At 50.6% G+C, this 69,654-nt stretch overlaps 2 protein-coding genes across 9 annotated transcripts; one reads left to right on the top strand and one right to left on the bottom strand.

Moving 5' to 3' along the window:
* Positions 1-23,099: 23,099 nt before the first annotated feature.
* Positions 23,100-35,286, top strand: LOC102046607 (G-protein coupled receptor 83-like). Of its 6 annotated transcripts, none has more exons than XM_055727734.1 (6): positions 23,100-23,158; positions 25,895-25,970; positions 26,075-26,764; positions 27,465-27,590; positions 28,887-29,020; positions 33,116-35,286. In XM_055727734.1, exons 3-6 carry the CDS (start codon positions 26,381-26,383, stop codon positions 33,708-33,710), a joined length of 1,239 nt encoding a protein of 412 aa, XP_055583709.1. In that variant the 5' UTR covers positions 23,100-23,158; positions 25,895-25,970; positions 26,075-26,380; the 3' UTR covers positions 33,711-35,286. The 6 variants fall into 6 exon arrangements, with proteins under 6 accessions (XP_055583709.1, XP_055583708.1, XP_055583713.1 ...); XM_055727738.1 differs by lacking the exon at positions 23,100-23,158 and adding an exon at positions 24,690-24,722; XM_055727737.1 differs by lacking the exon at positions 23,100-23,158 and adding an exon at positions 24,690-24,799.
* Positions 35,287-37,862: 2,576 nt separating this feature from the next.
* Positions 37,863-62,191, bottom strand: EDA2R (ectodysplasin A2 receptor). Of its 3 annotated transcripts, XR_008735284.1 has the most exons (10): positions 62,073-62,191; positions 56,128-56,238; positions 55,281-55,459; positions 54,434-54,519; positions 53,991-54,155; positions 53,346-53,492; positions 52,393-52,883; positions 51,969-52,099; positions 51,724-51,772; positions 51,230-51,316 (listed from the first exon to the last, which is right to left on the bottom strand). XR_008735284.1 is itself a non-coding variant. In XM_055727689.1 (9 exons), exons 2-9 carry the CDS (start codon positions 56,212-56,214, stop codon positions 38,796-38,798), a joined length of 1,455 nt encoding a protein of 484 aa, XP_055583664.1. In that variant the 5' UTR covers positions 56,215-56,238; positions 62,073-62,191; the 3' UTR covers positions 37,863-38,795. The 3 variants fall into 3 exon arrangements, 2 of the variants coding, with proteins under 2 accessions (XP_055583664.1, XP_055583663.1); XM_055727689.1 differs by lacking the exons at positions 51,230-51,316; positions 51,969-52,099 and adding an exon at positions 37,863-39,046; XM_055727688.1 differs by lacking the exon at positions 51,969-52,099 and having other exon boundaries at positions 46,773-51,316.
* Between the last annotated feature and the right edge of the window lie 7,463 nt (positions 62,192-69,654).

Genomic DNA, 69,654 nt, shown 5'->3' with positions numbered 1-69,654 from the left:
CACTACTTCCAAAATATTTTATGAAACATGCTAGTTTCACAGGAGATTCAGCCAGCAAAAGGAGTTGCCAATTGCCATGGGAAAACCAGATTTATTTTTTTAGCTTAAAATACAAACTACACTATTAATCTTCAACTGAAAAAATCCTGGGTGAAAAGTATTTTCCAACAGCAACTTTAAAAAATAATACTATTTTAGAATATTTTCATATTGCAGACAACTCACTTATGCTTATGAATTATTTCTTTGTATGGGAGTCTTCTGCTGTTCTTGGCAAAAACTTATTTGTGTATTCCTTTCACTAGGACACAGACATCAAAGAGGGTGAACAAAAAGGAGCCATTATTTTCCTCCTTGTCCTCAGCCTGATTATCTGCACTTAGGCTTCCTTCCAGGTCTCTGTGGTTTGGACCCACCTGTAGGCTCATGTCACCGACCTCATCAATCTTAGTTTAAAGGCTTCCTCACTAAGTTAGCAAGTCCATGATGAAAGAAACTCTTCCCTCCGCTTCAGGTGGGCCTTGTTCCTGCTCAGCAATCCTCTTCAGCTGGAAAATTGCTTCCTTCAGGGCTGCCTGCACAACCAGGCAGGCACTTCCCCGCTTTCCGCACCATGACTTGGCTTTATTAATTTTAAAGCATTCAGACTTGATTTTAATGCCTTTGCTAATGAGCCTGACAACAGTGTGATCATCTCCTTTCGGGAGCACTTGGTAATGTAAGCCACAGAAAAAAAATGCAGAAACAATGGGAAGGAAGAATTGTAAAACTAATGGTGGTGGTGTGCTAGGTCTGGTGAAGCTCATGGGAGGATCCCCATGGCCTCTTATTACTTGATTTTTAAAGCGTGTTGAACAAATTTCAATCAGGTCTGATCAGGGCTTTAAAAATCCTTATGAAAACTTTTCCTGGGCCTCTGTGATCAGGGAAGAGGATTCGCCTTCTCATGACGTGAGGGTTGGTAGGCATCATGTGCTTCACTTTGACCAAGGCGTGCTAAAGTAATTCCCTCGGTGAACATGCTTTGGGCCCTTTCCAGGGAGAGATGCTGCAGCAGTATCTCGCCACCATGTAAAATTTAGAACAGAAATCTTTTTACTGCTGATAATCGGTGGTGGAAGATAAGCCAGGTGGAGATTTACCTTCTCTTGTCAGCATGTTTTACTGATGGTTAAATTCTAATCTGAAGAAGTTAATAGTTTGAAGAACAGTAAGTGGTGCCAGGGCCACTGTTGTCCATGGGGTCCTCAAACTTCTGAGCAAATGGGCAAGCCTACAAGACCAGCACTGACTATGACTCTCTTAAATCTTGTGTAGCTCCTCAAATAACCAATGTCCAAACAAGATTCCAGTATAGGAAGGGATCTCAGTAGAGAAGAATGTGTTCAAGAAGTTTGTAGAGACTCCTGGGAAGGCAGAAAAAGGGGTTTCTGGAAAGATGGGTTTCACCTGGAAGAGTTAGTTTCAAACACTGTTCCAAATAAGCATATGCTTTAGCTTGTCTGAGCTAAGGTGGCATTAGGGTGGCAGGGAGCCTGTGAGGAATAAATAGAAATGATGCTGTGAGCATGTAATCAGCTACAAGCCATCAGCATTCCTCTGCTACCACATCACACCGAGAGCAGAGCATCTGGATAGTGTCATTCTTGGAAACGCCTAGCATCTACCAGACCATTGCTTTGTAAGCCCAGTTAAACTAGGGGTGAGCCCCTCCCCATGATCTGAATCAAGTATGAAGCAACATCAGTCTTCTGTCCCACAGTGTCAGAGAGTAAGCTTTCCCGATCTTTGCCCTTGAAAATGTGAGTGTGTACACATACGTATATATGTATGTCTATATAACTATACAAGGCTCACTTGAAATATAATCCCTCTCACCCATACTGAATGTGAAGGGCTGACCTTTTCCATCTTCACAGAAACTACTGGAATCAGACCACAAATAAATTTGATCTGAGATCTTGGGGGATTGGATCACATCTTGGCAGCTGTTGCAGTTACCACCCTTCCATGATGCCTTGCGAGTCAGAATAAATATGCGCTGAACAGATACTTCTGGGATTTTTTTTCTGCTCAGCCATATCCAGAGGCTCTTCACCAGTATCACTGAGTTTTCTTCAGGGATAATCACAGATTCTCTCAGTTTCTAGAAATATGAAATCCAAACTATGTGCAAGGAACTTGTTCCTCAGCAGCTTCAGCTGCTGTTATGATCTGTTTAACTGGTATTGCCTCTCAGTAAATCGCAGCTTGTTGGGAATGAGAGAGGTACAGACCCACGGCCAAACTGAGGAGCTCACTGAAGTAGTGGAAGAGTTAAATACTTGTGAGACCGCAACAGTCAATACAGACAAGCATAACTCGTATGAAAACTTGGAGGGTGTGTGGCAATTGGTAAGATACTTTCAGATGAGGCAACAAGACCCTCCTGAGCCCAGGCTCTGAACTGCTTGTGTTTTGGCACAGGACCTTTCCCACCTGTTTTGTGGTTGGTGTCCCGTCCACGTTCCCCCCCCGCCCCCCAGCCAGGCAAAACTTTGAAGACTGGCACAGGTTAAGTTGTTTTCTAATATTTTTAGGTCTAGAAGTCTCACAGGTGCTTGTGTGCTTTTTCCAGTCCTTCCCATCACTTGAGGTAACTTTCCCATAACAACACGTACTTCCCCATGTGTCTAGTGGGACTATATCTTTTCTGTTTCCTTATCCCTCTTTCTTCTTTTCTGATGATTCTGAACTAGTCACCCCAGGAATGAAGCCACCAGGGGGAGGAGGGTGCAGTGTTCCTTTGCAGTGAGTAATGGGCAGCGTACTTGGAGCTGGAAAGTGAGATGACTCTTTAAAATAACATTCATCAAAGGGAAGAGCTTGTTGGTTGCTAATTTATGAGGGAGAGTCACTACCCTCCCTCTGTAGGCTGATAATCCGGAACTGACTCATTGACTAAAATTGTTTAAACTATGGTATTCCTGAAGTATTACATTTCAGATCAAGGCTTAAAGGGCCAGAAGCACAACTGGCTCACACCCTTCTGTGTGTGTCACCATCCATCTTGAGGAATAGTGCAGCAGCAGGAGCAATCCCCCAAAAAGCTCTAGCCATTGAAGGTGCCCCTCTGGTTGCTCCTAATAACTCTGTTTTCCCATAGAAGCCAATGTTTTGCAAAGAGGCAGTATGCTTAGGAGGCTGGTAATTCGGGTAGGACACAAAAGAGATTCTTCCCACCTGTATCTTCTGAGGGGCTTGGTCAGGCAAGCTCTCACAGGGCATGCCAGACACAGGCAGAATTGGAGTGATCCTCAGAGCTATGCTTGTCCTGAAACTGTGCAATTAAACCACTTGCCCAGCAAGGGGGAAGCCTTCTTCCTCCATGGGAAAGCCTCCAGGGCTGGAGGTGGCTTTCGCCAGCATGCCTCCCCTCCTTGGAGAACACCCTTGCCTCCAGCAGACACCCACATGGGAAGACTGTTTGAAACAGGCCTTGTTCTGGGAAGCTGTTCTACTTCATATCTGTGTGGAAGTTAAAAATCTTCTAAAAAAAAAAAAAAAAAAAAAAAAAACAACTAGTTACTCTGCAGTTGATTAGAGAACTAATCAACTCCTTTTTTTCACCATGATCACCTAAGTAGGAAGAGATGTACCAGCTGCAAGCTGGTGGGGCTGAGCGGACATTTGTGGCCCCATGAGCAGCCTTGTGGAGAAGTCTTGTTAATTGTGCTCAGCCTTCAGCACTCAATCAACTAACATGTGTGTTATGGTAGAGGGGTGGTTTTTTTGGTGGTAAAGTCATATATCTTGGGCTATAAAAGACTTTTTTTTAATGGACGCATTTCTTGGAAAGCTTAACACGTACCCAAAAGACCAGGAAAAATGCAGACAAGAAATATAATCCCCTCCAAAATAAAACAAGAGAGAAACAGAAAAGGAAAATTAGGTGTACAGACAGATAACTTTCCCTTCTCTCAAGTCCCAAATATCTGAGGCATTTTTAACAGAAAAGTGTGTCCCCTAAACTGTTCTGAGTGCTCTGCTTTATCTTTTGGCTACATTTGAGGAGTACATAATCGTCTCTGTGTGTGAGCAACAATTTTCTTTACAAATAGTTTTTCATAGTAATTACAATTCACTGATTGAGCTTATCCAGGACTTCAAAAATATTTTTCCTGACGCCTCCCCAAGCTGAGATGTAGTTTTTGGCAATCCGTGTTTCTGCCAGCTGAGATATGAGTTTCCAGGACATGTAGCCTTAAAAAAGGATGCCCAGCGACTGCTGAGGAGAGCACTTGTTTTGTTCCAGTGTCAAGTATTGTTGGCACATTTGCTGTGGCTCAGCCCTGTGACAGCTGGGAACCAGCTAACTGCTCCTGTGTGTCAAATGTGTCACCCGGCAAAAATAAAAAACAGCTGAGAAAGCCCTGCCTTCTGGGAAACCAGAGAGACTGTCTTGCATGTCTGAGCTGTGACTGTGTCAGGGAGCAGCATTACCTCTTCACCTTGGTGTGATGCATGGGGTTTGTACCATGTGCTCCCACTGGCACGGCAGAGCTGCGCAGTGGCAGCAGTGGCCGGGCTGTCCAGTGCTGCTTCGGGGGATGGAAGGACCACGTTCTTGCCATGAAGGGGCATGGCATCATCTTCAGGCTGAAGAAAAGGGGCACTGAATGCAGGAACTTTGAAGGCACATTGTTGCTGGTCTGCTGGATAGAAGAGGAGGGAAGGTAGACTGTCCATGTTGTTCTAATGCCTGGGCAACCCTGGTATTTATTAAAAAGTTTGTGGACTAAACCAGAAGAGAATATGTAAGCAAAGCGTGATGTAGGTCTCTGTACTGGCTACACAAAAAAGGATGCCTGGCATTCGGGATGCTGAGAGGGATGCTTCAGAGGTGGCACCTTTGAGCTCTTACTCCCATGTGAATGCTAATTCTCCCTCATGCCTCTGTACTGACTACCCAAAAAAGGATGCCTGGCATTCGGGATGCTGAGAGGGATGCTTTAGAGATGGACCTTTGAGCTCTTACTCCCATGTGAATGCTAATTCTCCCTCATGCCCTCAGCAAATCACTTGATTTCTCCACTCTCTCCTTTCCACAAAATGAGCTTAATGATAGCAATTTCTGTACTTCACAGGAGGGCTGAGTATGAATTAATATTTGCCAAATAATGAGATATAAAAGACATGGTGTTAATGCGGAATGAAATTGCTGCAGAGGAAATGCAGTTTTAAAACTGTTGGGATCTCAGGACTGAAATAGCTGGGCACGGTGGGTCTAGACTGAGGAAATAGAGTTAATGTCAAAAAGACTTGGGAGTTCATGTGATCTGGACTGGAATGCCTGTGGCTGATGTCATGGGATTGTGGGGTTTAAGGAGCAGGGCACTGGTTTTCTGCAGAGTACAAAGTGCTGCATCTGTCCCCGGAAATGAAGGGGAGACCCCAGGTTAACACCAAGGACCTTAGCAAGGGGGGGTTTTGTCTTCCTTTTTGTATTGGCAAGTTAACATTAAGCATCAGGATTTTAAGATACATGTTCATAGCAGCAGTCCAAAGTGATCTCCCTTGCTTTCTACCCTCCAGCTAACATGGAAAGCCTGGTCCAACGTTTATCCCCATACCACTGCCAGAACAAGGAATATGAAAGGAATTCGTACTGTTGGACTAGAGTCCACATTCGTCAATAATGCCAACATAGTTCCTGAATTAGTCTATTACTAATAATCTATTTTCACCATAATTGGGAAGACAAGAACTTCTGGCAGGCAGCACATGAGACGTGCAGGAGAAAATGATTAAAACGGAGCCAAAAATATCACCATACTAGAGTCATGAGTCAGATCCTGACCTTCCAAATAAGCACCAACGAGACTGAGCTCATGTGGACAGGATCCCAGTGATCCAGGTGAGAGTAGCAGGACAGCTCAGCATGGCCAGCTTTTAATGGGAGGAAACTGGAAATGTCCCAGGGGAACATCAACGTCTAAAGGGCATGAGGAAATTCAGATGTGTGTGTCTTCTGTGGTATTCCTAAGGGAAAGGGTTGCCCCACATTGAGCTTCACTGTTTTACATGGCAGTACTCCTGAGGAGCTGCTTGTAAAAAACATGTGTCCCCTGGCTAATGTGATTATAAACAGTAACAAATTCCAGCTTCCTCTTGATTAGCATTTTTAAAACCCTTTAAGCTTCCGTAAAGTCACATTTGCTCAGGAAAGAGGACTACTATAAACTCACTGCTTACAAAATCCACAATTCTTTGTGAAATGATATGACTGCAAGAGGTACAATTTCAAAGAAAAGTGCCTGCTGTCAGACTTGCTATGAGACTCAAAAGCTGGCTTGGATACTCCTGCAGGGCTGGGGGATAGGCTCTGTGTCGTGGGTTTTGAAATGCCAAGCTGCTTCTGTGCCTTGGGACAAGCTTGGGAGCCACCGGTGCCCTGTGCTGCCCCTGCACCCCTGTATATTGGGAGCCACTGGTGCCCCGTGTTGCCCCGGTGCCCCCATATGTGGAGCAGCACACTTGTCCATGCCCCAAGAATGCCAGCAGTGGACAAAGTCCAGGGATGCTGAGAGCAGGACCTGGCCGAGCGGCCGGGGATCCTGCTGTGGGGTATGGCTGGGAGACAGGCCTCTAATGCATGGCTGGTTTGTCACTTAGGAGCGCTTGTCCCCAGCTTTGCAGGGCAAGACCTGCCTGGGTGGCAGGAGGGCTCTGCCCCTTCCCCAGTGCATCCTTCCCCAGTGCCATGGGCTGCCCTGTGTCCAGGGACGTGTAGCAGAAACATGCCAAGGCAAGAGACACAACTGATAGGAACAAAGTGCTGTCAGTGCCAGTGTGGGTTTCTTCCGAATTTTGGCTCTGGATCCAGACTTCCACTGAAGTCAGAACAAACCAGATCAGTTTACAGCTCAGGCCGTAGGGAGCACAGAGTCACCTGCTCCTCAGCAAGCAAAGGTGTAACCTAAGCTCAACTCTCAGCCCGCATTTGACTCAAACTTGTACCTCTCCTTTACCCCTGGTTTTGCTCCATGCCTGGTATCGCTGTGGGAGTGGGCAGGGGTGTGTGCTGGGGGACCCTGCTGTGCCTTCCCTGCAAGCACCCATGGGACACAGGTCTCACAGCTCAGGGCGATGCCGTGAGCTCTGCTCCTGGGGCTGCAGCAAACTGGGAACAAAACCGAGGCTTCCTAATCACTGAGCTGCTGACCTTACCCCTTGCACTACAGGGAAATGCTTGCTTTCACTCCATCGCTAATATAAGACACACAGCCTCTCACACCCAGTCACTGTGAGATAATCCATGGAGGCAGAGGGGGAAGCCCCACCTTTGCCTCAAGCAGGGATCCATGGGGGCCTTCTACACTGGGTGCAGGAGAGCACCCAGCTCCCGTGGAGGAGGCACCTCCCTTGGGGCTCCCTGCCTGCTGTGGCTCTGCCCAGCCCTTGGGCAGCCCTGGCTGGAGCAGAGGGCGAGAGCTTTCGTGCCGTGAGCTCTGCAGGGGTCTGTCCATCTCCCCTCGCCTTCCTGCTTCCCAGGGAGCTGGGCAGAAATCCGCCTGGCCTACGCATGCAAGGCCTGCAAAACCACAGAGGGCTGCCAGCAGAAAAGAAACACTTGTCAGCGTTCATTCGCTGTTAATAAAAATGTCTTTTTTTTAAGGTCACGGGCAGAGGAGTTGTCATGTCACATCCTGCTCTTTGTGCTTCCACAGCAACTCTTAACTTTCTAAACACAGAGCAGAGCAGCGACAGTGTCTCTGCCATAAATGATCTCTGTTCACCATCCCGGCTCTGCACCGGCAGCACCCAGCAGGCCCCGTTCCAGGAACGGGAGCGTATGGGACAGCAGCGCACGATAACCTGACACGGTGGCTTCCAGGCGATCCTCCATGCTTTGCTCCTCTGAGGCTGCCGGAGATGCTGCCTGTGCACCTCAGCAGAGCCTGCAAGGTCTAATCAAAAGCTGGTAGACTGAATGAATAATTAGAAATTTGTCTCGATATTTGGCTCCCAAGTCCAGAGTCACTTTGCCTTCCTTTGGGTCTATGGGTGTTTGGCTGTGGATGTTTCGTGGGATCATGGGCACAATTTTCTCCCCCACTAGAACAAATTGCTCAGCCAGATAAAACAAGCAAGAGATACTCATCGTTCTGATTCATAAGGAAACAATTTCCCTTCTATTTTATAGCACCATACCAGCAGGAAACTGCAGGGTGATTTGCCAGAGGGCCACAGGACATGAGAATAGGTACAGATTATCCAGTGTTTCCTGGGTGTCTGATAATTCCTTCACAGCCTTAAAATCTGTGAACAGGTTTATGCTGCACAATATGGGGTGGAATAAAGAGATTAATCATTGCCTTTAGTAAGCTTCAATACCAGGAGGAGCATAAATAAAGCAGCCTGGAGCTCAGGAGTCTAATGTACATCACTGGAAAATGGTATATGAAGGGAGGCAGATCCCCATGGTGCTCCCGGCAATGCTGGGGTTTGTGCTTGAGCTGTTGGGTGTTTAATAAACCTTCCCCGTGGGGTGGCAGCGTGAGGGCTGGCTGTGCTTGGCAGGTGTTTCTGGATTCCTCCTGGTCAGCATCCGCACCTTGCAAGCAGCTCTGCTTTTCGCAGAGATGCAGCCAAAGTTTCAGTTCCCAGATCACGAAGCACTTAAGAGTTTCAGCAGGAGTTTAGATTTCCCTTTGCAACGACGAGCCTTATTTGCTACCCACAGTGGTATAATTGCCTGTTCCTGCCTACTTTTCAAAGTCATGAAGTGACTTTCTCCCTCCTGTGAATCTTGCCATAATACCTCTCTCCTCCACTGTCGGTAAGGCTGTTTCGCAACTCTCGCCTCTCTGAGCACAGCCATAGACCTGTGAGAATTCAAGGGCATCAGATCATCCTGTGGCCACTGAAACTGACCTTTTTGCCTTTGCTAGCCTCACTCGTTTGGCCAGTAAATGATCTGCAATGCCCAGAAAGGTGCTATTTCGTGATGCTTGGAAATGCTGACTCAGACCTCATACAAATTCAGCGCTTCATGGTTTACCCCAGGTTCCCTGTGGCAAGGAAGAAGCTCCCCAGCTTCTGGGACCTGTGCTTTGCCTTGAGCCTCTCCTTCAGGCTTTGCACAGCAGCCACTCACATAAGCCTGTTCAGTTCAGGAGAAAAAAGACAGAAGGTTCTCTAACCAGAGAGTGCAATTTTGCTTTCTCTCAGAATTAAGTAGACTGTAAACTGCTTCTTTGCTTAACAGCTTCCAACTGTCTTTTTGCCCTTCATCTGTACTCATTATTCTTTCTCCGGGCTGCTGCGTGGCCGGCAGCGGCGATGCACTGAGTTAGATCATCCATTTCTTGATTTCTCCTGCGTCAGGACCACACTATTTTGAGCGGAGGGCAGCGGAACATTGTGGTTTGGTCAGATGACAGGAGATAACGCAGGGCGGGACGGCAGAGAACTATTGGAGGGGAGAGGAGTTATTTAGACATCACCAAAAGAGCAAAATGAAAGACATCTGCTCTCTAATTGAGTAACTCAATATTAAAAATGTTGATCTGTGTTAAAAAAAAAAATAATCAGTATGATTGCCCGTTGGTATTTCTTTCCTTGTTTCTGTGATGATCTCACATCAGTAGTGAAATAGCCTGCAAACAGAGGTACATCTTTAACAGTTTGTTGCAATCCACTGCCTGCAGCCCTAAAAGACAATTAATTATCAGAAAATACCCTTCTTTCCACACCCTTTAAAGGAAATAATATATAGACTGCAACCTCAAAAAGCATCTTGATGAATACACATATTAGCTCATCTGCAGTTATCTTTACTTTTTTTTTTTGATGTTATGGTCATCAATTTCTGTGTGCAGTTTTAAATGCTGAAGAGAGAATTAAGAGCAAATCATGTGCTCAGATGTGGAAAAATAAAAACGTGGGGACTGGGTTATGTTAGAGGCATGAAGGAAAGGAGGCTGAGCTTGAAGGAAAGGACCAAAGGAGCAGCAGTACACCCCATCCCCAGCGAGGGTTCCTTCTCCCTCCCCGCATCCCATCCCCATTTGGTCATCCTTGCAAACTTCTCATACAGTTTTATAAATTCTTCAAGAAAGTTTGTTTCTGTCTTTCCTGGTTTGGAAAGAAATGAACAGCCCTTCTATACAGCTCAAGGTGGGAGAGTGTAAGAATGGGGATGGTGTTTTTCTGGCATTTTAATGAAACAAATCCTCAGGCTATCTGGAGACGTTCCCAGGAAATCTCTTTTCTACCCCAGTGGTAAGTTGCCTGAGCATCCAGGAAGACTTTACTTGCAGCAACTCCGAAAGCAGTTTCACAGCCTGTGGAGAGCTGCCCTGTGTCTTCTGGTTGCCTTATATGTTTGGTACTTGTCAGAGAGTTTGGATTAGTGTTAATTGCTGAGCCCTGTAGAAAAGGGAGTGTTTTGATGCAGCCTGTAAAAGGAGAATTCACATACTTCAAAGTGTTTGAGAAACAGGCAAACAAACACCAATAACGGCATCAAAGCCAACATTATATTCTTCTGGTTAATGTCCAGCCTTTGGTAGAAGAAATTAATTTCGTGAGATAGTCATGTTTCTGGAGGAGAATGCAAACCCACTCAGTATTTCTGAGCTCCAAGAGCTGGTCACATACCCCAAACTCAAGCTTGTGGATAATTTGGATCAGCTCCAGCAGCCCAACAGGCAGGGATAGGCATGGAGAGGGACCACACCGGGGCCAGGGAGCGTGAGCTGGTTCGGCCCAGCATCTGCACCCCATGCAAGGGGGTATGGGCAAATGCTTGCCAAGGACCGGAGCTGGCATTTTCTTGACATGATTTTAAAGTACTTTGAAGTGCTATTACATTAAACTGCTTTTCATTGCAATGCATTGACTTCCAGAAAGGATGCATGAGCTAAGATGGAGAAAAACCACTGCTTCATCCAGATTTGAAGTTTTGAATATTCATTATCTCCAGACCAGACTAGCATCTCCAGCATAGCATCCGGTAGTGAGAGCTACAGATTGTTCAAAGCTTTTTTTTTTATTTTTGAATAAAAGTGTCTATGTAAGAAGTCTGAATGTCATCCAGCAGAAAGACTCCGTCATGCCTGGACAGCTTGTCTCCAGAGAGCAACTGCCTGTTGATAACTCATTAAATAAATATTATCCAGTCCTGGTGGGGAGGAAACAGAAGTCCTGATGGAGAAATAGTACTGGACTATGTAAATGAAGACTGTCATAAAACAGATACAAAAGCAGCAAGGATTCATATTGCACAAGAAATCTTCACTCTGGCATATGTCTGCTGCATCTTTGGCTTTGCAGCCTTTGCAAGTGCTGAACCAAGGCACCTTCCTAGGGCTGTAACTGCAGATGGGTCAGAAATAATTCTGAGCTCAGGGAGGATGCTGTGCTCTGAGGCTGTGGTACTCGGCTGCTTGGCTGCAGGAACCTGCCAGCTGCCGCTAGTCCAGCTCTTGACCAACAGCCACGGCTGGAGCACAGCCCGTGCCACGGAGCAGAAGCCACCAGAAGACCTGTGGCAAGGTGTAAGTTATAGGATGCTATTTTTCTGCTGTTCCTATTTCCCCATACATAGACACAACGCTTTTTTTCTTTCTTTCTTTAAGTCTTCTGTTCAAATGTGCTGCCAGCTTGTATGATCCCAATCGTGTACTAAAGAGAGAAGAGGGAAATTGTTTGCTGGGCAGCATGGCAGAAGAATCTCACTGCTTGAAGTCTTCATCCTCCTCATCGCAGCAATGAAGGTACTGAGGTGGCTTTGCAAGTCATTTCCATCGCTTCATTGCAGTCCTGATTGACTGGACTAGAGGTTCCTAGTATTCCTGATTAACTGGAGCAGAAAACACTGGCTGGTGTGATCAGGAGATGTGGAGACACAGCCGCTTGGAAAGCTGCCCCTAGCTTCAGCAGATCTTTTCTGACAATAAGCTCCTCGCACATGGGGAAACTGTCAATTTATTATCACCTGAACAGCAAGCAAAGCAGAACATCGGCCTGTCTGTGTTCACAGCTCCTGTGCAACCTGAAAAATGGCCATTTTGGTACCTTCTCCTCTTCAGAGGTGAACAAATATTGTTTCCTGAATTGGAACAGGAGGGCTTAGACTGCAAAAATAAGCAGATGGCACCTGCCCTGCAGTGTATGTCTGCTCTCATATGAGGTCTCCAATGTTGACAACGGATAGCTGTTTTCATCACAGAAAGATTTTAGGGTTCAGGTCTGCAAATCTAAACTGCAGCCTAAACTGCAAAAAGTTTAGGCTGGTCTAAGACAGCCATCCCTCTGGCCCAGCAAACCATGGTCACTGACCTGCACTGTCTTTAACATAGATTATACCCTGTTGATTAGCACAAATGAACTGAATAGAAAAAGGAAAATTGCTCTCCAGGACCAGCACTTTGCAATAGATTTTCTATATAAAAAGGAAACGCCTGTCTCTTCAGTTTTAAGTGTTCATATTCTTAACTTAACAAAGAGAGGTTCCTAGTATTCCTCCTCTTCAGCCATTCATTTGCCTCTGGGAAAGGTTTGGCTGCTGTGCTTGCCAAGCTAATCAGTGAAACAGAAAACACAGAACATTAACATGTGTTTAAATCCCAGGCACTCTATAGTCACAAAAGAAGAAAAAACATTTGAAAGATACATCCACCTGATCCCCACAGCCACTCAACAGTAAGTACTTGGTCTCAGGAGAGAGAATCAGAAGGGACTTCTTCAATTTGAAGTTTCCTGACAGAGATATCAGCTAGGACAGGAAAAAAACCTGGAAGAAAAATGAATAGGACCTGAGTTCCAGATTGTATAAGCCCCAAATACACAAATTAATCCATCACCCATTGTAATTAAGCATCCCTGACATGAGCAGCCAGTTGCCAGGGAGGCTGATGAACAGGCAATTTGGGCAGTCTTTCCAGAGGCCCCAGCGCTGGCCTCAGCACCAAGGAGGACAGTGTTAAGCCAACCAAAGGCTTCAAAATCCTGTTCTGCATTTTCTCCTGGGAAAAGCCTTCGTCAGCAGCATTTTGCTCAGCATTTGTGTTTTTGCCCACAGGGAGACTCCTGCAACACATGCAGGTCTCTTCCTAGTTGACATGGGATGCTTCACAGCCCCACATGACGTGTCTCAGGGTTTGGGGCATGAGGCGGGGAGGGCAGGCAGCGAGGGAGCAGGTGGGCCCCTGTGGGCATCCTCTCCCCAAACCCTGCTCCTTTCCCCCCTATCCAAGGTGGTTTCTTGGAAAAGCCTGGCGGTGCCATAAGCAGCAGCAGACCTGTTGGACAGTTAGCGCTGCCTCCTGTTAGCTGCTGGCTAAACAGTACAAAAGCCAGAAGGGGGTTCCTAATTTTTGCTCTCACATCTGGAAAGGGAGGAACCACACAGGACTGTGATTTAGATCAGTCCCTCGAGCAAGAAAGTTGAACAGAAGCAGGAAATCAGCATTCCTGAATCCTCTCCTTGTGCCAGAAGTACCTTAGCTTGGGACAGGGCTCACAGCCTCTCATCTGTTCTGACCAGTACCCAACAGCTCAGCAAAACTCCCCTAAATCTGGAGGGAAACCAGAGAGTTTCAAAAGTATTTTGAAGCTTCATTTGAACCCGGTGGCAAGGAAAACATTTTCCACCTCGGCCGGAGAGGGCCACCCACCCCTGCAGAAATCCCACAATGTGAAGGGCACTAGCTGGGACGCAGCGCTCAGCCCCAGCAGCTGAGATGTGACCCCACTGCCGCAGCGACGGCTCCGGTGGCTTTACTAGCTGTGCTCGCTAATGATAGGTGTTTTTTCTCTTTTCTGTGAGAAGCTAATCTAGTTTAATAACATTCTGTGGGTTTTCCTTAAGCTAAGTTAAGCGGGAATGTAGCAGAAGCTGGCAAATGCTTGGTATTCCCCTGGAGCTAACAAACCCAGAGAATGAGTGTGCAGGTGAATGCCCCGGGGGTCAGGGGGCTGCGCTGGCTCCCTGCGGATGCACACCCAGGATGCACACACATCGCTGCGCGGCTGGATCGCTCTGCGGGAGCAGGCTCCAGTGCCGGCGGCACGGTGAGGCTGCTGTCTGGAGACCAGAGACCCATGAACCGACAAGAGGGGGTATGCCTTAATGTATTTTCTTCCTGGTTTTGCTGACGCCTGCGCTTGTTCCCCAGTCCTGGAAGGTTTAAGTTTAAAATCCAGAGCAGCAGCAGTGCAAAACCCGCCACAGCCAGGCTGCCGGGGAAAGGTGGCAGACGGTGTTCGTGCCCACAGCGCTCTGAGCACCAAGCTCCGGCTGGCTCCTCGGGGAGAAGAGGGGACTGGCCAGTGCCTGACTTCATTCCCAGTTTAAGCTCTCTGGTTTCTTTTGGATAGCCGATCTTAGAAGAAACAAACTGCAATAGAGAAAACTGCCTTTTGAAAACGTGTATTTATGCTTTTTTATTTTTTTCATAGAAAGCAATATACCGTGAATATTGTGAAGAGGATAATCGTGAAGAGGAAAAAATCTGCCCCGACTTCACCTGTACTGATGGGCGTCAACTTTGCACTGTGCGACTGTTTCTGTTTAAGTTGTACAAAATATTGCAGATAAAACAGCCAAGGTTTGTACTTGTAATATGTTTTCCCAATAATTGAAACTAGGAGGCCGCCTTCACAGAGGCTGCTGGCTGGCTGCAGTCTACAGCCATATGCTAGCTGGGTGTTTTGCTTACTTGTTTCTTGCCTGGGTTGTTTAGGATTCTGTACCAGTAAGGAAAAAAATGGAAAATTACTACCTTGCCCACAATTGTTACAGAAATCTAAGTCTCCAAGCAGCTCTGGAAACCTTCCTCTATTGTTTGATGCCAGGTCCAGAGATCACCCCTCAGTGCTCTTATTATGCTCCTTAGACCTGAGATTTTGAGGCTCCAATTTTCTTAAGTGCTGCATTTTGATAAGACTCTCGAGCCCCTGAACTGTTTGTTTGCTTAAAGGCGTAGAGGTGCAAGTGTGGTGCTGCATAACTACATGTCTGAACTGCAGTATTTTTCCAGCACCTGGAGGCCAGCCCTTCAGGAAAGTCCCAGCACTGCTCAGCAAACCCAAGGCTTTGCACAACCCTGAAAAATGCCCCTCTTCATTTCAGATCAGTTAAGTCATTCCTCTTCTGCTGCATTGTTTCCCCTGAAGAATTTCTCTGAGCCTCAGCCCTGTGGTTTTCCGTGTATCTGGCGCAGGCATGCTGACGGTCCTGCAGCAGCTCAGTTTCTTCAAGAGCCTTTGTGGAGAAACCCAGCTGAAACCTTCCCGGGGACCTGAACTGGCCGTATTTGGGGGCCCTCCTTATCCATGTTGCCTCCTGCAAGCAAGGAGATCTTTCTCCAAAGCAAAGGTGTCTGTACTTCTCCTCCAGTCAATTACATTTCTCCACGTGCATATTAATCCTGTATTTCAGGCTGCTTGGAAGCGAAGTAAAGTAACCAGGACTGCTGCCAGAGCCCATTTTAAAAAGGATGCCACGTTTGCCATTTTCCATTCCCTTGGTGGTAAGGCAGGTTTACCTTCTAAAACAAAAAACATAATAATCAGTAATTTTGTATTTAGACCTCCTGAGGAAGTGCCATTTGGAGTATGCTCTTCAGATTCCATTACAATAATTTCATAACCCCTTTAGCCTCAATTAGCTGAAAACTAAATATTAAATACTTCAGAGCAAGTTACTGTCAGAACCTCCCTCCTTTCCTGATTGTTTTTGTTTCTGCTGATGTTTGTTTGCAAATACCACTCCAAGCCCTCCCGTCACCCACTGAATCTCAGCTTTATGAAGGCTTTTGCTCCCCCGTGCTCCCTGCAAGCATGCCACTGCTACACTTGGCTTTTTTGCTGTTCAGAAACCTGCGAGAGCCTCAGCACCTTTTGTCCAGTGCCCGTACTGGTGCCGGTGCTGGTGCCCCAGGCCTGGCCACCCTGGGCTGCATGGGCAGAGCTGCAACCCTGGCCCAAGCCTGCCTCTGCACCTGCCCTGCAGGAAGAGGGTCAAGGCAAAATGCTGGCAGGCCAAGGGGCGATGCAGGAAGATACCTGTCACTGATGCTCTGTTACCTTTTCTACCCCACCCAGAAGATGGGGAAAATGCAGGGAGAGCCTTCCCAGATGACCAAGTGAGTTTTCACCAGAGATCCCCAGCTCAGAGGTTTTCTGACCTGGCACATCTGCTAAAAGCTGCCCACAGACACACTTGCCACCACGTTACGGTCCCCAAACCAGGGGCTTGGTGGGTGACTTGGACCCAGCTGGAGCTTGGGAGGATGCTGCAGCTGCTGTCAGTTTCTTGACACAACTGTCCTTTGCTGGCTTCTGCAACGCTGGGCCCTGTCACCTCTCTTCCTTTGGTCAGAGCTGCACAAAGGGACAGAGTTTTGAAGTAAATGTGTATTTTACCACTACTTTTGGTGACTCTTCTTCCTTCCTTCCTCCCTTCCTTTGGTATGTGAGTTGTCCCAGCAAACCAATCATGCCTTTAAATTAATCAGGCCCTTAAAGGGGACAAAGAGGATGAGCCATTACAGGATGCCATTATTTAAAAGCCAGGAAAATGTACAGCAAATGCCAAGGTGCTACCTGAGTTTTCTTCACCTTGTCAAATGCATCCAAATCTCAGGCTTTGCCTCCTTAGCTCGTGACAGGCAAGCTGCAAATGAGAGGTCTCTGTGATATCTGCCGGCACTCTTGCCTCCCGGCCTCAGACACCTTCAGAAGGGTTCAAGGTGGCAGCGGTTTCCTGTGGCAAGGTGCTGCCTTGCAGAGTTTCAGCTCTCTGGCCTCAAATCATCCATGCACCCACAAGACAGGCTTAGTTTTAAGCCTGTGAAAAGTGAAGGAGCTTTGAACATTTCAGCAAAAGCCACAGGGGCCCCTGTGAACTCAGTGAAGGGCGTTTTTAAATGTAGTTTTTGCAGGGTCTCACCTGAACTTGGGAGTGTCCCTGTTTGCTGTTTCTGTATCTTCACAGGCAGGCTAAAAGCAACACGTGCTGGATGGTGCACCGAGAGCAAGCTGCAGCCAGAGATGGAGAAATAAACGTGCACAGTAGCAATTGTATGTACAGCATGCACAAAAAATGACTTGCCCCTTCTACTCATTGCCAAGTCACTTTTATTAGCAATGAGTTTTCTGTTAAGCAAAAAACTTGGTTTATTGGTTGGTTTGCTTGGGTTTTTCTCTGTCCTGTACTCCTACATAGAGCATGAAGGAGAACTAAAGAAGAATCTCCTATGAAGAAAACACACGCTGTGGGGTGTTAAAGGCTTGGAGGCTTCTGGAGCCAAGAGTCTGCCACAGCGAAGAAAGATTCAGTTCTTCAGAGACTGTCGGAGGGGTTGGTCTTCCCACACATACGGGCTTTCCGATCTGAAGGACAGAAGGTTGCCAACCCGCGCATGAGCCAGGCTGGAGCGCTTGGAGGCACTGGCTGTCTGTCACTGTTACCTGCTGGTTTTTCATGCCATGACAGAAATCATGGGGCCAGCTGTCAGGCAGGAACTGAATGTGCCATCAGTGGTATTCTGTGTGATTTGAAGGAGTAAAAAAGGAAAAAAAAAAAAAAAATCAAGGCTGAAGCTCCAGATCCCAGTGGAGTCACTGTACAATACCCATCAGCTCAGGGAGAGGGCTGATTTAAAATGTCGTGTTGGTTTCCTTTGTTTTGTCACCCAAGGCTTTCAGCTGAAGATTCAAGAACTATCAAACCCATTTTAAAGCCTTTCTTTTCCAACTGCTCCAAAGTTCCATCATTAGTAGCTATTACATACTTGCCATTTGTATTTTGAATAATAAAGTCTAAATTGTAACTGTCCATAGAAAATCAAATGCAATTGCTATTGCATTGTTGCTCTTTTCTTATTTCTCCTATTGAGGCCCATTTTGTAAAACCCCTCTGCTCAGTCGCTTGTGATGAATGTAAGTGCTATTTAGAATATATGCTAATGGCACACTCTAAAATTGAAATAATGTGTTTGAAGGCACTGTTCGAATTTAGGTGGGAAGCTAATGCTAGCTCATACTCTGACCCTGGGGAACTGTGACTGAATATCACTGGAAGATTAGTTTGTACTTCCCAGTTCCTGCCACCTGAATTTTAATTTGACTTAAGGTAGCAGATGAATTTAAAATTTCATTGTAGTTTCTGTTTTAAATGTTAAATATCAGTTGTTTAGAAATCTGGCATGTTTACCCCAGGTTAGGAAAACTTCTGCATGGCTGCTGCTGAGTAGCTCTGTCCAGGTGGAGGTTTGTAGTCCACCCTGAGTGAGCCAAGCTTGGATGAAACAGGAATATGAAGGGAAGCAGTCTGGTGCAGATCTTGCCCCACAGTTCAGAAGTGTACTAGTTTTGGCTGGGATGGTGTTGGTTTTCTTCTTAGTATCTGGTGCAGTGCTGTGTTTTGGATGTGGCATGATAAAGGTGTTGAGAACACACTGATGCTTTAGTTTTTGCTTCATAAAGTTTATGTTAAATCAAGGACTTTTCAGTTTCTCAGGCCCTGCCAGCAAGAGGGCTGGGGGGCTGGGGGGACACACAGCCAGCACAGCTAACCCAGGCTGGCCAAGGGGATATTCCATACCATATGGCATCATGCTCACTGTATAAACTGGGGGAAGAAGAAGGAAGGTGGGGATGTTTAGCATTGTGGCATTTGTCTTCCCAAGTCCCTGTTATGCATGATGGAGCCCGGCTGTCCTGGGGATGGCTGAGCACCTACCTGCGATGGGAAGTGGTGAATGAATTCCTTGTTTTGCTTTGCCTGTGTGCATGACTTTCGCTTTCCTTATTAAACTGTCTTTATAACAACCCACAAGTTTTCTCACTTTTACCGTTCCAGTTCTCTCCCCCATCCCACTGTGGGGGGAGTGAGCAAGCGGCTGCTTGGGGCTTCATGGCCAGCTGGGGTTAAACCACAACAAGAAGTTATTAATTCAACCCCTGGCTGTGCTGCTCACACCCGAGGTGAACTCGAGCTTGCTTTTTAAATGTGTGTTTCGGGAGTGAGAAGGGATGAGTGACCTATACGTCGCTCAGCTGTGCACATGAAATAGTGCATGCAGGCGTAAGACTTTGTAATAAATATTTCAAGGGCTCAGCTATACATTTTGTGCCTTAAAATCTGATGGTGATAACACAGTAGACGCCAATATTTGAGAGCAAAAGGAGGAGTTCTTGCAGCTCATAAGTTACAATACATCTGGTGCCTGAGTATCTATCCGCGTTATTATTAATTCATCTGTCTAGAGGGCATCTAGCCCTCCGGGAAAGAAGAAGACCCTCTGACATTTAAAAGTAAGACAGAAAAAGATGCTGAATGTCTTTAATATCTCCAGCCTGCAAAGTCTCTGCAGAGACAGGCAGGTAGCTTGAATTTTGCCCAAGAAAACAGGCAAAAAAGTCTAAGCCATTTTATTTCACAATTCCTGCTTCTGAAATATTTTCTGATAGGTAAAAACGCAGTCAGGAGTCAGACACTTGTCTAATGACATGGAAAACAAAGGACTGGCAGCTCCATTGAGCATTCGTGGGACAGGAGGTGGCTGGCGTGGAGCAAAGGCACAAGTGCACAGTGTCAGTGTCAGAGGAGCCTTAAAGCAAGGGAAGACTCATTTATTTCATTGCTGTGAGTACTTTTAAAATAGCTTGATTTCAATCGAACGCTTTGAACCATGCCTTTGGGAACGTGGCTGACAATGATTCCAGTCCCTGCTTGGGTTTCAGGTTGCAGGCTATCCTCTGAGATGTTCAGCTCACCCAGACATGGAGGCACACGTGTGGACATGAGTGCAGCAGCTGATCCAGCTGCCTCAGCACCGGGCCATGTATGGTGCTCTGCTGAATCCCCCCACGCGTGCTGGGGGACCTGCTGGGGCTGGGAGCAGGCCAGCTGGGCACAGGTCAGTGCTGGCCATCACAGAAGTGGACAGAGCCAGTGGGGTGGGTAAGGGGAGCAGCTCCTGGTCAGTCCCTTCCTCTTCCCCTTGCACCAAGCAGGGGGGCTGTAACCTGGGACAAGAGGAAAAGCCAGGAGCGGTAGCAGGCATATGACTCCTCACCTATCCTCAATCTGGGAACCAAGCAAGCAATAAGGCGTAAGTGGGCAGTAGTGGGACCAGCTGCAAAGGGAAGAGTCTCTGTCCCCCGTTAGGAGGGTTAATAAGGATTCTTGTTGTACAAAGGAAGGCTAGGTGCAGCAATTGTAATGAATCAAGTCTTCATTCTTCAACCAATGAGTGCCTGAGTGTTTCAAGAGGTTCTAGCACATATCTGTAATTGAGTAACTTGCACCTGGAGAAATATAACGTGTCTGGGATTTTGCTGGAAATTTGATTAGACTTAATTTGTAGCTTTCCTCTTTGAACATGCTTGCAGTTATAAAGCCAGTAATAATATGTGCCAGGCAAGAAAAACATGAGATGATAATGAAATGACTCTTTAGATGCATAGGAATCTCACAGTCATGACGAGAATGACTTCAGGGGGGGAAAAAGCAGAAGCCTACCAGATCATCTTGTTGTAGTGATAATAAGCATACAGCGTGTCCTTCCTACAGCCCTGGAGCAAGGAACTCCATATAGTAAATACAAGACTTCATTCTGCTTCTGCTGAAAGCAATTGGAGTTTTGCCACAGCCTTGAACTGAAGCAGCTTTGAGACCCTGGGAAGCAATAAATACAAAATTCTGAGCAAAGAACTGGTTTACTGGAAACAAACACATATCAAATACATATTATTTTTTCTCCCACAGAAGGAATTCCTATCTCTATTAGGCTCTGTTTTTTCTCCTATTTACTAGGAAGATCTTCAGTGCTTTCTCAAAAAGCCTCTAGCTGTTGTGGTGCAAGCTGGGATGCTCAGTCTGCTTCACAGCAAACATATACCCAATCTGGAGGAAAAAAAAAAATCTTGAAATTGTCGTGACTGTTTACTTGCCTTGACAGAGGTTGCAAGTGTGGCTGGAGACTAGGGTGTGTGCTAGAGCCGGGACAAATGATCCCAGCAAAGCTCAGCAAGCAGCCAGGAGCACACGGACCAATTGCTCATGGCTCCACAGCCGCCAGCAGCTCCAGCTTTGGGCAGCGCAGGGGAGGGCATGCACTGAGCTACCTCTTGCCAGCACCACCTCAGCTTTCCAGGATCATGAAACTGAGGCTGAGGATGCTTCTGGATTACTGGTTTTTAATTTCTTGGTAGCAACAGCTACTGGAGACTAGTCCATCTTTCTAGAGAAGAACTGAGGACACCAACTGCTCACTCTCACAGCAGGCAGAAAAGGCAACCTTCCTGCCAGAGAACAGGACAGATGTTAGGAAGCTTGTGTATAGCAATTTTAAATGCATTATTAATTGGAATTAGCAATAAGTAGATCATTTGGAAAAGTGTTGTTATCGCTGTAACAAACGGGACTGCCAACATCTTCTTGTTGAATTGGACTGGACTGTTCAAACCTTAGACTCATGATAAATTTGAAATATTGGTTCCACACATCAGTGTGTGACCTTTTAACCTGTAAACAGGATTCTCAGTCTAGCAGGAGGGATGTTCTCTGTGTCCCATGTCCCTCCTGTGTGCTCCCCATCCCACAGCTGCTCCCCTGCTGACGACATGTGGTCCAGGAGCCAGCCCAGCCTTCAACTTGGCGTGACATGGCTGTGGTGCTGCCAGCAAGAAACGGACACTGGGAGAGGTGCTATGGGCATGGAGAGCCATGGGCCTCAGCAGATCTCACAGGTGACTGGAAGGAAGCAGAAAACAAAACCTTCTTTCTTGCTTTTTCAATAAGATGTGGTTAACACACACAGCGTACAAGATAAGAAAGACAATAATATCTAGTTTAAAAATATGTTGTTTAAAATCTTTGTCTGAAACCCAAACTGTCTTTTTTCTCACATTTTTGTGTCAGCATCTGTCAAGAGGAATCTAGATATGGGAAAAACACTTATCTGAGAACAATCCATCAAGGCTGAAAATCTACTAAGGGCCTCATCTCAGAAATTCAGGCTTGGAGAGTTTTGTGCAGATTCCCCGCCCCCGTCCCCCCGTCCCCGTCCCCCCCCTTTCTCCCATTACTTAAGCTGCCAGTGTCTCTGCATGCACAGATGCTCCGTACCAGATCAGGTGTTGCAGGACCCACGCTTGAAGCCCACCCAGCCCAGGTTTGTGCCTGCAGCGGGCTCTGCTCTTGGGCAGTCGCTGCATCCCCACCAGGCGGCCACGGGCACTGCAGCTCTGGCCACCCCTGCCCGAGGGCTCGATCGGAGCCCAGAGGGTCAGTGCAAAGACCTCCATTGGGCTCAGCAGGCTTCAAATCGGGCTTTTGAAGAATCCCGTTTCAGAAAGGTGGCACAGGCACTAACTTTCTGTACCAGCTGGCCTGAGAATTAACACGGGGAGGAGATCAGACTTTCATCCTCAGCATCAGCATGTATGTGTTCTGGTGACCCAGACAGAAGAAAAAACTGAGGCATTACTCTAACTGCCGTTAATGGCTTTTGAGACCAGCCAAATCTCTTAGAAGAAAAGAATCTTGTTCCCTTTCACAAGACCTTAAGAGCAACTCGACTTCAAAAGGAACAGTGACAATTTCCACTACACGCATCGAGCGCCCTATCTGCTGTTTCCTATACTTTTAAAAAGAGAGTAACATGCAACTTGTAAGCAGCTCTTTGCTAAATGCCACAGAGGAACACACAAGTCAGGATTCCTGCAGAGTTCTCTATGCTGCGAACTGCTTTGTGCAGACTCTCTTGTAGCGTATGCAAATGTACTGCAAAGCATATGCAAACCCGCGGCACAGCAAGAGGCCGAGCCACGGCCAGCAGCGCACGGTGCTGCTTTCCAGTGACCTGGCGCACGCGCCTGGAGCCGGACCGCGCTCCTCGGCGGGACGGGCGGAGGCAGCGGGGCGGCCCCAGCGCTGCCCGCAGGGGCACAGCGGCCGCGGAGCCGCACTGTCGCGCGTGGAGCGGCGCCCCACGCGTGTTCCCGCGGGCTGCGACTCCCCTAAGGGAAAGGGGGGTGGGGGGTGTGTGCCCGGGGCCTTTTCATGAATGGAGCAGCGGCCCCGCCCCGGCCCCGCCCTGCAGCACGTGCGGCGCGGGGCGGGCGCAGCAGCGGCGGGGCCGGCGGCAGCGGCGGGGTGAGCGGTGCGGGGAGCGCGGTGCAGGGTGCGGGGGCGCCCGGGGACGGGGCGCCCGGTGGGCGGCTGCCGGGGTGCGCAGGCTCGTTACTTCGGGTTTGCGGGAGCGGAGGGTTTGCGTGTCTGCGTCGGGAAGAGGTGATGGGTGCAGCGGCGGGGGCCCGCAGGCAGTCTCTGACCCAGGCGCCGGTAGCCGGGGAAGTTGCACCGGGGCAGCCTTTGCCCCTGCAGCCCTTCAGGCCATGTCGCGATATGGGGCCCGCCAGGCAGGCTGTCCTGCACCGCGGGACCCTGGTGAGCGGCCGTCGCGGTAACCCGCGTTTAAGCACACGCTTCCTCAGGAAACCAGGGGAGTTGTCTCTGCTGTGCGTGTGGTCTCACCCAGGGCAACAGCCAATACCAAGAACCTCACCAGCTACTGAAAGTGATGTTTTACTGGGTATAGAAAGACCTGAGGAGAAATTCTGTGTTAGAAAATCAGGTTTCAGCTCCATCATGTCAAGGTCTTCCATCCTCCTCAGGCATTTGCTCCTTGTTCCTTACCTGGAAAGGACAAGATTCAGCTGTGCCATGGGTCAGGTCAGGAGAGCAGACCAATCCAGCTGAAAACAATGTTTATTTAATTTTCAGATGGATCAGAATTTTTATTTAGTTGTACAGGGACCTGGACATAGGCACAAGAGAAGTGACTATATGTAGGAAGGAACATCCCTATTCATCATCCACACTGAAGGCCATGGTGCCCTGGTCACTGTGAGCCACTCGGGAGTGCAGGTCCTACAGGTAGTCCTTGAGAAGTGGGCTTCTCAAGCACACAGGCACTTAAGAAAACCTGTTTGGCTTTTTAAAATTGAATAATCTGTACAAGGTTTCTTCTTGCTGTCCACCAGTCTGAAGCATACGGACTGTAAATCTGATTTGACCCATGCATTATAGCGGTTTCTTGAAACTCGGCCTGATCTCATGCCAGCAAAGACAAGTTTCCACATGAGAACCTAATGTAAATTGATGCAGGGAAGGGAATAGGTGGTTTCACCTGTCACTCTGCAGCATCCTCTCTCAAGCTCAGTGATGGCATTTCAGTGTAGCATGAACATCCCAGCTGTGCCTATTGAAAGATCAAAACCGCTCAGCTGGAGCTGACTAAAATAACACTTTTTTGTTACACACATGCTGCGTGACCCTTAGGCTCCTCTCACTGCCCACTGTGAGCTGTCATGCACTGTAAAGAACGACATCCTTGGTATATACCACAGTGGACAATAAAGAGGTGTGGAGCCCTGTGTGCCATACCCAGGTATGGGATAAACCTCGCAGGTCTCCTTAGGCCCTCAGTGTGATGGAGAGCCCCTCTGCTCTCCTGCACCACAAGTCCGGAGGGATGTAGTTCTGGATTCTCTCATTACCTGTGTAAGCATTAACTCCTTTCTGACTTGTGCCGAGCTCCTGTTCTCAGAGATGTTTTGCTACAATGAGTCCTGTGTGCCAACCGCCTTTTTCAAACAAATGTTCATCTCTTTCCCTGATTTCAGTTCTGCTCCCAGTTTCATGGCAGCTCCCCGGGGTAAGGATTATGAGTCAGACTGGGACTGGGGCTGGTCCTGGTGCTCCCCACACCACCAGCGTTGGGACAACAAGAAGGTCAACTGCCTGCTGCATTGCAGCTGCTTTGCTCTAACAGCATCCATGACCATTTGTCACACTGTCCTACCTAGGCTTCTTTCACTCATAAAATTCCCCAGAAAACAGCCGTAGCCTCTTTGCAAGACTGGTTCTTCTCTCCGTCTCCTGAATGATTCCCTCTTCCTTCCACCCCACCCAGCTGCTTTAACATCCACTTGCTTTAGGAGACACTCTCTTGCAGGGCTTCTGGTACTTGCGACACTCCCCAGAGGAAGCAGGCAAGCCAAAACGTGTGGGTAAAAACGGTCCCCTGCATCTTATTTTGGTCAGAGGACAGCTGATCTCTGACTCTTGGTGTTTGCACTGCCAGCATGACTGAGTGGTGGGTTGGTTTGGGGTCTGCTGGTGGTCTGCTTTGGGCCACTGCCTGCCACGAGGAGAGGTGGCTGCCCTGGGCAGCCTGCTGGTCTGCTGTGTGGGAGGGTATGGGGGGGCCTTTTAGCACTCTGAAAGCTCCACTAATTAATCCTTTATGCTGTTCGAAGCCCATTGATTTGTGCACATGGCCTTGGGGCTTGATGGCAATGGCATGCGCCAAACAAAACAGCCACCCTCTCGAGAACCAACAGAGCTTCTAAATGACTTTCTCCTGCCTTGCGTAGCATATCTGTAAATGCCGGCATGCCTAGTTAATAGGTTCCACCTAACAGCAGTAGATCAATGCAATCTAAACTCAGCAGAAGTATCTAAAAATGGATGTCAGTAAAGGTGAGGAAGCAGAGATTTTGTCTCTAGGGAGTTGTTTTGTGTATCTGCTGCTGTGTGTTGGTTTGTTTGTATAGGGTGTAAGTGGCTCCTCTGTGAGCTGCATGTCCCTGCTGCTAAGTCTCACCTTTTGCAGGGAAGACTGTTCTCTCGCTGAAACTGAAACACTGGAAGCAGAATTCAGTTGTTATATGGAGAAGAAACTATGAGATAGACTAACGTCAACTTCTGATGTGATTTCCAGGTTCTGAATTGCTTTAGGATAATTGCACGGGTTATATGCAGACAAATTCTACCTCTCCTCTCAAAAATGATCCCCTAAATGGCTCTGCCTTTACCTTTCAACAGAAAAGAACTGGGTGTTTTGAAGCAAAGGATGGAAGCACCAACAGCGCAGCCTCCTGTGGAACTTGGAGGAAAAATGGTGAGAACAAAGAAGAAAAAGCTGATGTGGAATTAAAACAACTTCAGATCCTGCCTGAGGTTTTCCTACGTTTGCTACATGTAATAACTAGTTCTTCTTTCCAGCCTGCCTGTGGAGCTATTGCCCTTCTTGATCTACGAAGGAGTTGAGAGCCATGCAGTCCCAGACCAGCCCGTTTCCAAGGTGCCGGTTGGATCTGCTCCCCAGTGACGCCTTTGCCCCTGGGGAACCCATCACACCTTCCAAGCTCCCTCCAGGTTTCTGCTTTAACGTGGTGTTTGTAATGGCAGCTGTGCCTTCACCAGCTTCCTAGAAAGTCAAGTAGCTGGAGGTGATGGATCACTTGCTACATCAGCTGGAGCTGTGATCCTAGCAGCCTCGAGCTGGGTGAAGACTCAGGTTAACCCGCCATGCCTCGCTTGCTGCTTCAGTCATACAGGTCACAGATGATGGGGTTTCTTGAGGAGTCTGACCATTACTCTTCCTTGGCCAAACTCATGTCAATCTCCCAAGCAACCAACAAGACCACCTTCAACTGGACAGACAGCAGCATTATTGAGTGGGAGAAATTTGCTGAGCTGGCTAAATACGAGCCAGAATCCCAGAAACCAATAGTGAAAGCTCTCCTGATTGTGGCGTACTCAGTCATTATCATCATGTCTCTCTTTGGGAACATGCTGGTGTGCCACGTGGTGCTGAAGAACAAGAGGATGCACTCAGCCACTAGCCTTTTCATCGTCAACCTGGCAGTGTCTGACATTATGATCACGCTGCTCAACACGCCTTTTACCCTGGTAAGTGGCCGGCTGTGCTGTCCCTTCAGCTTTCAGGGGAGTCTCTCACAAGAGCGCTCTGCTGGGTGGTCACACCCTCGGTGCACACTCTTCTAGGGCTGAGGTGCGAACCCAACACAACCAAGTCTAATAGACAGCTCTGCCAGGCAAGTAAAACACCGTTCAGCAGCCTGTGGGCTCCCTTTGCTCTGTCGGACTGTGTCTCCTGAAAGGCTCTAAAGTCTCTCCAGGCATGCCACCAAACCCCAGCAAGAGATTCCTGGGGAATGCAGAATTAAGTGCCTGGTTGAGCATGTACTTTTAATGTACATGCAGGAAAGGACTAGAGAGTCACACTTAAGACTTAGTAAGGTCTTCAGTGAAAGCTCTCTGGACCTGAAGGGGGATTTTGTGGCCAAACCATGGTCCAGTTTTTCGAAATGTAGTAGTTGGTATAATCAGAAAGTTATTACCGCTGTTCACAAATGGTGTTTATATGAATAGACCAGGAGGGCCGTGACAGCACCGCTGTTTAATCTGTGGGTTTTGAGCTTGTAAACTCTTATGTAATGGTTTTTCAAAATCCAGCATGGCTAATCTTTCTTTGGGTTTCAGGTGGAGCTGCCCAGCCAAGTGCCAGCTCAGGTGCAACCCAAACAGTTTCCCCATGGATTTGTTTTCAGTACACTTGCTGGCTGTTGACCTGTTGTTTTCCTCTCAGGTTCGGTTTGTGAACAGCACGTGGATCTTTGGAAAGGCCATGTGCCACATTAGCCGCTTCGTGCAGTACTGCTCCCTCCACGTCTCCACGCTGACCCTGACAGCCATCGCCCTGGACAGGCACCAGGTGAAATGCTGCCCATCCGCCGGTCCCTTGCATGGCTCTCCCCAAGCCCTTGTCAGTCTCTGGCGAGCCGTGGGTTCAGGGAGGCTGAATCTTGGGGATTAAACCCACATCCAGTGAGAATGCTCCAGAGCTAAATTCAAGGACGCCCCTCGTGTCTGGGGTAGGAAGGCTTGATGGACTCCTGTAGGCTCCCAGGTACAGGGCAGGGAGGGAAGAACCGAGTGGCATCGCAGGTTTCACAGGACACTCCAGACTTTCAGTGAAAAGCATGAGGACGCCTCCTTCATGCAGTTTGAAAAGAGCCAGGCCCAACCGAGCTGGTGGGTGCGGCAGGGCATGTTGGCTCAAGAGGCTTTGTTTAACATGGAGCATCTTGAAAGACAGCAGAGCCGACGCTGAGCGCAAAGTTTTGCTTCAGCTGTACAGGGAACTTTTCCAGGCTTTGACTTTGATACCCAAACCCCATAGAACACTAGCCTGTAGCGTCTTCAGCTTAAGTTCTAATTTAGTTGCCTGTTTGTTCTTTTTGCATTTATTTTCCCATTGGGCATTTGCTGTATCGTCAAGTTGCAGGACAGTTGGAGTAAAAAGAAATTCTGAGACTAATGTCCCATGGTGTAACTATGGGACCAGTGCTGGACCAGCATAAAGCAGGGCGGCAGAGTGGGAAATCTCTGTTGGGAGGAGATTTCAGCCTGTACCCACCATCTGCCCACAGCCAGGCTGCCTCAGCTGCCTGCTGCCATGGACGCACCCTGCACTGCCCGTACAGGAGAGAGCAGGCGGCCCAGGCCACGCGCTGATCTCTAGCAGTCAGTCCGATATTGTCTTCCAGACTCTCAGGTTTTATAGGCTCTTCACCTTTTCATCCAACAAAGAAAATTTTGTAACAGGTGAGTTAATGCCTCAAAAGAGGGGAGAAGGGGTCAGCTTCATAGGTTCAGCTAGAACATGAGACATTTCTTTACATAATTCATATAGATTAAACAAACATACCTGTAAGTGAAGAGACTTGTGTTAGGTATCTTCTTTTATTCCTATCTAATGTAACCCACAATTTAAGGAAAACGGTCCTCGCAGAACAAAATAGAGGAAAAAGTTTATGTGAAAGCACTTCTGAGCAGACTGAAAAGTTCAGCGTTCCCAATTTCACTCTAATAAGCAGGACATTTTCCTAATCATGACTGTCATTTTCTTAACGGCATTAAACTATGTCAAAAAATGCCTCTGCTGTGTGCATTAGTGAGGGACTTTGCTTTCCCACGCGTAGGAGTCATGCTGAAGTCTCTGTTGCAGGTCATCCTGAACCCGCTGAAGCAGAGGATGTCACTAACGAAGGGAGCACTGAGCATCTCCGTTATCTGGCTGATGGCAACGTGTTTCTCCCTACCCCACGCCATCTATCAAAAGCTTTTCCAGTACAACTACAGGTGAGTTATTTCCCCCTCCAAGTGAGCATGAGGCAGTGCGGCAGCCCTCTGCAGCCATGGCTGTCATGGTGAGAGCTGCTGGAAGAGCTCCCAGGCTTGGGGAGGGACTTCATGGGGTCGGTGGGAGTTTGTGCCTGGGTGAAACCTCATCTTCCCGCAGCAGAGGTGTGGCCAGCTGGCGGAGCTGCCTGGCTCACTGCAGGGCATGCACGTCCTCAGGACATGGGTTTGCTTGTGCCACCTCCCCAGCGGCCAGCCGAGGGGGTGAGTCTCTGCGCCCAGCCACACGCCAGCGACAGGCTTCGGGCTGGGGCATGGCAGGGCCGAGGGACCGACCGCCGGTGTCACGGTACCATCAGGAGGGGCTTTCTCCCCAAAAGTCTGTTTTCTCCTGAGGGGCAAGAGGGAATTTCCTCTTCCCTCCTCGTGCTCACTCAGCTCCTTACACTTGAGAAGACCACATCTAGCCAGCTTGCTCAGACAAGGAGGAAGGAGAGAGCCAAAGCTGAAGTTTGAAAAAGGAAGAAAATAAAACTCATAGTGTAAACATCTGGTACTGACATTAGCAAGACTGTACAGAAAGAACAGGGAGGAGAGGGCTGCCTTTGTGAGTCAGCAGGGCTGTGTACCCCAGGACTCCAAGGCTTCATACACTGGTTCATCCATTTTACCTTCCTTGCATTTCATCCATCTGGATTTACAAAACAGGATCAGCCTTCCTTAAAGCTTGAGGCTCCTCTGCCTCAAAACCAAGAAAAGCAAAATGGAAACCTCCGCCTCTTCCTCTGCAGCAAAGGGCTGGTGAGAGGAGCAGTGCTTTGGCAGGGAAACGAAGCCATCTCAGTGTGCCTCCTTGCCATGCCCGGCAGGGACAGGAGCTCTTTGCTTGGCTGAGCACAACAGAAGCTATTAAACGGAGATGAAGTGCAATTTCACATCCATGGGAAGACTGCTGAAGTATCAGAAGGAAGCAAAGGTTCTGATCTAGAGGGGAAAAAAAGAAAAGGGGAAAAAAAAGAAAAAGACTATCTCCCCCACTTCCAGCTGATCTAATGATGGCATTCATTGCTGGGAAGTCACCCTCTCTACCAGGGAGAAATAAAGAAGCAGAAGGTTTGGGTTGGTTTACCCTTGCAGTCTTCTGTTCCTCCGGCCTGTTCTGGTCCCCTTGTCCCCACCAGCCTGTGGACTGCTGTGACTTCTCCTGGCTAGAAAACAGCCCATGCTACACAAACCAGTGCTTTTTGTGGTGGTGTGTTACACCGCTGATGCCTGCATTTCACAGGAATGCCGAGCTCGATGCTGAAAGGATAATCTTACAGTGAACCGTGTTTTCAGCTGGCGAGCAGCGTCCCAGGGAGCAGGGTAAGGAGGCAGCCATAGGCAGCAGGAGAAAAATTCCTGTTGTAGATATCGAGCTTCTGTATTGAGGACAAACACCTTTGCTCCTACAGCACAGCCACTTCCCTCCCATCAGCATGGCCAGGGGAGCGTGTGACTGCCTGCACAGGCTTTTTTATCGCTGTTTGTGTGCAAGGGGTTACACAAATCTGGAGTGCAGTCTGGGGCTTTGCAGCTTTTCCTTGTGCTTGTGATTGATTTGACTGAGAGATGCCTCTGGGGGGGATATAACATCTTCAACTGCTTAGACTTTGTAAACAAAGTGCTGGATTACTCCTCTACTTGCATTGCTTTGCAGCTGTGTTCGGGGTATTATTGAACAAATTGCTTATGAATGAACAAACACCACTATCTGTTTCACGGCATCTGTCTCTGTTCATCCTTTAGCATGGCCGGAGGAAACCGAGCCTCACATCGGCATGAGGCAGCTCAGCAATATAAGGACTTCCAGGACATGCTATTCTCATCCCTGCTTTCCATTGAATAAAAATTGTAGTTGTAATATGGCTTGTAATAGCTCTTGTAGGGCCAGGGGCTCCTGAGCATAGAATCAAATCACAGAATCATTTAAGTTGGAAAAGGCCTTTGAGATCATCAGGTCCAGACATTAACCCAGCACTGCCAAATGCATCACTAAACCTTGTCCCTAAGCATCTCATCTGTATGTTTTTTAAACGCCTCCAGGGATGGCAATTCCACCCCATCCCTGGTCAGCCTGCCCCAGTGCTTGCAGCAGTCCCACCAGGGAGCTGTTGGAGTTCTGGGGATGGGAGGACATGGGCTCCACCAGCACCAAACCGCCCTGCCTGCAGGGCACAGCAGTGCAGCCAAGTCCATGGCCCTACCACAGCTTACCAAAACACAGCATCCTGCCTGGTTTTGCTCTCAACCAGCCTCTTCCCTGAAATAATCATAAGCCTCTTCCACAGCTCTGTGCCCCTCTCTTTAGTGGGTGGGAGGACAGGGGGCAGTGAGGGCAGCAGATGGGTTGTGATTACCTGCGGGCTCACGCTACTGCCTGCTCTGTTCAAATATGTTTTTAAGCTCCGCAAGCACCAAAGCATCACTCTAGGTCTCAGCTGCACTCCAGCACCAATGGCCACAGCCCAGACACCATCCAGGCATTCCCCAAACAGCCGATTCGGGGTGGTGAGGGATGTCCACCCTACTCTCACCCCGGCACTTCTGCTCTTTACCTATGGCTTTGCTCTTCGTCTGTGGCAGGTTCGACCCCACACTGTGGTGTCACCTTGGGCATGGCGCTTCCTTCCCCTGCCAGATCTGCGGCTGCTTTGGCAGGTGCCCTTTGGCAGGCAGACGGGCAGAGCTGCCTGCAGGCAGGGGCTGGCTTCACCCATGCCAGCAGTGAGCCAGGTCCTGGGGAGGAAAAGATCAGGAGCTCAGTTCAGAAAAGATGATTTTTTTCCCTTCTGTGTCAGTTCCCCTCTTGAACAGCGTCTCCAGGGACCTCCATGGCAGTGCTCAGCAGAACCTTGCTCCCGTGCTTGTTGTCATCCCTCCAGCAGCGCATTCAGGCCCTGCTCACAGCCATCTGTCTGCAGGCACTCTTCTATCTGTGGCAGAAAAGCCAGCTCCAGAGGTTGGAAACAGGATATTAAAGATATTAATCAATACTGCAATGAATAACGCAGCTGGATGAGGACTAAAGTCTGTGCTGAATACAAGTAAGCGGAAGGCAAGGGTTGAAGAGAGAAGGGCAAAGTGGTGTAAGAGGTAGAAAAAGGAAAGAAAAGGAGAAAACTTCCACTGGAAATAAATGTATGAGTGCTGCTTTCTCCTAATGTTTCATCACTTCCAGTCACTTGCTGCAGGATGCAGAGGGGACGGAGGGTGTTTTGTGGAGGGTGCTGGGCTGCATCAGCTGAGAGCTGCTGCTGGCCAGAAAGTGTGAACAGAGCCTGGATCCACTGGGTTGAACATAATGGACTTCAGACGTGCTGTTAAAATAAGTTATCACATGTAGTTAAACTCCATTCTTTTGTTAATTTGCCATCAACAGTTAAACTGTCAGGCTTAAGTTAAACTTGAGTTAAGCACCAGGTTTTCTAATAATCATGCCTGTTATAAGAGGTGGCAATAAGGTTTTAACAGCCGCTCTCCTGAAAAGCTGACGGACACGGGATGGTCGGTACGGGGAGGAAGAAGTGCTGTCTGTGCACGGGGGTTGTTCTGGGGAGGAGAAGGCTGCCACTGCTGTGCCCATGTGCTCAGGGAAGGGGCAGATGCAGCCGGGTCAGTGCTGCTTTCACAGTGGCCCTTTTTGTAAGAGTGGGCCATCAGAGGTGACTTTTGCCACATTAAGGGGACACGAGGGACTCATTCGGTTAAAATCTGCTGCAGTTTCTAAGAGGAAACTCCAGTTTGTCTTTCTAAGGATTTCTTCTATCAGACAACACAACAGTCTAAGGAAAAAGAGATAACAATACACAGTGGCCAGTCCTATCCTCGGTGAGACCGACACAGAGAAGATCGTCAGACCACTCTCTGGGAAGCAGCGGTTTGACTGAGCTTTGTTTTGTTGAGCTGGGCATTATCTGCCTCCCTCTGCCTGTACAACACATCTGAGGAGGTGATTGTGGGTGGTGTGGAAGCTCCCCTGTGGTTTGCCAAACTGGCAGCACCCGTTTGCACGGCAGTGGCCACATGCCATGTATGTGTTTCTTTGTTTTCAAGGGAAGCTACTGTCCGGAGTTTGTGCCTCCCTGATTTTCCTGAGCCTGCAGAGCTGGTCTGGAAGTATCTGGACCTGTCTACCTTTCTCCTTCTTTACCTCCTGCCTCTGCTAATCATCACTGTCACGTACACACGCCTGGCCAAGAAGCTGTGGCTCCGCAATGCCATTGGAGATATCACCATGCAGCAGTATATCACCCACCACAAGAACAAGAAGAAGAGCATCAAGATGCTGATGCTGGTGGTGGTGGTCTTTGCTGTCTGCTGGTTCCCCCTCAACTGCTACGTGGTGCTCATCTCCAGTCTCGGCATCAAGACAAAGAACTCCCTCTATTTTGCCCTGCACTGGTTCGCCATGAGCAGCACCTGCTACAACCCTTTCATCTACTGCTGGCTGAACGAGAGCTTCCGCTCGGAGCTCAGGGCGCTGCTCTGCATGTGCCAGAGGATGCCCCGGGCTCAGGATGATGTGCTGCCGCCTGCAGTCACGTCCTGCCACGAGGCATGGATGGAGCAGGCCAGGCACAGGAAGGGACCTGCCTCGCAGACCCTATGCTCCACCAGGAACGCCCAGACAGCCAGCACAGAGCTGTGAGCCGCAGGGCCGAGGCGGGTGGGCTGGATGCAGTGGGCATCAAAGGGCACCTCCCCACTTACCCTCAGGAACTGAATGTTGCTGCTCTGGTGTTCTACTACCGATTTTTGACTTGTGTCATAGCAGCACCCCCTTTATGGAATGCAGTGGGCACAGCCTCTCCGGCACCCTCCCTGACAGCTCACAGCCGCCCTGACCCAAGGGGCAGCTATATATGCAGGAGACTCGAGGCCCACAGATGGGTTGATTTGCCTTCAGAGTTTCCCATCTTACTGCTGTCAGAGGCTGTGGGACCCATCTCTCCATCACAGCTTGTGCCGTCCCTTCTGCCCCAGCTCTGCCCCAGCTCTGCCAGCAGCCAGCCAGCCCCGGCCGGGGGGCAAGCATGGCTGCGTGCGGGGCAGCAGCTGCAGCAGCCTCAGACAGCACACAGGCAGGCCAGTTTAGTCCACGGAGATTTTCTTTGGAGTTTTATTATAAATATATTAATTCAGGAAATAAACCTATACCGGCACTAAACAAAAGGCCACAAAATATTTCATCAGGGCTGTAGCATTCACTAACTGAAGAATGAAATCACTGTGCATAATTACTAATTGCTGTAAAAGACTTTCAGGTCAACAACAGAATTGATTTCAAGAGGGAAAGCTTTGTTTGTGGTTCTGGGAAAAATACCATTTAATTTAGCAATGCTTAGGAGGCAGGTGAAAAAAGGGGTGCAGAACAAAGGAAAGATTTAGCACATGAGAGAGAAGGGGGGGCGGTATGTGGGGAAAGACAAGGAAAAGAGAGATTAAAGGCAGAAAGAAACCAGAATTGCTACGTGATTTCACAAGTAGTGTGGAGCAGTGGCTGGGCACTGGGGGGCAGGCACCGGAAGGACCTCCTGGCCTGGCGTGTCCCTTTCTCTCCATCATACCGTCCCTCTTAAAATTAGCACCAAGACCAGAGAAGCCAGACTTCGCCTAACAGCTTCCCTGGCTGAGACTGAGCAGGGGACTTCTGTTACTTGGAGAAGACACACAAAAGACAGGAAAATATTTATTACTTACTTACCCATCCAGGCTTTGGGTTGAGTAGTCGTAAGTCTTTTGCAGGAATAAAGCTACGTGTGTTTTGAGTCCTGACCACTCCTGGGTGATCCTTCAATGCTTGGTGCTGGCGACTAGTATGTGCTGCGGTGGTGACAGAGGGGCTCTGGTACAGACCAGCCAAGGGGGTTCTTCTCTGTTCTTCAGACCTGAAAGTCCTAGGGAAACACTGTACTCATAGCAAAAAAAAACCCAAACAAACTGCTTGGAATAAAAAAATAACCAGCGTTGATGCAGCCTCACCTTGAGTGCTGTGCATAGTGCTGGCCCCACCATTTAAGAAGGATGTGAAGGCCTTTGAATGTGTCCAGAGGAGAGCAACTGAGCTGGTGGCAGGGTTGGAAGGCATGTCCTGTGAGGAGCAGCTGAGGGCTTTGAGCCTGTCAAATTGGTGCAAACCAAGTGATGGTTTTCAGCATTTAAAGGTAGCATGGCTGCTTAGGGTCAGGGATGCTCTGGGTCTACCCTGGACTGAGCTTCTGCCTGGACAGAAGTGGGGGCCACTTGGGTTGCTGGTGGGGACAAGGACATGCTCCCACCAGCTTCCTGGGGGAGGATAAGACAGACCAAAGAAGGGAAACTAAGCATTGATTTCACCAGCCCCCTTCCCTCCCCCATTTGCACAGTGAGAAGGAACAGGAGAGAAAGGTGGGGAGGTCCTCACTTCCAGGCCGCTTGACCCCACTCCACCGCACCCCTGCACCTTGGGTGTATGTTGCACCATCTGCATGAAAAGACAGCAGAGCACCATGAGTGGCAGCAGCAGTGGGTGAATATGTGATCCCTGGGGCACTTCGCTTGGAAACAAACAATTATTTGAGTATGAGAATCCAAATCATCCATCAATTAATAAGGCAGACGCAGAGCTTGGCTAGCTGTGATTCATGGGCTTATTTGCTGTTCACAGTTATTCAACTGATTCAGACAGATACTTATGATAAACACCACTGGTGTCACCCGAAAACCATGCAGAGTTTAACAAAAACACTCACCTGAAATTTCATCCTGGACGAGCATATTCTTTATTTGCCATGTTTTATTGCCCCGGACAAAATTTTCCAGGGCTATTTGACGAACACCCACAAAGCAAACACTTCACAGAGAAACAAGAGAAGATGGAAGATGGCATCATGCCCCTGCTGAGCTCTCTGCAATGGCTCAGGTAGCTGTGCGTGAGGCCAGAGCCAAGCAGCATCGCTGGCACAGACGCACAGCCCCAGGCACAGCCCCACAGTGCTCCCTGTGTGCCTGTCCACAGGTGCATGGTGCACTGTGCACACAAAACTCACACAGTTTCTAAAGAGCTGTTCCTATGTTTTATTTCAATGTACATATTATGTCTTGGGCATCTATGAAATAACCATAGCAACAACACTAACACTGCTATCTTCCACAAGAAATACAAAGCTATGGCTCTCACTGTGATTCTGAAATGAAATCTATCTCACCGTTGGCAAATTCTGGGCGATGAGCCAAGCCAGGGATTATATTCCCATCCCCAGGGCTGGTTTACAGTGCAAGATGGATAGACAGAAATTTTCAGTAGTTTCTTGAGGTGTTTCTCCAAGAATACTGGTACACACTGGTTGCTAGTTTCCTCAGAAACAGCCAAATTTGTGGGGAGCAACCAGCAAACCTTGGGGTCATACCTGCCCATCATCCCTTCAACAGGAGAGCTGTTCTGGGAGCCCCCATCACATCTAATGGCTATGGGTGGGGTAGAAGTCTCTTAACCTTGTGTTGAGTCCATCTTTAATACCTCTTAGGTTGGTCTTTTTCCCTTTCTTTCTTTCTTTCTTTCTTTCTTTCTTTCTTTCTTTCAACGGCTTCATAATCTTTTTTTGGAGGAATCAAAGACCTCATTCCAAAGAAGTGGGTCTCTCTCCATACCCCTTGATCTTCTGCTGATCTATGTCATTAGCTGTATCTTGCTGTGAAGAATAACCTAGCTGGTTTTCTTTGGATCTGTCAATTGTAACATCTCCTCATTGCTAAATTTTTCTCCCCTAAATGGGCATGATGTAAGAGCTGACTGTATTGCATCTTCGTAATGGCTTAGCTATCTAGGCTGGTAATTATCAATGCCTGGATGAGCCTGAAAGCCTTGCACGCTTTGCCCATTGCCTCGAGGCTCTTGTATCACTTGAGGATGCCCTGACTAACACAGTGGCACTCAGGCAAACTATAGGATGTACAGCATGAAGAAAAAAAAAAAAAATAAACTGAGCTATGTTGTTTGATTTGAGCAAGGCACAGTGACTGAGGGGCAAGGGATTGCACCTCTGCTGAACTGCAGGCGCAAGGCTTGCTGCCGCAGCCAATGGGCTTAGCCAGCCAAGGTTGGGAACAGAGAACCTAAGAAAGTCTGCTTTTGCTGAAACTGGCCAAGGCCTGAGCCAGCTCAGCAGGTAAACAGATTCTTAAACATTCATTAATTTGTCTTCAGACATGCTGCTCACTTGTGGGAATGGCTTCCTGAGTGGTGCCAGAGGCAGCCCAGTGACCAAGACCAATGAGACCAAGGGAGAGCTTCCAAAAATGGGACCACTGCTTCCCAGTGGGTGTTTTCCTCCCTGTTCCCAGGGGCTGTGCCCATGGGCTGCTGCGGGTTTTGTGCCCAGAGTCCTGCCCTGGCCAGGGCAGCAGGCAGCGGTGTGTGGGCAGCAGAAACAGCATGCTCGGCTCTCTGCAGCCCCATGGCATGGCAGCCCCATGGCATGGCAGTCCTGAGGCTGGAGGGCTGGACAGAAGCGTGGGGTGAAAGAGTCCCCCTGGAAGCCGGTGCCATCCAGAGAGCCCTGGTCCTGCTCCCGTGCTGCAGACCGAGCCGTTACCCCCTGTCTTTGGCAGCTGCGGCACGGCTCTCCCTGGCAGGCAGATGACTTGGATCTGTCCCAGGCAGGCAAAGCCCCAGGAGGCAAGACCCCGAGGGTGAATTTGGGGGGCAGATTATTAAAACACTGAGTTACCAGAAGTCTACTCCAAACTATTTCAGCACACACAAATCAGTATGTGAAGATTCAACAGAGACATGTCTCAGTGATTAACAGCTCAGATTTATTAAGGTTAGCTCATGCCAAATGCATCTAACTGCCTTCAGCATAGCTGCTGATGAAGACGATAACAGAGAACACAGCGCAGGGGATACCTGAATTCCAGAGACAAATCCCCTTATATAGCCCCATCACATAATGAACAAAGAAACCACAAAATGCCAACTAGATTAACAAAAAGCAAGCAGAAAAATACCCACAATGAGTCAGAAAATTAGCTCAGGAAGAAGAAACAGAATACAATTATCATCAGTTAGCTCTTCAAGTGGAAAACAGTACTGAGGGGTTGTCCAAAGCATGCTGAAGGAATAAATGTCCTCATTGAAATGCAGATCAAGCCCTGGTAAGGGGGAATATAGGTGGGTCTGTGTCAGAGACCATCCTCTTGCGCTGAGATATAACTCAGTAGATTGGGTCACTCCCAGACCAGGGAGGAAAAAGCCTGAACCTCTCCCAGGAGGCTTGGATGCAAAGGGCACACCCAGAATTAACACTTGGAAGATGATGAGCAGACACCCTCTGCCATGGGCAGCAAAGGAGAGCTGCTCTCTCAAGTCAGGGCAGATGGCTCTACCCTCTCACCGACTGAGGAGCAAACATGCCTGCCTCCCTCGAGCTATCACTCCTGCACTGCGGTAGGGAGAAAAATGCTTCTGATCTCCCCAGACTTTGGATGAAGCCCAAGCAGGAGTACTGACAGCGCACAGGCAGGTTTGTTGCACCAAGCACAATGCTGGAGTCAGCTCAGTGTAAGGTTTCAGAGCTTCTCACCAAGCTGCCCTGTCCCACCAGTGCTCAGCAGTAATCCCTACCCAAATTCCAGTATATATTCCTAAACTGCTCCCCTGAGCTTGATGCCTGAGCACTGCCAGTGCACATACCTTTTCAACGGATGCCTGCACCACTCAGCTCAGTGCCGAGCAGGCATGCCAGTGGCAAACTCATTGCCAGGATGTGTTGGCAATGCCGCGTTTCGGATGTCTATGTTGGAACAGGACTGAAGCCATTTGGGTCACTGGCTGATGGCACGAGGCAGGAGCATAGGAGCAGCTTGCCAAACACTGCTGCAGCTCTGGTGAGGGCCTGAGCGATGCTCTGGGTTGTGCTGGAGAGGCCAGGTAACAGTGGCGAGGAGAGGAGCCAGGCGGCACTGCCGGAGCAGGGAGGTCTGCAGTCAGCTGTGTCTGGTGTGCTGCAAGAGAGCAAACCTTCCTTAGGAGGCTGCTGGAAGTCTCCCCAGACAGCAAAGCAAGAGCACTGCTTGCCTGGCTGCCCCCTTGCCCCCTATTTTTAACTTTGCCCCAGTAATAAGGGTTGAAGTAACACATTTGGCACTTGTAACAAGGTTTTGTTCTCCCATGAGCCCATACTGGCTAATAATGCCTTGTTCAGCAATGCCAAATCACATGAGGATGCTGCCCTCTGCAATGAGCTGGCAATTAAGATCAGCTGTCACTTATCAGAAGAGAGAGGAAAAAAAAATAGTAATAAACCCCCCTCCCAAAACAACAGGCTGAGTCCAGCAGAAGCCATGTGTCTGCTTTTACAGCACAAGTCTGTTACTTGAAGAGACTTTTCCATGTCAGACCTGATAAAAATCTCCTTGCCTTGACAGATAAGAACAGACAAATTGCTTTATAAAATCAGATTGATGGACCATCTAATTTGTCTGCTAATGACAAAACCAACTGCTTTATGGAACACCATAAGGGACAATTATAGGGAGTGTCCTCATCAACGGGGACATGCACTCAGAGCATGCCTTTGGGAGAGGCACCATGTCACATGTGCCCAGAAAGGGTCTGGCCCACAGAACAGCTGGGCACTTGCAGACTGGTATAAAAAGGGTAAGAAAAAAAAAAAAAAAAGCGCAAAGGGACGACACTGGCAACACCAGCCTGCCTAATACCCCTTGTTACAGAAGCTTAAAATAGCACAGAAAGCCCAAATATCGTGTAGTTTTCCATGATTTTTATTCTACATATTCTTGGAAACACTAAAGCTCTTTTGGAAACTTTAAGAGTTCTGATTTACAAGCTTTTATCTGGTTGTTCCTTTGAGCACTTACCATGGCAAGGCACAATGTCTGGTAAGTGAAGAGCACCGATTGTCTTTTCATTATCTTAGGATGTTGGCATGACAGCAAATGAATAGAATAGGAAATAAAAAACAAGCTGGGGAGCTAAAAGGAGGGAAGGGAGAGGGAAGGGAGGCTTTATACTAAGGTGTCATTCACAGGAGCACATTGTGTGGGCAGCTGGACCCCAACAGAGACCTGTTCATCTGTGCAGGCAGCTGCTTTCGCCAGAGGCAAAGGTAGCCCTGGCAGCATTTTGTTCATCATCTTGTGCCGGCCCCTCCATGGTGACTCCAGGTTTGGCACCAAGCGTGTGGAAACTACAACGGTCACACCATTTAATGGCAGCCTGGTGCCTGCTTGTGAAAGATGCTGAGATCTTAGAGCTCCTCTGTGTGGGTGGGGGTGGTGGTGGGCAGGGAGGTGCACAGCGTGTGTGTGCGGTGTGGACACAGTGTCTCATACCAGCAAAAATGGAGCAATCGTTGCTGCAGGTTGTGTGCTCACCGGCACGGGCTGCTGGTACCTCCGGGGAACCTGCTGCCAGGAGGTGAGAGCCTGCATCTGCCTTGGCCAGCAAGCGACAGCAAAGTGTTTGGGGATGTTATGTCGGGTTTGACCAACATATTCTACTCCAAAACCTTCACAAGACAGCTGTAAAGGACATGAGTGTGGGAGAATCAAACAGTAAAAAAGCAGGAAATTAAAGCTTCCCATGAAAACTGGCATTCTTGTGCCTATGCGTTCTGTTACAGGTATTGCCATTTTCAGCTAAATGTCAGCCAGATTAATGAGATCTTATATGTGTATGAAACACGTTTTCCACTAACCTCATTCTTGGGGAAAGCATAATTCTTCCATTTGGAGTTTTCCAATAAGAACTTGATGTGGGTGAGGCAGTCAGAGTGTGGTAAAAATCCATGGAAGTTACTTCCATGAGGCAAAGTTAACCACCACGAAAACCAGAGCTCTTTGCTGGAATGCAGTGCTTGCAGCGCTGGCTGGAGCAATGGTGGGTGATGGTCAAAGGACGGTGTGGACCCACAGTGCTCACTGCTCTCCCACAGATGCCTCCTGCTTTCTCCCCTTGCAGTCCCACTGGCAACGTGAGCTTTGCACCCCATTTTGCCTGTCCTGCATCCTACCTCCCTCAGCCTCTTCTCCCTGCTCAGCTCGGTCAGGCAGCCACTGCTGTCTGCCTGAGCTGGGCTCGGCTTATGCCGGGCTAGTAACAGCCTAGTGGCCAAGCCTGAACCAATTTACCTACCCTTTCCAAAGCTGGGTTGTCAGAATTTTTTGTTTCGCTTTTGCATTTCTCCTGGTCATTGCAAAGGAAGGAGAGAGTGAGGGTGAAGGTGGGAGGAACTGCAGTATTTTCCTATTTGTTGTTTTAAGCATTGCTAATATATTCTCTCCCTCCCTATACAAAGTGGAGGTTATGAGCCTTTCCTCCACTTCATTTAAGTTATGTTTATATATATGTATGTATGTATACATACACACACTGTGGGTGCTAGGGTGCAATCTCAGATACCCTTCTGTGGCACGTGGGACAGGAGTGCACCCCCGTTAGTGCCTGGGGTAAGGGGCCACATGCTTTGGGAGGACCCTCTTGGACACAACCAGGGTGAGAACTCATCGAGGACACAGAGCAGCTCACGACCAGCCCTACCCCCGGTGGAGCTCTGCCGGTGGAGCAGCCCCCACCATGGTCCTTGCTGCGTGCCCCGGGTCCTGTGGCACCCACCAAGCAGCATCAGGGCGACGCAGGACAGAGCCCCCCGGCTCGGGGTTGTGTCCGACTCGTCCAGCCTTTGGAGGTGGCTGGGGCAAATATCCCAAGGCATCGTGTGCTTGTTGCTCCTACTTGTGTTAAATTAACTGTAGGCAGCAAGAAATGATGAAAACTGGCCCTATTGTTGTTGGATTTGATTGAGGCATTTATTTGTAATCCAATAACTCCTTAAAACCAGTTCAAAGGAGTATGTGAGGCGGAGTTTGAAGAGGTATTGAATGGGTTGCAAAACCACTTTATTCTTTTGCTAAAACTCTGTTCCCCAGCGCAGCTACATTTGAATCCAAAATCAGCCCATTACCTGTTAGCATAATAATTGTCACACAGAAATGGGCTGGCCAGTCTCAAAAAGCCTCATTTACCACCAAGAGTCAGGGAAGGAATACAGGAATTTCACTGGGATAATAATGTATTTTTCATGGATAATAATAGTTATTGGCATCAGACTGTCCCTGAAGACAGAGTGAGTGCTTGTTTTCATCAGCAAGGCTTTATGATTGGAGCTGCAAAGTTTTGCCTTAAAAAATGAACTTCTGCTTGTTGCTTCCAGTTCAGTTCCAGTTAAGAGCATTTGCTGCCATTAATATCCTCCTAATCCTCTAAACACAATGCCCAGTTTCCCAGCCCACCACCCACGCAGCCAGGGCAGCGTGACCTGAGGCGGGGGTCGACTCCTTCGGGCTGGGCGGGCAGGTGACAGCAGAGGCAGACCCAGGGCGCGGGTGCTGCTTCGTCTGCCCAGCAAAGCCGTGGGGTGATGTTTGCCCATGCTGCGCAGGTGATGGAAAGCCACCAGAGATGCTGATGCCCCGGATACATGCACCATGGAGCTTTTTAGCTGCTTTTTGAAGAGTCCCTGTGGGTCAGCCCACCGGTTTGAAAGGTGAGTTTGGAAGGTAGAAGAAAAAGAAATTTCTGTCTCCTGGCAAACACATTCAATAATTCAATAACATGCTGTAAAATGTGTTTTCATTCACTTTAATTGCCCTTGTGTCCTGCAGAGAAGCAGCAATACAAGAACGGTGCATGCAGGGGAAAGCTTGTGGAAAATACAAAATGTGAAAAGCAGAGAACAAACCATAAAAAAAGTCATGTGTGGAGAAGAAGAGGAAAGTGGAGAAGGAAAGAAATTTGGGACTGGAAAGACAGTTCTCTGAAATGGATTTAAGTCTTCAGTTTTAACAACCAAAATTTAATTAACTACCCTCTAGCTGCTTATGCAGAGGAGACAGGAGCACACAGAAATTTGTGCAGAGTGGATTTAAAGGTTCAGTGCTGCAATTACTCTGTCAAAGAGAGCACGGAGGTGCGGCTGAGCAAGACGAGCCAAGTGGTAGAAGTGGTTTATTACGGCACTAAGTGCCTATGCCTACAGGGATGAGTAATGCCCATGTGAGGAACAGCAGCAGAGCACAGGGGAGCTGGGCATCACCTGGGCCTGTCCCTAATGATGTGAAAATGAGCTGAAACTTAATTACCCGCTTTCTCCTTGAGTTCACTCCTGTGAATCCCCTTCTCTCCCTGACATTGTTCCCCTGAGGTTTCTCCTCTTTCTTCCTTGTAGCAGATGTGCATGGGGAGGCTGGAGAGCAGAGCTGGACTCTCCACTGCGAGCAGCTGCTGCATTGCCACTGCCACCCCTTACCTAAAAGCCACTGCAGCAGCTGGCTGCCACCGCTGCTGTGTGCAGAGACACGGGCGATGCTCTCAGCACAGCCCTGGCTCTGCTCCCCCGGCCAGGGTCTGCACGGCTGCAACAACCTGGCATGATGGGGCACCAGGCTGAGAGGAGGGACCAGCAGTACCTTCCTCCTCTCCTTCCCCTTCTCCATGGCTGTCCCACGCTTGCGTCCAAGGACAGCCTGTCACAGGTGTTTGAAGGAAAACCTTGGAGGAATGTAGTTTCCTTGCTGGTGAGCCTCTAAGTCCAGATGTGGTTTGGTGCCCGGCTGCCCACCTAAATTCTGCCAGACTATTCATGCTGGGCAAGCAGATGTTAATGACCTGGCTTAAGGTACCTTCTACTGACAAAAAATTGATGGAATGGTTTTCAACCCACCTGAAATGCACTCCGAACCTTAGTGAGAGTCTTGTGTCACGTAATGGAATGCAATCAGGCATCTGTGTGTGCTAACAAAGCAGCTGTGCCAGGTTAAACCTCCGCAGGGTTCGCTCCGCTTGCTGCCAGTGGGTTTGCTGCCTCTCGTATTTGTGGTGGATCACCTTTCCTCAGAGCCTGTTGGCCTACGTTTAAACATCATAGCTTTCTATAGGGTATGGAAGAAAACGAAATGCAAGAGCAGGAAAGCTGCCCTTCCCAAGGTGTCACTGAGCACCTTTCACTTCTGCCATGTGCTGACCCCAGCTTGGCAGCTCAGCCAACTTCCCCCGAGGAGCACAACCTCCCCTCTTCTGACCCTTTCCTGCAGAGGAATGAGCAGCCTTCCTCTGCTCATATGGGGCCTCTTCCTGCCCTGTAAGTGGAATTTTTTGGTCTGTATTTTAACACCACATTGTTTTTAATCCAGATCACCCCACCCAGACCAAAGACGGACAAACAAACACAGGGTTTCAGGAAAAAGGTCTGTGAAAGCACTTGCTCTGTGCCTCCAGAATCTGCACAAGGGAAACCTTAGAAAGCTTGTCTGACATAACTGTTCACAGATCACACAGTCCTTGTTAGTGCAGGGCTCATTAATTAGCCTGGTGCTTGCTGTAGGCTGCCAAGCGGGATCCGACCCAGAGCATTTCATTAGTGGGAACATCTCCTTCAGCCTGGCCAGACCCCCCCACCAGCTCCCCTTAGCGACGCAGTGCTCACCAGGCCAAAGGATGTGCCCTCAGATGGCAGCTCCTGATGAGAAGGATGCAAAGAGCCCACTTGACTTGCAATAGCACCTCAGCAGGACTTAAGGTCTGCTCAGGGTTTACTGGTCTGCACAAGGACACAGGGTCACTGGTCTCCACCTTTGCAGTTACTTCATCAGGGGATGCAAGTGATGTATCTCAACACCTGCCCTGTTTCAGCCAAGTTCTTTAAAGCAAAAACCCATTGGTCAGGGATATCTGGCTTGGCAGGACCACTGGCTACAAGCTGTGGCTGCTGGGAACGGCAGGACAGACATCTGCATTCCTGCTCCAGAGACCAGCTCCTAAGAACACCCAGTGCATGTGCCTCATGTGGGCCAAACAGCATTTACTGGCATCCTCCTCTGGAACCGGAGGCTTGTCAGGCAGTCGGCCCGTGTGCTCTGCATGCCTTTGTACAGCTTTGCATCCCAGCTGGAGACGTTCCTCCCGGAGGCAGTTGAGGTGAGGACCATGTATACCCCAGCATCTTAACACGCTGCCATCCTCTGCAGGCTGTGGCTACTGAGGCACCAGGAGCTGGAGAGGCAGGAGTCAGCCTTGCTCTGAGCGCCTGGCAGCTCGTTTCAACCCCACACTTCTCTACTTGCATGGAGCACACACGTTCCTTCTGCCAGCTCTGCCCACATACGTCTGCCTCTTATCACAGCGCTAGGAACAGCAGTCGCAAGTACTTTGAGGGGAACACGGTTTGTCATCTCTCCTCGTGCATCAGCCAAAACTGAGGCGAGACCAGACAACACAAATGCTCTGAGGCAAGGAGCAGCGCAGGGTGTAAACCTCTTGTTCACAGGGAGCTCCTGGTTTGGGTGGAAGCATCTGCTTTGCATGGGAGTGGTCACCCCAAGGACTTCTCCAGAAGAGCAAACCCTTGAGGTAGGGCCAAACCCACCCACACCTTACCTACTGCAGTGTGTCCAGCCCTCAGACACCAGAGAACGCAAAGTCCTAGATGCTTACAGCCCTATAACCAGTAGTCACTGGAAGATAAGGCAAGGCATACTCCAAATTCCCATCCCAACAGCACGCAAGAGGCTGCTCTCCCAACAAAGATGCCTCCAGTACTCTCACCCAAAGGCAGCCTTCCTGCAGCCTGCCAGCAGCCTCAGGCAAGCTGCTGGGCATGGGCTGGGCTCACAGCCCCAGCCTCGCCTGCGGGAGGGCTGGGGTGCTCCCCAGCCTCCAGCACCTCTGCCTGCACCATCCACCTGTGGTTTCATTTGGGGCTTGGTACAGGCAGAGGCATCAGGATCACTTCCCCCTTGCAGACCTTCAGTAAGGCTGGTTGCCCTTGGTACAGCAGCAAGTTCATTGCACTATTAACCTGGAGTGCTTTATTTCTAGCATCTGTGGAAACAGAGGCTTCATGCACCCAAGGAGCTCCATGGAAAAGTCTTCTTTGGAAACCATGCATACTCAGCACCTTGACGGATACTATGGTTTTGCATTCAGTGATGAATGTCTGGTTCTTCTGGGCTTTATTTCAGAGGCTTCTTTATGCATACCTATTGTATTGCCTTAGCAGGAGGCACAGCTAGCGAGCGATGCAGGACTGCCCGCAACAGCATCATGTGTGGGTGTTCTTCACACTAGCAACGAGCTATAGCACTACAACCACCTATAAAGCCTGCAAGAGTTTGGACAAGTATAACAACTTTAATTAGAAAAAAAAATAATCATCACATCCTTCATTCTAATAATTATTTTAAGGAACAGACCAAATGTAAGGGCATGAACAGACTTAACAAGCACTATAATTACCAAGCTTCAACAACTGTTCCACAGCAAAGCTTCAGGAACCGGAGGTCCCTGGGCACCATTTACGGGGTCTCTGCCTCCTACCCAGACCACGCAACAACCCCCCACCCTGGGATTTGACCCTTCTGAAGATTAAGCCTGCAGAAGAAATAGGCAGCTTGTGGGGAAGGGGTCACAGGCCACGGCCGCTCCTCTCTAGCAGCACCCGATTAAGCCTTTGCTGCCCCGTTCCCACACCAGTGCCATGAGGCTGACTGACTCAGCTGCAACAGCATCTCTCTCTGAGATGCCTGCCCCTCCCAGACGTCCCCCTCTGTCAGATCCGTGGGCAGGCAGGGGGCTCGCAGTCACCCTTGCCTGTATGCTGCTGCCCAACACAGACCCACAGGCTGGAGAGGAGAAGAATCAAAACTCTGAGCATCACCACCTCCAGCTCCAAAATTTATTTAACCACAAACACACAGCATTTGAGAGCACCGGGTCTGGGAGGAATGTGGGGCACGCACACACCCCTTGTTTAACAAAAAGGGCAGGAGCCTCGGCTTCTGCTTTATTTGAATACAAACATCACCCCAGAAAACAACAGGAACAACTACTTCAAAATTACAATGGTAATTACACAGAATTTACAAAAATATAAATAACCTATTTGTAACCTTAAAGAAAAGTAACATCCACCATAAAACACACCATGTATTGCCCCAGGTAAGCTATGGCTACAGAAATTTATTCAATTTTTATATTTTTTTTTAATAAGAAAAGCACCAGAGTCTGCATTATTAAGTAATCCAAAACAAATGGGGCATTTCCCCCTACCACTTGCAGACTTTTCTAGGAAGTGTGCCCAGATCATTAAAACCAAGTTTTCTTCAGTATTGCCTGCTTCTGTAAAAATATATTCAAGGTACAATTCTTAAAAGAACCCTGATTGAGAAAAGCACCCAAGGATGTACTATTTGTTTGTTTTAATGACCACTTTAACAGGATTTAAACATGTGCTTAGTTTAAGTCTATGCTTAAGAGCTTTCCACAACAGGGCTGGATTTAAAATTATCATATAAATTCCTCTGCAAATCAGACTTCCAGACAAGAGTGGTGTCAAAAACAATCGCTTGTAAAAAAAAATAAAATAATCCTGCCACACGAGAGTATTTCCAACGTTCAGCCCTAGCCAAATTTTGCACATATGCTGAACTATTTGATTCCTTTCAGCTCTTGTTGAGTCATGCCAGCTTGGCACAAACAGCTTCCTGACGCTGCAACGTGAGATTCAGCGCTATGGGAATTTCCTTTGCTTACATTCCATGTATTGTGCTGAAAATACTATTAAAAAGCAAGAGTCAAGTGTCAAGTCCATTGGCTCCCAGCTAAAGAAATTCATCACCCAGGGACAGTCGCTCTTTCCATGTCCACCTCACAGTGTTATGTCCTGCTTTTCAGGCTCTGGTAGTTCCAGTCTCCTGAGGGCTTCGGCTGGGCTCCTGGCAGTCTGGCCAAAGGGGTCCCCCCACGGGGGTGCGTTAAAGGCCACCTGTAGTAATTCTGCCCCTGTAAACACAGCTGATTTTGCCACCACAGCTGGAAGGAGGGTGCCCACCACAAACACCAGTGAGCTGGCAGGAGCTGGAGGGGCTGAATGGCTGAAAAGCACCCCCCCACAATGCCCTTGTGCAGGGTCAAGCCTCCCTGGAGCACCAACCACAGCAACTCACACCAAGTGTGGGGGCTCTGGGTAGGGCTGAAAACACTTAAAACACACTTAAAAGCACCCCTGCCTCGTGCTGCCAGCCCAGCACCGCAGGCAGCGCACCCAGCATCGCCTGGCAGGGCAGGAGCTGCAGCACAGCACAAACCCACCCCATGCACCGTGTACAGCATGGCACAAACCTGCCCTACACATTGTATACAGCACGGTGCAAACCCACCCTACACGCTGCCACATCAGCCTCAAGGCAGAGGTTAAGTTTTGGCCGTGAATAATATTGCTTAGACATCAAACAGTTGAAAAATAGTTTACCTTAAAAACTACAAAGGGAGTGAGGCTGATTTCTTTAAAGGGAGGAAAAAAATAATAATTTGAGAAGTAATCCATCCAATGGGTCCAGAGCCCACCCTCTGGCATGCCAGCAGAACTGCTCAGCACGCATGGGAGGGATGAACGTGAGGACCTGCAGCACACATGTGTGACGATGTCCTCGTTATTCACCGTTTTTAATTTAACACCCACTCCCACCCATCCCTTGCTCCTGAGGCTGTGGTGGGACAGGAGGCGGCCCAGCTCTGCCGCCCTGCCCCATGGCCACAGCTCTGGGCACCCCAAGGGACAACCCACTGGTGGCACCAGTGACACCCACACAGGGACACGCAGGACAAGCCACCCTGACTAGTTTCAACTTCAAAGCCAGAGCTGGTGAGTTGAGCTACAGGAATGCTTACTCAGGCAGCTGTAGGTAAATTTATCTTAATTCCCGCTGGAAGTGACTAAGCGTGTCCACAGAGGGATTAAATATTTATTTGATTTTGTTACATGATTAATCCAAACACTCTCTCCCTGCTGCAGATAAACCTCAAATGAAAATACCCTGACCCCAGGCTGTGTTTGCTTTAGCAATACTTTTTCCTGACTGCTCCGTAACAGACCAAGCATGTAACAAGAGCCTGGCTAACCCTAGCCTAAAACAGGTACAAGGTCTAATACTTTTGGGTCTTGCAGAGCAGAGACCAATAAAATGACCTTGACCTTGGAAGCAACAAACAGCAGGGGAGAGAAAGTGTCATATCCAGCTGAAACTGGCCATGCCTCTCCTTATCTAACCGCATCCTGAGTGTGTTCAAGTCTTAACAGCATTGAACGGGGAAAAGAAAAAAAAAACCAACCAGCAGCTATTAATACCCGCGTCGGGCCAGCTCTGAGGGAAGGGCTGCCTTCCCAGAAGGTCGCCCGCTTTTTTCCAAGTACCGTGGTCAGATAAAAGGCAAAACTTGAGAGCTCGGCGGGAAGGCTGGCGGGTGCCCGGGCGGGCGGCAAGGGTAACAGTGCCGCTTGCTGGCAAACTCTGCTCGGCCGGGACCCGGAACGGGGGATGGCAGAAGGCCGGCGCCAGCCGTGGCGCTGAGGAACAAAGCGCGGAGCGAGCACCGCTGGCTCGGCCCCGGCGATGCCACCCGGGGCCCCAGGACAACCCAGGGCGGCGCTTGGCATCCGCCACCTAAAGGTGCCCAGCGTAGATCCGCGGGTCGCAGGGAGCTTCGGGCCAAGGGCGCCCGCCGCAACCCATGAGCTCAACGGGATCGGCATCCGCGGCCGGGCTGGCAGCAACGCGCTGCCCCCGCCCCGGGCAGCTCCCGCGTGCCTGGCCGCCCCCGCCTCACCCCCGCGCACACGCCAGGCGGGATCCCACTGCATCCCCCAGCCCCGTCTGTCGGGCCGCCAGCAAAATCCTGTGGAGCGTCTCAGGGGCTGGAGGCAGATTCAGAACAGCCTGGCTATGCCTGCAGCCACCAGCCCCGGGACACAGCACCCGAAATCAGGGGTGCCCGACGCAGGCGGGACTGCTTCAAGCCCTGACAGGTCCTCCAGGAAGAAGTTAAAAGCAGAAGGGTGCTCCCCTCCCTGGAAGCTACTCCCAGAAATGAGAAAATCAGGCCATTTTTAGGCAGGGAAAAAGAAAAAAAAAAAAACCAGACAAAAAGAGGAAAAAATATTTCAAAACAAGCCAGCTCTGTGATGACTGGCATGGGGACATCACCACTGAGTGTGGTGCAGCCACGGTCATGGCTTCAGCTGCTGCCCAGCACGGGCACAGCACTGGCTCTGCCCGGGACCCGGCCCCGAAGCAGCCCTGCCCCAGCCACCCATGCCACCACAGGGGTGTTTGCCAAGCCTCGGTGCTCAGCAGAGGTCTGTGGGGCTGGGGTGCACGGCAGGAGCCAGGGGAGTGGGCCAGCACCCTCCCCAGGCTAGCAGCCACAGCACTGTAACAAGGACAAATGTCAGCCCAACCCAGAGATCAGTAAGAGACTTAGAATCACAGAATCTGCACCGCTTCACCAAGGGGAAGGTGCCAGGGCGGCACGGGGAGACCAAAGGCTGGAGCCCAGCACAGCAGCCACAGCCAGGTCCCCTGTGAGGGCAGTCTCCAGCACACAGGAGAGGAGCAAGTGAAAAAGTAAACAGGGAAAGTGGCAACCAGCACCTGGGAAAGCAGAGCATGGGCCAGATGAAGGACAGGAAAGCTGGAATGGGAGAGGCAATGGCTGTGCCCATAGGAGCATGGCTGCCTGCAAAGACCTTAGCCCCATGGCCAAGGGACCCCACACCAACAGCGGAGCAGCATGGGGCTTGCTGCAGAGTGAGAGCACCAGGGCACAGCAACGGGCAGCACTCTGCTGCTGGACAAGGGTGTCAACAGCTGGAGAAAAATGGGCTCCAGAGAGGCCCAAGCAAACCCTCTCACACAGAGCCTGGGAGAAGGCATGGCTGCAGCTTCCCAGCACAACCCCGAGGAGGGGTGCTCCCCGTCGCATCCTTCTGTTCCCCAATGCAAAGACCATCTCCACGTACTCCCCACGTGCACACCAGAGATGATGTGTCCGCAGGGCTACCAAATCCTCTCCCATACCAGTACACACAGTGCCTGGAGCTTCCTCGTCCCTTCTCTGTCCTCTCTAGCACTGGTGGCCCTGAGCCTGGCTGAGCACGAAGTGGTCACAGAGCAGGAGCAGGGCATCGAACCGCTGGAGCCGCTGCAGAGCTTGGGCCAGGAGTGGGATGGTGACTGCATCTCCCGAGTAAGCAAAGTGAGCGACGAGCTGCTCAAATCCAGGTATCCGCCCCAGCAACTGGGGTGCGACCCCTAGCTCCAGCGCCACGTGGCTGAAGTTCTTCACGCTGTTCAAGGAAGGGTCCAACAAGAAGGCAAGTGACTGCACCAAAGAATGGGGCAGCTCTGCTACCAGGAGACCTGGGGACAGCAACACAGCAAAGTGGGGGTAGAAACCAACCTATCCAGCTAGGATAAGGATAAACTGAGCAGCCAGACTCCAGCCCCTGTCCCTACCGAACAGGTGAAATGCCACCCTGCCAGGGCAGGTACCTCCTCCAGCATCACCTTCAGTTTGCTTAGTCCTGGGGAGGCTGGTAACTGGTAACAACTGGGCATCCATCTGCCACCCACACACAGACCATTCAGGCAGTATCACAAAAAACCTACCCTGTGAACTAGTACCAAAGGCCATGAAAGTCAAGTCAAGTCCCAGTCATGACTGGCACCTCCACACAGCCATGGTGGGCTTCTGGAGGAGCTTCCTTCCAAGGATTTGCCTCTCCCCACTACACCAGTAACAAAGATGAGGCTGGAAAGACACTTACCCTTTGCTGTGCTGCTGATCTGGGTCACGAGGCTCTGGGCATCATCCACCTGGCAAGACAAAGACCCCAGAGTTGGTGGCAGCCTGGTGAGAACAGCATTGCCAGCCACTGCTCCAGGGCCATCACAGGGGCATCCCTGAGGCTCAGACCAGCACTTCTCCTTCCAGCACTACCATCCCACTGAGCCAATGACCTCCTTGGGATGCTGCAGGGCCTCCCAGCACACTGCTTCCATAAACGGTCACCTGGAGCTAGGCTGTAAAACGCAGCTCTCTGCCAGACGTTTTCTGAGCCTCAATGATGTTAGTCACCAGGTTCATTAGGAGCTCACCAGAGAAGGAGGTGGAACCAGCCCCCCTGGTACCAGGTCAGTTTTCTGGAGAGCAAGAGGACAGGAGCCACACAAGAGCACATCAATTAAAGATATGCTTGTACATTCAATAAATTGACTCTGGTCTTTTGGGTGTTCGAAACCACCCCCGCAGGTCACAACTCCATGGCTGATGGCCTGTTGAGTGACACAGCACTAAACATCTGGCAAATTGCTTTTTTGTAAGTGCTGGTTAGTGCCAGATATTAATGAGCCTTAGTCTACATCCCTAACCTGCTGTGCCCCAGCCCGGGTCTCTGGCAGCTGTTTAGAGGAGCGATGAGGCTGGAGGAACTTACCGGCTGCTCCCCGCTTTCAGCGGTGGGATTTGCAAAGGTGGAGGGTGGGCACTGGGCCCCCTGCTGCCCCACGCCACTGCTCTCTGCCGGGACCCTCTGTGCTGCCTGGCTTGCTGCCTCCTCCGGCCGCTCGCTGCCTGCAAACTCTGCCTGGCTGGAGAACTTCTGGAGGTCCAGCTCGGTGCACTCCACTGGGGCGTGTGGCCACTTGTGCTGCATCTCAGAGGCACAGGAGGAGAGGGGGGCCAGGGCCTCCGCCATGCCCAGCTGGCCCTGCCTGGGGTCGGAGGGCAGCAGAACCCCAGCCAGGCAGTCGCCACAGCCTGAGGCCCGAATGAGGGGCTGGCTTTCCAGGAGGCCCCTGCCCAGCTGGGCTTTGGAGGCAGCGCTGACCGTGACACCCAACGGCAAGTCCATCTCCAGCTGGAGAGAGGGGAGCTGGAGCCCCACGGCTTCCCCATCTGAGATGAACTGCACTGCTTCCACGGGGCCTGAAAGCAGAAACCAGCGTGGCTCAGCACAGCCCGGGATCTGCCCTGGCCCCCACAGGGGGTCTGCCAGCCCTGCTGCTAAACCCACTGGCCCAGGGCCTGCGGGCAGTGCCAGGAGCACCCTGTCAGGGGTCAGAGCCTCATCCCCTGCACCACCACTGAGCAAACCCACTTTTGCGCCCTTCTGCAAAGTTTTGCCTGGGGTCTATCCCTCCCCCAGTTGCACAGGAACTGGGCTGAGAGGATCATGAGCCACAAGGGCTGTGCAGGAGTGTTTCTGCTCCAAGGTCTGCAAGCGTTTTTTAAGAAAGGCCCCAGATTTCATGTTGGTGGGACTCAAGACATCATCTGGCTCCATCCTTCTTGCCTAAGGGCATCTCAGTAAGTCCTAGGACTGCAGGAGCTGGAGCCCCGCACCACCCTCCCTCCCCAGAGGAAGGGGACGGCAGCAGGAGCAGGTACCTTCTGCCTGCCTGTAGCAGGGGCTCAGGTTCTTCACACCCAGGCAGCAGGGACCAGACATCTGCTCCTCACACAGGAATCTGCTGGGTTGTGCCATGGTTGGGAACATTGCTCGCTGGCCTGAGAAGTTCTGAGTCCTGAGGAAGACTTGGAGGATACAGGAGAACCAGTCTGAGCAAAGGCTTGGCCTGCTTCCCCAGCACCTCCTCAGCCGTGTGGTATGTCTGCCAGTGAGGAGCTGGGAGCTGCCTGGCATGCTGCTGGATGCCAACTTGCCCCAACCCCAGCCACCAAACCCACCGCCCCCTTCCCTTACCAGTCCTCCAGCCCTGCCAAGAGTCACTCAACCTCAGCCCACCCCCGAGAAACCCCAGGAAGAGAGGATCGCCAGTTCTGACAAAGGGCTTTCTCTTCCTAATTATGGTACTAATGGTGAGGGAGGTTCCTCTGCATCTTTCAGCAGGCAAAGCACAAGAGAGGTCCTGCAGATGTAAAAAACAGGATGAGGTGTTTATCCTGTCTGAGCACAGGAACGCTTGGGTCGCTGCACGAGCAGCAATGCTGGGGGCACTGCTCTGGAGAGTGGGGAGGGGGCCACGAGCGCGTGTGAATAGCAAAGGGGAAGCGCTGCAGGCACTGACTCACCTCGCTGGCACTGGCTCTTCCAAAACCGTTTGCAGTAGATGATGGAGAGTGCCAGAAGCACCAGTACGATGATGACCAGGGCACTGCTGGTCAGTGCAAGAAGGGCTGTGTCCTGCGGCGGTACGGTGGGGACAGCTACCTTCACCAGGTTTGTTCTGGACCGACCTGCAAACACACCAGCCACACAATGCTGGAGCCTAATCCCAAGGCTTGGGCCACCCCTCCCTGCCCATCCCTCTCCACCCACAATGACTGCACCTCCTCCAGCAGGTCTGCAGGACAGCAGCAGCCAGCAGGATCAGTGAAAGGATGGTGCACATCCGAGTGCACACCTTTGGCACAGTCACAGGGACTTTGTGTGCACCATGAGCCTGCCCCACCGCGCCCACAGTGCCCACCCTACCCCAGCAGCTTGCCCGCCACCAGTGAGGGACGGCACGTACACTGGGGCTCGGAGGAGGGTGTCTGCTTGGTGCAAGGGATGCACTCCCAGTCCAGCTGCCCACTGATCCGTGCCTTGCGGTAAAACCTGCCAACAGAGCAGAGGGTCTCAGCAGTGCAGGCCCCATGGTGAGCAACCCCCCACACTCCTGCCCTGGCACACTGGGACAATCCAAGGCAGCAGGTCTCTCCATCGCTGGCTGAAGCCGTACCCGCAGCCACTTTTTCATGGCCAGCCATTTTTGCCAAGGAGCGACATCACTTGAACAGCCTACCCCTGTCCTGGTCTGTCAAAATGCACGATACCTCCATGAAGGCACAGGAACACCCCAGCCTACAAACGCATCTGGGATAGAGTCTCATAAACCAGAGCACCGACTTGTTCCTCTGTCCCAAGCCCCACAGCGTGCCGGCATGTGGTCCACAGCCCTCCAGCATTTCAGACTGGTTGTATGCAGCAGCCTTCATTTCAGCAACCCCTTACACTCACCACCCAAGGCATGGTCTGTCCTCTTTGGTAACCACCCACTGTAATGGTCTACAGCCATTCATCTTCCAGGGCTTAACCACTCTGGTGTCCACAGGAACAACTCAGGCCTGGAAGTTTTCTTCCACTGCTCATTCACGGGAGCCTTCAGGTTCCCTTCTATGGAGCTACAAGGGGGCCATCAGATGGGTCTGACCTGCATGTCATTAGCAGTGTCCTCAAAGAGGCAGGCCTGGCTCACCAGGGCTCCTCTTATGTCCCATGTTCTGGGTGGCCTCAGATAAAGCCCCCTCTGTCCATCCCCTCCTTGCATGCTCCCAGGTGAGATCATTGCGGCTCTGCTGGAGCCAGGCTCCGCTCACCCCGGCAGGCACTCCCCACAGACCGCGTTGGTCGTTGATGTGCAGTTGGATTTCTGGATGCGGTTGATGAGGGCGCAGGACAGGCATGGCTTGCAGCCGTGATGCCCCCAGCTGTCCTTAAACTTCCTGGGAGGGCAGGCAACACACTGCACATCCCCCCCGCCGCTGTCGGCACAGTCCTGCAAGACACGAGGTTGGGTGCACAGCTGCAGTGAGAAGCCACTTCAGGTCCCAAAGTGGTACCGATGGAAACAGCACCCCTTCTTTGGGGGCAAAGGGTGGAGGGGTTACTGCTCATGCAAAGGGTCCTCAGAACCCAGCCAAGAGCAGATGCCACCAGAGCAGCTCTGACGGAAACATGCTGGGAAGCTGCTGCCCTGCCATGCTCCCCCAGCTGTGTTTAGGGAAGAGGAAAGCTCCAGCAGCGCTGGAAGCGGGGGGGACCCCTGGGCCCTGGGGTAGGAACCGCAACTCCCACCTCCGAGGCTGGGTCAAACCCCCAGCAGAAGCGCCCTGCTCGTGACCATCCACTGTGCAGCCTGGCTGGGCAGCGCAACTTCACTTGGGGCTGTGACTGGGATTTCAGATATTCAGATTTCCATCAGCAAAAGAAAAGAAGGCAACTGCAGCAGCAACCCAAAATCCCTTCCCATCTCCTACTTGCATCATCTCACCCTTCTGTCCAGGGTGAGACCATTCACTGTCCCTTCCCACCAAGTCCCAGCTCTTCCCAGCATGCCAGGACCTAGCATTACCCCTCCAAAGGAAGACTGGCAGAGGATTCACCTAGCACTGTGAAAGCCTTGGTGCTAGATGATGCCCGGTCCTTCCAGAGCAGCCGATTTACCTTGGAAAGCTCCTGCCCGGGCATGCATTTTCTGCAGGGGATGCATTTCCTATGCTCATCCAGGTACTCGCTCTCTTGGCAGTCCATCCGGGCTGGAGAGGGGCAGGGAGCCTGAGAAGAGGAGAAGACAGAGGTCACAGCCAGCCCCAGCACTTTTCAGACCAGCAGCATGCCCTTCACCGGGCAGAAGTTTCCACTCTGGCAGGTGGGATGGCAGCCTGCATTTCTTGTGCATCACGGACATCACTGGCAGGAGGGGGCTGCCTGTTCCCACTGCATGGAAGGCAGCTCCAGCAGCTCAGGGAGGGCTTCCCAGCAAGGCTGGTGATGAACCACCTGCTTCTGCTATCACGTTGCAGCCTTCACAATGGAGCAAATTAAATTTAACTTCCAGTATTAAGGTAGATGCACCAACTGCTCAGGTCACTGATTTGCCAGTGGACTTTGCCAGCCCTGGCTGTAGGTCTGGGTATCCCAGATTATCAGGAGAGCTCAGTCCCAGCAAAGTACCAGCTTTTGGATCCAGCATTTGGTCTGACACGACCAAATGCTGGTGGCCAGCTGCATCCCCAGCAGAACAGGACACATACCTGCAGCCCTGCTGTGCTGGCCTGGGGCTGTGTGGGCTGCTCAGGGTCTTGCTCTGCAAGCCCACTTGCAGCTCAGTGTGGGCTTGCTTGCAGAGATCTCTGAAGACCAGCAGAACAGAGGCACCCCCTGCCCACAAAAACATCAACCAGAGCCTTCCCAAGGTGAAACAGTGGCTTAGCTGAAGCTAATGGCAGAACCGCCCCAGCTGCAGTGTGCACCATCAGCAAGGGTGGCTCACAGGGGAACACGGGACAGGCACCTCGCCGAGAGCAAGCAACTCTGACTGAAGCGACAAGCCCCAGCAATTTATTTGGGGCTGTCTCTTCCTTTCTGCATATTCCAGGTGGGTTCTTCCACAATGACAGAAATGAAATAAAATCCACCCCCACTAGACCAATCTTCATTTTGCTTTCCTCATAACCTCGTGCAGCAAATCAGGACAGAAACAGTGTTCAACCAGCCTGGGGAGCAAGACTCGTTAACTTCTAAACACCCCCCAAGAACAGGGACCACCTGAAAATGCTCTTTTGAAGATCACCACCCTGAACCACCTGGGCAAACCTGGCATGTCAACCAGAGCTGTCCTGCTCCGCAGCCTCGGGAGGAGGAAGGGCTTGGCCGGGATGCCCGTCCCCTGCAAGGCTCTAGCAGCAGAGAGGGGAGTGGACTGCAGGCCCCCGAGCACCCCCTCCTGCCACAGCCCCCTTCCCCTCCCAGGCACCAAACACAACATCCCATGGCAGCATTCCTCTGCAGGCTTTTTCTGCACTCCTCAGCTTAATCTCCCACCACTCCCAGCTGCCTTTTGGAAGTGGACACTTGGACAGGCTCCCCAGGCTCTGAACGACTGAGATTCATTCGAGATGAAGCCTGCCCTGGACGAGCATAGAAAGTGAGTCACCCCTCAGTGTAGCTCCTGTACACGGCCAGGTCTCATCAGCCGATACAAGGGAAGGCAGAGCAAGCCAGTGAGGACCGGCGATGAGAAGCTAAAGGGAGCTAAATTTATCTTGCAAACATCTTGGGAGGGGCACAGTCACAGCCTATAAATAGCGTAAAGGTTACCGACACTACCGAATAAATAAAGGAGATTCGTCACCATCTCAGAAGGTGGCGAGGAGGGAGCTCGGTGCCAGTGCCCTGGGAGAAGCACAGGGTTTAGCGCTGGCATTCGGCTACAGGCTGAATCCAGTAGGAAAAATAATAAGGGGGGAGACAGGTCCCAAATGGGTGACAACTGCTTCAGAGGGCTAGCATGCTGCCAGCCTGAACCCACCCTCCCAGGGAGCTCAGTGTCACAGCCTGGCTCACCCCTGCCCCATGCAGTGGGCTCAGCACCGCTGATGCTCTGGCTCGGAGCACGGAGCTTGATTTAGGCTTTTCACTCGTTCCAAGAGCACAAGACATGTGAAACAGGACTGCAGGCAACAGAAAATGAGCCAAGACACCAGAGTCTGGAGAACAAGGGGACCAATTTTCACCAGCTCTCCAAAGTGCTGCTATAACACAATAAAGAAGTAAAAACAATCCCAAACCAGCAGTCTCTTCGGTGAAACTGTCCTGCGAACACAACACAACCACTTTCTCCCATACATTTACAGACTTTTCTGCACTTCAGCAGGGCCTGTGGCTAAGGGTACACCCCTTGCAGACTGTCTCCCTGGAAGAGCACAGCTTAAACCAGTTTCTCCCAATACAGAAAGTTACACAGTGTATCCCATGCCGGTACAGCTCCATGCGCAAGGCCATCTGCCAGCATGACTGTATCGCTCCGGGACAGGGGGGGACCGCAACCATGCCAGCAGAACCATTATGCATAGAGCAGTCTTGCTGTTTCTCAAGCCACAATATAATGATAGATGGAATGAACACTTTGTTGAATATCTGGCATGAAATTCAAAGCTGTGGGATTTTTATACTTCTTATTTTAACAATACCAGAACCAAGACATTTAATTTGTTAAGTGGAGCATACGTCCAAACCACACAGCACTGCTCTGGTAAAGCAGCGATTTCTGATAGTCTAATAAGCAACTGAAACAACTGGTCCTAATTAGCCAAAAGTAAAAAGCAAAAACAAACAACAAAACCCACCCAACCCTTTGGAAACTGCACGGGATCCCAAGGTGACTGCCAGAGCAACAGATTTTATTTGCAAGCGAGGAACATAAACATGACACAGTATCAATGCGCTTCTAGGTTGGAGGGAAGCAAAACATACTGCCATCGTTTCAAGATGCATGAAATCTTCTAACTTAAAGACATTGTTGTTTCTTAAAGGACTCTTTTATTGTCTTAAAGAGACATCTTGTCTGAGCAAGGCAAGCAGAACATGCTACCCGCTGTGTTGTTGTTCAAGGCAGCAAAAACATGAGTTGCTGAATGAGTTTCACTGCATGAGATAAAAAGCATTTCAACAAAGCTACAATGCAAGTTGCAGTTCATTCACTTCCATGACAGTTCTGGAGCTCCATTAACGCAACTTTCAAAAAAATTAGACTATATGGGAATCTAAACTATTTCTTTTGTGTCCAGTAATGGATTCTGGTAGGAGAAAGAGGGCAAGGAAATCAGTAAGTGAAAGTGAATGATGAAAGATGTGCCACTTACCTGAAGATGTTTATCTGAAAGTTGGGAAATGTCCAAAGACCCTTATTGTTGACATAAAGGATGTACTAATTGCTAATCCCTTGGATTTTTGTTATCTTTAAGAAGGTCCTTTGGTCCTAAGTTCTTGTTGTCTATGCAAGGTGGCAAAGACAAGGACTTGAAATCATGGTCACTAGTTTAGTGAGGAACAGAGTCTGTGCAGAGACAAAGAGGTAAAAAGTTCACTGGAGGAAGACTCACGATCTTCATCCTGAAGACCCCCAGAAGACCACTCCTCAAGGATATTGTGCAGGTGTGAGATATGTAAATGAGTTCCCAGAATTGTAATGAATATGTAAACGATTTCCCAGAAAGTTAATGAATAGACATGAGTGACTTGTATAAAGAAGAGACTGAAAAGTCCCCTAGGTGTGCATGACTCTGGTGGAGTGATCTCCCATGCACCTAGTGCTGCTGAATAAAGATAACCTCCGCCCACTCGTATATTGGTAAAGTGATTCTTCAAATCAAAAGCATACAAAAAGCATCATCAGTGGAAGTGTTAGCACTTCTGTTTCTCCCTGTCTGACTACAGGCCAGCAGGTACCCGGGGGCAGGCAGGGTGGCATGGGACCTGCAGCAGGAGATGGACTGGGCTGGTCACTGCCCCAGGCGTGGGACCTGTCCCCTTGAGCTGTGGGTCTCTGCTCGCTGGGGACAGGGAGGGGGGTGCCGAGACCCACCTTCAGGGGCTCTGGCACCTGCACACTGGCAGCAGCTCTTCCACGTCACCATCACAGCAGGTTTCTGCTCTGTGGTACCACAGACCAGCACAGCCAGGCAGTAACCGCATCTCAGATGAGAGACTTGTATACATTGGAACATAAAACTAGAGCGTTGAAATCCTAAATAAGTACTGCAAGTGGGAAGGAGGGGGGAAAAATGAAATGTTATCTGGAAAATATTACTGCATGCCTTGCATTTGGCAGTGTCTAGTCCCAGTCTCTTGCTCAGTCATTCCTCTGCTCCTGCTCATTAGCCCACACTCATTTTGTCTGGACAGCATCTATCTGCACCTCCCCATGCTATAAACCATGCTGGGAGTGACTCTGCCACCCTGGAAGATGCCTTGCAGACAAAGGACTGCTCAGAGAAGTAAAAAATAGGGGGTGGGGAAAGGCTGAATCTTTCCACATGGCTTGGAAATCAGCAGGTTCTTCAATATACTTTGAAATCCTACTCAGCAGATTGTGCACTAATTGTTTAATTTGGAGAGGCTGGGAACTTCTGTTTGCTTAAGGTGAAAGCACCCCAAGCTGGTCTCATCTCCCTTTATCACATGGCAAGAGCCCCCAGGTTGCAACGCTCACTTCTGGCTCCTGCTTGCCGATGCCAGCTGCAGCCAGGGGCATCAGAAACAACATCAGCTCCCCCAGTACAGGGCAGAGCACAACCCTCCTGGCTTTGCTGCTATTCCCATTCAGCTTCGTGGAGTCCCACAAGGCATCTGCCCAGGCACAGGTTTATCCTGGCCTAAATGATGGTGCTGCATGCCCCCGGAGAGAGCTGGGGAGCCAGGCTACAAACCACGGTGGACAACTGAGGCTTGAGAAGGGAGAATCCAGGGTTCTGGAGGACCACAACATCCCTGCAGGACACCAATGACTTCAGTCCCAGGGCCCCAGAGTTAAAGCCACAAGGCTCTATGCCTATATTGACCACATAGAGGTAAGTAATTATCGCCTGGGACCATACCTACTGACTACTGTCAAGTTCTGGCTGTCCACCATAGGCATCCACACTCTCTGCCTTACCAGACATCCCAAGAAAGACTTCCAGAACTCCTACCCGTTTTCAGAAAACTCTGGATTTCTTCCCACCTGGCTTTTGCCCCACATCTACCTCTTAGTAACTGTCACGGTCTTGCTTGCAACAACAACTCAGTCTGTCTGGACTGCCTGGGTTAAAGTTTTGGGGTTTTCTTCTGCAGTTTTCAACACCATCATAAACACCATCACGGAGATTACACTGTGAAAAGCATCGCGTAATCTGAGTGGCCACCGTCACAAACACAACCGCAACGAGTGCTTACCCGCACTAACGAGACGTGCCCCTGAAACGGTTCTGGCACCCGTCCGCAGGCCAAACCCCTGAACGTTTCCACGGGGCAAGCACCGCGCGGGTCCCGCAGCCGGCCCGGCGAGCAGCTCCCTGCGAGGGCGCCCCCGCGCCGGCCCGGCGCGCCCGGGGGCGGTGGCAGCGGCCCCCACGCCTGCAGCGGCTGCCGCCCGAGCCCCCGCCCGCCTCCCCCCCACCCCGGCAGGCCCCGGCTCGCCCGCCGCCCACCAGCCCCGTGCGCCCAGCGCGGCCGCGGCCCAGGCCACGCGGGACCGGCTGCCGAGAGCCGCACGGCCCCGACGGCGCCCCCCGCCGCCCGGCCGCGGGAGGGCGGGCAGCGCGCCGGGATATGCCCGGGCACGTCTCGGCCAGGGGCTCCACGGCCCCCCGGCGGCCCGTCCGCCCTGCAGCCCTCTGCCCGGCACCCCTCCGCCCCGGTCTCCGCCGCCCCCGGCCCCCCGTGCCCCTCGGGGGTGCCCGCCGCAGCCGGCTGCAGCCCACGTGTATCCCGGGTGCGGGACCCGCCGCAGTCCATCCCGACCCCCCGCCACCTCCACCGCCCCCGCCCGGCGGTGACACCGGCACCAGGAGGGTCGGGACAGCCGCCCCCGCGGGCGGGCGGGCAGGTGCGCGGACCCCGCAGCTTACCTGCGTCCCGGTGCCGGCAGGACGGAGCGCACCGGGAGCGGCAGCGCGGGCAGGACGCAGCGCGGCGGCACCGGCAGGACGGAGCGTACCGAGGCCGACCGGGCTCCGCGGGACCCCGCGTGGAGCACAGCGCGTCCCAGGCAGCGGCGAAAGTCCGGCGCCCCGCCCCCGGCCCGCCTCCCCAACCTCCCATTGGCGGGCGCTGCCGCCTGGGCGGGGATATGCAAATGAACGCCCCCTGCAGGAGCGTTCGGGAGCGGCTCAGATCTGCAGCGCCGAGCACCGGTACGGGGTGGGGACCGGCAGTGGCAGGACTGGGGCCAGGACCGGGGCCACCCCGGGCCAGGACCGGGGAGCCGCGCTGTGCTATACGGCGTAGGGGCAGAGTAACGAGGGGGCGTCCCGGTGTTACTGACCGCGATGTGGTAAAACCGAAGCCCCGGGCCACTGGTGTCCTGGGGGCTGAGCAGCCCCCGGCGGCGGCGCGGAGGAGCGGCGGGAGGGGGCCCGCTGCCCGGAGCCTCATGCTGCGGCCCCGGGGACCTGGGCTGGCTTGGTCCCTCAGCTGGAGGGTCTGGGCCTCTGGGAGCGCCCCTGCCCGGCTGTCCCTCGCCGAGAGCCAGCGTGCCCTGTGGCGCTGTGCCTGTGCCCGCCAGACACACCTGCTGCGTGGGCCGGCACCGGGGCAGCGCAGCGTCACCGTGGCGGGGGGCAGCGCAGGACTGCCATGGCCAGGGGCTTTTCTCGCGCTCAGAATTAAACTCCTGACAGTGCTTTTGGTGTGACTCACCGCTTCAGTCCTTCGGGTGGTTTGGGGGAGTCATCCTGGAAGTGTCCCAGGATTATTGTGCACAAGTCATACTCCACCACAGCATGTACCAAATTGCCCTGTGGAATCTAATGTTCCTGTGTGGGAGGGAATTTATTTTCCTGTAGTGCTGCTCTTGGCACTCTCTCTTCAGTTTATTGTGTCTCCAAACTGCTTAGCCCCTCAGCTGCGACCTGCCAGGCCCACTGCAAAACCTTCCCGCCTTCCCGGGCTTGAGGAGGCGGAGGGTGGGCAGTGAGTGCTGCTCATTTCGGTGCCTTGGGCAGTAGCTCTCAGTGAGAGTTGTTACATGAGGATGTGTACCTGAATCGTGTTTGGTTTTAAACCTATTGTTTTTGGACTTTGTCTCAATTTCTTTCTGAAGTCAAGCAATCTCTCCCCAGCAAATGCTTTTGAGAAGTCCTGTAAGTTCCCTGCCATCAAAAGGCTCTTAGAGAAGCTAGACTCTCAGATTGGAATAACTGGAAGGTTTTCGTAGGAAATTCAATTAATGTCAACTGTCTCACTGTTTTCTCACTAAGTCTTCTGATTTTTCACAACTCGGTGCTTCAGCCAGGTTAATGATGCAATCTCCACAGGCAAAAAAAGCCCAATAGGAATTGTTCTGTGGGGGGATAAGGATGACTTCATCTTTCACATGCGGCAGTTTGCCTCATACCAGTCTGTGTCTGATGCAACTGGCCTGCAGTGCAATGCTGCTGCCCCTCTTGCATCATGCAGACGGCAGCATGAGAGTAGCCAGCGCCAACGGAGGGACCACCTCGCATCAGGGCTCTAAGGCAGGCAGGACAGTCAGGGACACCAACACCAGCTTCTGCGCTTTGGGGGGCTGATATAAGAGTTGTTTAACTGAGCAAAATTACATCAACAGAGGTCATCTGTAAAATTATTTTCTACTCCACAGCTGACTGAGTCAAGGTGGAAGAATTGCAGATAGAGATCCGGCTGCTGGGTGGTTATGCACAGGCTGCCCCAAGCCCTCGCTGTTTGGGGTGCTGAGGGGCTGTGCAGCCATCCTGTGATGGCCAGCCCGAGCCTACCAGAGCTGCGGCTGTGGCTAAGGCGGGTGGCCCCACTCTCACCCCAATTTCATTCTGGGGAATTCTGCTGACCCACCTCGGTGGCCTCATGGATGCTGGAGAAAGCTACCAGTAGGCTGGAAGTGCTGTCATTGTGGTGGGTTTTTTCCCAGTCAGATCAGCACCTCACAGCCACCTACACGAGCACTGGTGCTGCCCCGAGGATGGCTGGTCCCTGCAGCGAGCTGGGGAGGTGCCAAGGCTGCCTGCTTCGTAGCCGCACAAACTTTAGATGGGCTTTGGTGGCTTTGCCAAATGGCACCAAGGAGTGACGGGTTGTGTGATGTTTGCCAGATTTCTGACATTCCAAATGCAAGGATCGCTGGGTCAAGGAAAGTGCTGTACATCCAGCAGATCTGGGTGTATTTTGCAGGCTTAGGCCTTTGAGACGTCAGCTTCAGCCTACAGAAATGTGTCCTGAGGTATTTGGTGTTGTGACTGTAATTACCTGATACACTTAGGGTCGTGTTCTCTCCATTAAGTTGTAACTACATAGCACAATTAATATAATTGCCATATTATGCATTAGCAGACCCATAAATTCTGAAACACAGAATCTGTTTTATAGGCTTTTCTTACAGACCGAAGTATTCACAATGCTAGATGACACCAAGCGAGGCTGGAACCTACCGTGGGGGCAAAGCAGTCTGTGAACACCCCACCCGCACACAGTCACAGCCACACGCTCCCCTCCACTGGCACAGGGGCATCATCCACTTCACCCATGAAGTGGTGAAGAAGCCACACTTGCACAGTCATCTTCCACCTCCCCCTCCGTTTCAGATCTGCACTCTGCCCGGCCCTGCTTAAGGCATCACAAAGGCATACTTTACCCAGGCGGGGAGATTATAAAAGGCAACAGGAGCAGAATTCCCCTTGCAGATGCTCTGATGCAGCTGGCCCCCAGGTGAGGCCTGCTGGAGGTGCTCCATGGCAGCACCCACTGCTCAGCCCAGCACGACGTTCAGCTGAAGTCTCATCCCTGCCAGGCTGATGTTTCTCCAGTTTTAGTTCTTACTTCATGATCAAGGCCACCTCTTTGGAGCCACCTTTGTTGCTCACCTTGTGAGAGAAGCTGCTTTGGGCTGAGATCTACTAATTTTCCCTATGAGAAATTTCCTGTGATTGTCTAAGATATAGCTGAGCAGTAGAGATTTGAGGTGATCTGTGACTTACTTGTTCTTTGATTCAGTGCCATTTCCACTTACAGTGCTAAAAATAATAGGTTGTATGTTCAGAGGAACTTATTCTCTTGCCTGGCCATATGGTATTTACTGCATCTGTTCATCTAACTCAGTGAGCAAGTTTCTTTCCAGGGCCATTACATAAATCGGGTTTTTCACATGATCACCCCATGCGTGCTATGACTCTTCTGTACATGTCAGTTAGGATTTGTTGCTGACTTTCTTGTGAAGGTATTTAGAAGACATTTGGCTTCTCTAAAATACTGTCTTGTGGTGCTCCAGGGTGAGTCAGAAAGCTAGGCAAGCCTTTCCCAAGGCAGAAACCTTGCTTTCCTGTGCTCATGGCATGTTCCAGCCTGGAGGGAGGTTTTAAGATTCCACTGAAATCCAGGTTCAGCTGACCAAAAGACTATAACCCTCTGAGACAGAGACCTGTGCCTCAAAACCCATCCAGGCTGCCCTGTCTTGACAATGATTTAGCATCTTCATGCCACTCTTTGAGGCAGTGACACTCAATTCCTGGACAGAGCCTGAGGAAAAGGGGACAGACTGTGGGATCTGCTTTTATGTCAGCATCACTAAGTTGCTTTCCTGGGAAGTGGAGGTGGCAAATGAAGTTCCCTTCTCAGTGTGAGAAGTTGACAAGCTCACCTAAGAACAAGTATCGGCTGGCCACAAGAAAGGCTGGCTGACAGCCTTTCTCTGACAGACTCAAGGACAAAACTAAGGTGATGCTTCTCCAGGAGAGTCTCCCAGCAAACTGGTTCAGGGACAAGCGGTACCTTTGCAGATGGCTTATTTTTCCAGTGAACTTGTCCAGCCCATGAAAGCCAAGTAGGCTTTTACATTCTCAGCCTTCCCAGGCAGAATATCCACATGCACTTGTGCGGGACACTGTCACCTCTCTTTTCAAACCTGTGCATTCGCTCTTGGGTACAGGCCTGTAAAAATTAATGCCACAGCATCTCATTTGCTATTGCCTGAAGTCTTTACCTGGACCTATAGTACCCATCACAAATCTTTTTAGAGCATTAATGGTTAAAAATATTCCAGATCTGCTCATCTTCACATTTGTCCTGGTTTCAGCTGGGACAGAGTTAATTTTCTTCCTCATAGCTGGTGCAGTGCTGGGGTTTGGATTTAGGAGAGAGTAATGATAACACACTGATGTTTTAGTTGTTGCTGGGTAATGTTCATGCTAAGTCAAGGACTTTTCAGTTTCTCAGGCCCTGCCAGTGAGTGGGGCTGGCAGGGGGGCAAAAGAAATTGGGAGGAACACAGCTGGGACAGCTGACCTAAAATATTCCATACCATAGAGCATTATGTTCGGTATATAAACCGGGGGGAGTTGGCTGGGGCGGGGGGATCGCTGCTGGGGGACTGGCTGGGCACTGCTCAGCAGGGTGTGAGCAACTTGTTTGTGCATCACTTGTGGGTTTTTTTCTGGAGTTTTACTTCCCTTTCAGTTATCTCCCTTTTCATTACTATTATCATTATTATTATCATAATTAGTATAAGTATTATATTTTACTTTATTTCAATTATTAAACTATTCTTATGTCAGGCCATGGGTTTTGCCCTTTTCTGATTCTCCTCCCCATCCCACTGCCAGTGGGGAGTGAGCAGGCAGCTGCGTGTTTTGTTGCTGTCAGGGTTAAATCACGACAACATTTGAAAAAAACACCCTCCAGAGAAAAGGTTATCACTTCTGTGTCTGAAAACTCATGCATTTGGTTTCCCCCAGCTATCTCACGCTGTACACCTTGCCCTTGCACCCCTCCGGCAGGACTGTTTTTCCACAGCATCTCGTGAGGCGGAAGCACAGATGCTTCCGTGCGCGCTGGAAGGTGTGAGGATGCACCTTGGCAGGCAGGCACAGGCAAGGCGCAGGGCATCGCCCGCAAGAGCTGCGGGTCAGCACCGATCCCGGCATTTCCCCGGGGGAGCTCTTGTTTCGCGCTGCCGGAGGACGGCGCTCCCAGGCGGCCGCGCAGCCGGCGCCGGGCCGCCCGCAGCTGCGCACCCCACCGGCAGGGGGCGCTGGGCGCTCGCTGGGAGCTGCCGGGCCGCTCGCACAGCCAAGTTCATGGCACGCCCCTCGCGGCCAGGCTCGGTTTGGGAAGGTCACACAACCACCCACACAGATTTAATTTTACTTTGCCTTAAATTCTTCTTTTCTTTCCCTCTACTCTCGACCCAGTGTCACTCATTTTCTCCGGGTTTACCTCACTGCTCCTCTGTGTTCCTTCCCAGCCGCAAACCGCCAGGTTTCCTCAGTAACAGACAGCCTCTTCCCTGCCACCTCGCTGACTGTGCCCTTCACCCATTCCAGCCTGCACAGCTTGCCCACGCCATAACCCGTGGGACATGACACTTTGCTCCTCTGTTTCACACGATTATGTGCAACAACCTGCAGTTGTAACTGTAAGAATAGAAGCAGGCAGTACCCCTGATGACAGAGATGATGTGTTCAAACTCAGCGTTGTACAGGCAGATAGCCCTTGCTTTCACACTATTCTTCTCAACAGCAAGCCTCAAATGAGTTGTGTTTTCCCTTATTGCATTGCTCACTCATCTCCATAACATTGCTAAAAGCCCTTCTTTTCCCCACCAGGGTTTGCATCCTTCGGACAGCTAAAGACGACTCAAATATCCTTACTAAAAAGCAGCAGATGAGGCATGAAGGGGGACTCAGATCACTATGTCTGTGCTTGGTTTTGCTCATAAGCAGGTGGTGTAGTATGGGCTTGGAGCATCATCACATCAGAGATGGATCACACCGACGGAACTTTCACAAAACAGCAAGTATGGTGAGGAGACTGCTACATCTTCTGGAGAAGGGGCCAGGGAGGCTTTGGAGGGTCTGGGTGAATCAGGGATGCTGTGGACCCAATTTCTCCTTAACTCACTGCTTTCTAAGTGACCCAAGAGAAGAGAGCTTGGGGTCCATCTTTGGGAGACAATATTCTGCTGCAGTGGATGATGATTGCCCTCATCCCACTAGTGTGGTACACTGGACACTTCCTGAGAACGATCCCAGAAATTATGTTGGAGGACACAGACCATCTCCAGCCCTTTTCCACTGCTTCAATAGAGAGGCTCGCCCTAGCTCTGTGGGGAGAAGATTATCACAATGGCACATGGAGCCAGAGGGCTGGGCTGGGCCACCATGCTATGACCACTGACATCATGGTCATGCAGCAGACCTGACTTCTGGTGGGGCTGGTCTCCTCTGTGGTGCATGAGGTTTGGCAGTGGCACCCCTCTCCTCCTGAACAGGAGCTGTTGCTGCACCTGGGCCACACCGGGATTCATGGACAGGGCTGATACAAGACCACTCCACCAAGAAAAAGAAGAGAGCAGATGCCCTTTATGCCTGCCTCTGAAGAGAGCCTGTCTCTGCCCCCCAGACCTGGGATCAGACACGGGATCCCACCCAGCGCTCATGGCACTGCTGCCCACAGTCACCCTGTTATTGCCCCCTTTTTTCAGCATCCTCCAGCTTCCTGCTTCACTTTGTTTTTCAACACAAAGGCATTTTGCTCTTTCCCCGCTGTGTCTCTCACTTGTCTTCAGTAACTCGTTGGTGGTTTCCAGCCACCATTTATTTTCTTCACTTCTCCAGTGGGAAGGGCAGTATGGGGCCATTGATTCTTCTCCCGCCTGGCTCACAAGGCAGAAGTCCCACTGCCAGACTTGCAGGGACTCTGTGACTGCTACTGGCTCTGGACTGCCCACTGAGCCCTGCCATCACCAGCTGGCACGGGTTACTCTTCCCTCGTAATCAGTACTCTTCTCTGAGCAACATCTTTGCACAGCCTCTTAGCTAGGGCAAACGCCACAGACTGGCCCAGTTCCAAGTGACATCAGAGAAGGCAGGACCAGACCTTTCAGGAATGATGGGAGAGACTCTATTGTCTTAGAGGACTGAGTATATCTGTCCAAGAGCTACATGCAAGGACCCCATTGCTTACCTGAGTGGTAAGATGCAATTGAAAACTCTCAGAGAGAAAAGCACTACTGCACCCAACCCTATTGCCTACATCAGTCTTGCTGGACATATGTGCTTGGTTTTGTTTCTTTCCAATGCTCTCCAATTAGTCTTTCTTAAAGGAAAAAGATAGGAGTATCCAGAGAGTTATTCCAGTTTGTTTCACATAGTTAAAGCCATTAACAAAGCTGGATTTGCAACCATATAAGTGAAACAACCACACATATGTGAGCAGTAAAATGTAAATGGTTCTGGAGTTACTCTAGTGACTTAGAGCCTCTGAGTTACCACCTTGCCATCGGCCGTCTGCCGTACTCCTGCTCAGTGCTCCTCCACACTAGCTGGGTTGGAAAAGCAAGGAAACGGTTGTCTGTCAGATTTCTTGCCCTCCGTCACTGCCTCTGCTGCAGAACAAGCTCCCCACAGGCTATCCCAGCCTTCATCTGAGGCAGCACTATTTTGCAGAGCACTGACAGAGCTGCAAAGGGCCCTGGAGAGC

This window comes from Falco cherrug, chromosome 15 (assembly GCF_023634085.1).
Source record: "Falco cherrug isolate bFalChe1 chromosome 15, bFalChe1.pri, whole genome shotgun sequence".
Taxonomy (NCBI): Eukaryota; Metazoa; Chordata; class Aves; order Falconiformes; family Falconidae; genus Falco; species Falco cherrug.
This window is presented reverse-complemented; position numbering and strand designations above follow the sequence as displayed.

Excerpts from the sequence above, each read along its gene's own strand:
- LOC102046607 (XM_055727734.1), top strand. The coding sequence starts at position 26,381 with ATGCCTCGCTTGCTGCTTCAGTCATACAGGTCACAGATGATGGGGTTT. Across the intron at positions 27,591-28,886 it reads TCGCCCTGGACAGGCACCAG|GTCATCCTGAACCCGCTGAA; the intron begins GTGAAATGCTGC and ends TCTCTGTTGCAG. Across the intron at positions 29,021-33,115 it reads CTTTTCCAGTACAACTACAG|GGAAGCTACTGTCCGGAGTT; the intron begins GTGAGTTATTTC and ends TTTGTTTTCAAG.
- EDA2R (XM_055727688.1), bottom strand. The coding sequence starts at position 56,214 with ATGGACTGCCAAGAGAGCGAGTACCTGGATGAGCATAGGAAATGCATC. Across the intron at positions 53,493-53,990 it reads GAAGAGCCAGTGCCAGCGAG|TCTTCCTCAGGACTCAGAAC; the intron begins GTGAGTCAGTGC and ends GTATCCTCCAAG. Across the intron at positions 51,773-52,392 it reads CTGAAAGCGGGGAGCAGCCG|GTGGATGATGCCCAGAGCCT; the intron begins GTAAGTTCCTCC and ends TTGTCTTGCCAG.